Source organism: Lactuca virosa, chromosome 1, assembly GCF_052849685.1.
Source record: "Lactuca virosa cultivar CGN04683 chromosome 1, Lactuca_virosa_CGN04683_v6, whole genome shotgun sequence".
In the NCBI taxonomy this organism is placed as follows: domain Eukaryota; kingdom Viridiplantae; phylum Streptophyta; class Magnoliopsida; order Asterales; family Asteraceae; genus Lactuca; species Lactuca virosa.
Genome location: NC_136426.1, coordinates 13,484,756 through 13,556,844, shown reverse-complemented (window position 1 = coordinate 13,556,844; position 72,089 = coordinate 13,484,756). Strand labels below are relative to the sequence as shown.

Below are 72,089 nucleotides of genomic sequence, written 5' to 3'. Positions count from 1 at the left end.
TGTACTCTTACTCTAGACAATTATTCGTTTCCCATCGACCTTATGCCTGTGTCCATCAAGAGTTTCGACGTCATTATCGGCAAGGACTGGTTAAGCTCCAATCGTGCTAATATTCTTTGCTTCGAGAAGGCTATCCGTCTCAATCTTACCTCTGGCGAAACCCTCATGATTCACGAAGATAAGCCTAGCTCGAACCTTCGTATCATTTCGTGCATCAAAGCTCATAAGTATCTGCGGAAGGAGTGCCATGCATTCCTAGCTCATGTTGTCAATGAAACGCAAAAAGTTAGAGACCTCGAGAGCATCCCCGAAGTCTGTAACTTTCCTGACGTTTTCCCCGAAGATCTCCCAGGAATCCCTCCCGAGCGCCAAGTCGAGTTTCGTATCGACTTGATCCCCGGAGCTACTCCTGTAGCTAAATCTCCTTACCGTTTAGCGCCAGCGGAAATGCAGGAATTATCTAGCCAGCTCAATGAGCTGATCAACAAAGGATTCATAAGGCCGAGTTCCTCATCCTGGGGAGCTCCGATCTTATTCGTGAAGAAAAAAGACAGATCATTCCGGATGTGCATCGACTACCGAGAGCTGAACAAGCTTACCATCAAGAACCGATATCCCTTACCCAGAATCGACGATCTCTTCGACCAACTTTAGGGAGCCAGCTACTTTTCGAAGATAGATCTAAGATCAGGATACCATCAGTTGCGGGTTCATGAGAATGATGTGCCCAAAACAGCATTCCGAACTCGCTACAGACACTACGAGTTTGTAGTAATGCCCTTTGTTCTAACCAACGCACCGGCAGTGATGAATCGGGTGTGTCGCCCTTTCTTAGACAAGTTCGTGATTGTGTTCATCGACGATATACTTGTCTATTCGCGGAGTGAGAATGATCATAAACAACACTTAAGGCAGGTGTTGGAAACATTAAGGGCAGAAAAGCTATACGCGAAATTCTCGAAGTGCGAATTCTGGATCAGGAAGGTAAATTTCCTTGGACACGTGATTAGCAAGGAAGGAATACACGTGGACCCTTCCAAGATCAAAGCGATAGAGAATTGGTCTGCACCAAAGACACCCACAGAAGTCCGGCAATTCTTGGGTCTCGCGGGCTATTATCGCCGGTTTATTCAGAATTTCTCCAAAATTGCAAATCCTTTAACTACCCTGACACAAAAGGGTGTAACCTTTAGTTGGGGAGTTAAACAAGACACTGCGTTTCAAACCTTGAAACAGGCCCTATGCAGCGCACCTATCTTGTCCCTGCCCGAAGGAACGGAAGACTTCGTAGTCTATTGTGATGCATCCAGTCAGGGCCTAGGGTGTGTGCTCATGCAGAGGGGAAAGGTCATGGCCTATGCCTCGAGGCAGTTGAAAACACACGAAGTCAATTACACGACTCATGATTTGGAGTTGGGAGCAGTGGTCTTTGCGTTAAAGATCTGGAGACACTATCTCTATGGAACCAAGTGCACTATCTTCACCGACCATAAGAGCTTGCAACATATTTTTGATCAAAAGGAGTTAAACATGAGACAACGGCGATGGGTAGAGCTACTCAGTGACTACGAGTGCGAAATTCGCTATCATCCCGGCAAGGCCAATGTGGTAGCAGATGCCCTCAGTCGAAAGGAGTATTCAGGACGTAAGGTGAAGGCACTAACAATGAGCATCCATTCCCATTTATCCGCGCAAATTAGAGAGGCTCAGGTGGAAGCTTTGAAAGCAGAGAACGTGGCAAATGAGTCACTGCGAAGAATAAGCAAGAACTTGGAGCTCAAGGGAAACGGAGTGTATTATTTCATGGACCAAATCTGGACCCCAAAGTTCGGTGGTTACAGAGAGGTTGTCATGAATGAGGCTCACAATACTAAATACTCCGTTCACCCAGGTTCGGATAAGATGTATCTGGATCTCAAACAACTCTATTGGTGGCCAAACGTGAAAGCAGAAATTGCTACTTTCGTGGGCAAGTGCCTGACTTGTGCCAAGGTAAAAGTAGAATATCAAAAGCCCTCAGGTTTACTTCAGCAGCCGGAAATACCTGAGTGGAAGTGGGAAAGGATAACCATGGATTTTATCACCAAGTTACCCAGATCTCCGAGTGGGCACGACGCCATTTGGGTAATAGTCGATCGGTTGACAAAATCCGCCCACTTCCTACCAATCAAAGAAAACTTCAAGATGGAGAGACTCACCCGAATATACCTTCGAGAAGTAGTTCGCCTTCATGGTGTACCTGCATCCATTATCTCCGATCGATATAGCAGGTTTACCTCGAGGTTCTGGCAGTCACTACAGAAGGCTCTTGGAACTAAGTTGGATATGAGCACGGCTTATCATCCGCAGACTGATGGACATAGTGAGAGAACAATTCAGACATTGGAAGACATGTTGAGAGCCTGCGTCATCGATTTCGGCACATCCTGGGACACTCATCTTCCTTTGGTTGAATTTTCCTACAACAACAGCTACCATACCAGCATCAAGGCTGCGCCGTTTGAAGCCCTCTATGGCCGTAAGTGCAGATCCCCTCTGTGTTGGACTGAGGTGGGCGACACACAGCTAGCCAGGGGTCAAGTCCCTGACAGTACTCTCACTGGTCCTGAAATTATCCGAGTGACGACTGAGAAGATTGTACAAATCCGGGAACGACTGAAAGCCTCACGAGATAGACAAAAGAGCTACGCCGATAAGAGACGAAAACCCTTGGAGTTCCAGGTTGGTGACCGCGTCCTTCTGAAGGTCTCACCCTGGAAAGGCATGATACGCTTTGGAATGCGTGGAAAGCTAAACCCAAGGTACATTGGACCATTTGAGATCCTTGCTAGGATCGGTCCCGTAGCATACAAAATCCATTTACCGTGGGAGCTCAGCAACATCCATCCTGTCTTCCACGTATCGAACCTAAAGAAGTGTCTGTCCGATGAGACCCTTGTGATTCCTCTCGGCAAGATTGAAATCAATGAGAACCTCAACTTTGTGGAAGAACCGAACGAAATCATGGACAGAGAGATCAAACGAACGAAACAAAGTCGCATCCCGATAGTGAAGGTTCGCTGGAATGCCAGGCGGGGACCCGAGTTCACTTGGGAGCGCGAAGATCAGATGAAACAGAAGTATCCGCATCTCTTTCCTAATCCATGAATTGTATTCCATGTTCGAATTTCGGGACGAAATTCCTTCTAACGGGGGGATAATGTGACAACCCGAAACTTTGTCCGTTTCCACTACGTGATTTCCGTTAATAAAATTTCGAATTCATTAACTTTTCCGTCAAACTTCTTGGTTTAGAAAATGATCTAGTTATATATAATTAAATTATTTACGAGTCAGAACCAAAAGTCGCGCGGAAACCCGAATATCTCGAAAACCAAACAATTCCGGCCTAAGTAGCGTTACGACCGTAAACTCGTTTACGGCCGTAAACTCGATTACGGCCGTAAACCCGTTTACGACCAGTAAAGAGTGGACTCCACCACCGACCACAAAACCCCTATAAATACGAGACCTCCACCTTCATTTGAACACTTCTGGCCGAAAAACTCTCTCCTTCTCTCTCTAAGAAACTTGACCGTAAACACCTAAAAACACCTTCAAACTTCGGGAAACATCGAGAAACACCGAATACAAGTGTTCCTCTATCACGTTATCTAACGAGATCGCTAATTTAGATATATATATATATATATATATATATATATATATATATATATATATATATATATATGTATTGATTTGATAATAGGATTCCGTTAAGTGTCACGTGCAGCAACTCGAGGATCTTCATTTTCAGTCAACGTTTTCACGCAACAACTGTAAGTTCATACCCCTACATTTTCCATATTTTCAATGTTTTCAGGGGGGAATACAAGCTAAACATAAATGTTTTCAAAAACTCATGCAAACCTCATACTTTAACCCTTTTGTACTGTGTTGAGCATAAGGGACGTTTTCACTAAAATTGCATAGTTTTCCGGACACGCTATTCACTAAACATGCAAACTATAATCGGTATAGTTTGGGATTTTTCTAAACATAACAAGTACAAAAACTTTCACTACTAAACATATGCGCTAAGACAGAAACAGTTTGCAGTTACATCACTACTTTATCATGGCTTTTCATAACTGTAATTATCACTACATATGATATACATACGGATTTTCACTATGGTAGAACACTACTACACTACATGTAAACTAGATTGTACGATACTGTGAGGCGCTACTTCACTACTGTACCCTTAGGTGTACGGGGATAAATCCTATCATAGTATAACCAGAGTCTCCTGGAGGGAGAGCATGAGATTTGTGAATATATCTATTCGGGACTGACAATCCCACACCCGAACTGCTAGCTACAGTTGGGCAGGCATGCGTAGGGTGACAAATGTCATTTAACTCGACGCCTGAAGAACGTTGGAAAGGTCTCTAGTCATATCAAGCATGGTTATACGACTCACAATATGTATAAATCACCTTTAGTTTACAACTTAACACTCTTCAACAGTTTTATTTACATTAAATAGAACTAATACACACTACAACTGGAGAACTTTCAAGGTTTTCAAACAGAAACAAGCATACAATGGTTTCACGCACGAAATACTATTACATCATGATTAGCATTAGCTAGTCACATGAAGTAATAACTTCGCATATCACTACAGTTTTCAGTGACAAACATTCACGGTTTTATACAGAATTGAAAACACTACTTTCTCACTAAAGAAAATATCGGATTTTCTTGGAACAATACAAATATTTTACGAGCTCATCAACGATTTTCACTACAAACCACCACTTATGAACTCACCAGCTTTATGCTGATACTCTTTCAAACTACTTGTATTCTCAGGAAATCAGTAGACAGGTACTTGCTGGATTTTCGTGGAACTGGAGCAATAAGAGTTTTAAGTTTATACTATACAAAGCTATTGAATGTAATTCAAACAAAGTTTCAGATAAAGTTTCAAACTGATGTAAACATTTTTATTTAAGTATTCAATGTAATGGTTGTGTTGCTATGATTGCTATTATTCATTGGTTGTGATGCTACACATGACGTCCTCCACCCCAGAACGTTTCCGCCATTCTGGTTTTGGGGTGTGAGACCCAGTTAAGAGAAAGGGGTCTGGAGGGAACTGAAGTTTGTGAGAAAAATAAGATCGATTGTAACATCCCAAAAATACAACCCAAATTTTTTTTTTGTTTGGAAACTTTACTAAACCATAATATCAAATATTAGAAGTTAAAAACCATGAATCATGTATCTCAAAATGTCATAATAAATTTATCAAATCGGAACTCGCGTCAAGATCATATCAAAATATCAGAGTCTAACTCCCAGGCTAAAACTGTGGTGTGTGCCATGCCATCATCCCGAGTCCTTCCCTTTGCTAGCTGAAGTACCTGAAACCAAAACTGAAACTGTAAGAACGAAGCTTAGAGAGCTCCCCCAAACTACCACATACCATACAATAACATATAAAGCACATACTAGGCCTTGCCCACTGCATCGGATCGAAGTCCGGGACTAACTAGGGCCTTGCCCACTGCATCGGACCGAAGTTCGGAACTAACTAGGGCCTTGCACACTGCATCAGACCGAAGTCCAAAACTGCATCGAACCGAAGTTCGGAACTGACTAGAGCCTTGCCCAGTGCATCGGACCGAAGTCCAGAATTGACTAAACATAGCATAACATAATCATAGCATATAATATGAACACATATATTGCATACTGCATCGGACCATAGTCTGGAACACATAACACATACCATGCCTGTATCACAAAGACACCAAGCATACTGAACTACTGCATCGGACTGTAGTCCGGAACTACTGCTAACTAACGGGCCGACATTGTGGTCGTAGACCCGTTCCTACTGAAAGGAAAACTCACCTCGAAAGGCTGGCAGCTGAAATGCTGCTCGGGAACTGTCTGACTGCTGCTCCGGTAATTCCCCGGCTACAATTCCCAAAAGACACTTAATCAGACACTGATAACTAATCTTAGGGTAAAATGACTATTTTACCTCCTGGTCAAGTCAACAATCCGTTGACCTGACTCGCCGAGTTGGGCCGCCAACTCGTCGATTCCCTATCTTTCCTTCTACTCCCTTTCCCGACTCTACTCGTCGAGTTTAGCGAAGACTCAACGCGTTCTCCTTCTATAATAACATCGATTCAACCTTTATCTGACCCGCCGAGTTGTATGAACAACTCGTCGAGTCCTCCTTCATCATATGAACACGTCCAGTCTATGACTCGCCGAGTTGTATGAACAACTCGTCGAGTCTGTTCTTGTGGGAAGAAGATTGTCTTGGACTCGCCGAGTCAGGTCGTAGACTCGCCGAGTCCCTCTACCCTCTGATCCAACTCTTAACTCACTGAGTCTTTACTCCACTCGCTAAACAGACTCTCTTCTACTGGACAGGGAATCTAAGACTTGCGCCCTGACTCGCCGAGTCCGAAGAACGACTCGCCGAGTCCTTTGCATGCAGATTCTATTCAGTCGATTCTAATCAGTTTCAGTGCATCCAATTCATAGATCTAGGTTTCTGGGACAATCTGAACATGTAAAGTTGCTAACTTTATGTGTATCTATGATGCAATGAAGCAATAACACTCAAACTTGGCTATAATGGGGGTTACTTGTCTAGAACAAGGCCATGGCTGCCAAAAGGTGGCCTTCTTGAGCTCCTGGAACTCAAGAGAGGCTAGATCTTAGATATGGCTTGATTACAAAGCTTCATCACTAGGGATTTGGGGTTTTTGAGCTCAAAACCATCAATTTGGGGGCAAACTAGATCTAGCAATACAATAATCAAGATGAAAGCTTTATTACCAGAAAGGATAGCCAAAGAGGATTATAATCTGGATCTATTTCTTCTTCCTTGAGTTCTTCTACCTTCTCTTTCTTCTTCTTTCTCAACAATGCACCAAGATTCCTTCACAAGGGCAAAAATCACTCACACACACTTCAAGGAGGCTAGGGTTTCGGGAATAAGTCTCTGAGAGGTGAAGGAGGCTGGCTAGGGGCTATAATGGGGTTTAAATAGGGTACACTCCCTAAAAATTAGGGCTTCGTCCAGACTGGCAGACTCGCCGAGTCTAGAAAATGGACTCATCGAGTCGCCACGCCAACTCCACGTGCTGACCCGCTGCTACTCGACGAGTTAGGGCCACTGACTCGTCGAGTAGCTTCTAAAATAAGAAGAAAAATAATGTTTTAAATGCATACCAGGAACGGGGCGTTACATCGATGGATCCTCAAGGTCCAACGAGAAGAGAAAATTCCCGAAGTCTGGTTCGAAGAAGTTCGAAGGAGGAAAAGGTGAAGTAAGATGGTTCGATAAGTGAAAGAAGAAACACTCTGGAAAATATGGCGGAGAGTTGACATGTTTCAAGTGTGGGAAGTATGGGCATTAAACCAATGAGTGTACATTCAACAAAAGGGTGTGTTATGGATGTAATGAAGAAGGGTACTACAAGCAAGACGACCCAAAGAGGGAAGGAGCTACAAAGCCAAATGCACCACCAAAGCCAAAGTCAAGAGCATTCTAGATGATCCTTGATGAAGCAGGTGACGATGCAAGGAATTAAGAGGAAGGATCTATAGAGTATCAGTATAAATAGGATCATGTGATGTAGCCTAATATAAGAGGCATAGTCTAGGGTGAACTTGAACATCTATGTAATCGTTTCAAGAGATAATATAAGACCTTGATTTTATCTTCTGATATGTTAAATGATTGTGTGAAATTCTTGAATGCCGCCTTGGAGAACTGTGAGACAATACTTGGGACGAGTATGAGTAGGTGTGAAAGGTAGTAGATGCTTATACTACCAGAATCACATGACTCACACTTGGATCAGGGAAGGTCACAAGGTTACCAAGAAGCTAGTAAATGATTCCGCTCTGTTCATGTCTGTCGTTACCATCGTTTCGGTAATGACTAAAAAGATGATTGTTAATCCGACCCTAGTGGTCGTATGAAATTGAGTCCGACTAGGATAAGTATGTTACGTGGTTCAGAGAACCAAGTTCGATGTAGCACCTGACTTAAGCCAGAAGATTTAAGTGAAAGATAATCAAAACAATCAATAGAGGTTGTCACAATGATAGTGGAAAGCATCAAGAAAGCTCGGGAGGAAGCTTTAGAGGAGAATGACTAAAAGGAAGAACACTTAGGAAAAACGTTGGTGTTCGGTACAAATAATCGAGTATTGAAGGTATTCCAAGATGGGCGAAGTAAGAGATCTTCTGATGGAAGAAACTTACAAGACCATGTACTCGATTCATCCTGCCAGCACTAAAATGTATAGGGATCTGAAACCCTAGTACTGGTGGCCGACGATGAAGCTCGATGTTGCAAAGTATGTGGCCGAGTGTGTAACCTATGCAAGAGTTAAGGCACAACATCAGAAACCATATGGGAGTTTAGAACCTTTACCTGTACCCATGGGTAAATGGGAATACATCACCATGGATTTTGTCACTAAAATGCCCTGAAGGACGGTCACGACATGATTTGGGTGGTCGTTGATCGGTTCACTAAGAGTGCACACTTCATAGCAGCCAATGAAAGATGGTCTATGGATAAGCTTGCAAATGCTTACGTGAAGGAAGTGGTAAGACTTCACGGTGTTCCTTTAACGATTGTATCAGATCGTGATAGTAGTTTCACGTCAAGGTTTTGGAGGAGTCTACAAGAGGAATTGGGTACGAAGTTGTGTTTAAGTACAACTTATCATCCACAGACCGATGGTCAGAGAGAAAGAACGATTCAAACGTTGGAGGATATTCTAAGAGCATGTACCCTAGAGTTCCAAGGTAACTGGGATGAACATTTACCTCTGGTAGAGTTTTCCTACAATAATAGTTTCCATTCAAGCATCAAGATGGTACCTTATCAAGCCTTGTACGGAAAGAAGTGTCGTACGTTGTATTATTGGCTTGAAGCTGGAGAAAAACAGTTTATGGGCCCCGAGATAGTCTATCAGAATGCTGAAAAGCTAAAGGTGATTAGAGAAAGGATGTTAGCAGCTCAGGATCGTCAAAAGAGCTATGCTGACAAGAAAAGACGACCGATGACATTCGAAGTTGGAGATTCGGTTTTGCTTAAAGTCTCATCATGGAAGGTACTTATAAGATTCGGGAAAAGAGGAAAGTTGAGTCCAAGATTCATTGGACCGTTCAAAGTTCTTCAGAGGATTGGGAACCAAGCTTAATAGCTAGAACTACCGGAAGAACTAGATGGTATTCATAACACCTTCCATGTGTGTTATTTGAGGAAGTTCACGGGAGAAGTTCCCAACCTAATTCCAATTTCAGAATTAAGGATGGATGAATATAAGAGGCTAATAGAAGAGCCGGAGGAGATTGTTGACCGTAAGAAGAAGAAGTTGCAACGCAAGATGGTCGACTTAGTGCTTGTGCTATGGAAACATTTGAATGAGTCGTTATCCGCACTTGTTTGCTGATGCATGATTCCGGGGGCGAAATCATCCTAAGGGGGGGGGGGGAGAATTGTAACGCCTATGTTTCTGGGCTAAGCATTAATGATGATATAATAGTCTAGGTCAACCATTTTAACCTATTTTAAAGTAATAAAGATGAATTATTCTAGTATTATGTGAATTATGTGAATTTATGTGCTTTATACTTAATTATGATGATATAATAAATTAAGAATGAAAATAAGCGTCAAAAATAAAATGTTAGATAAATCTGATATCTATGAAGAAAGTTGTAGTGGTCGTGACAAGGATTCCGGAGATATAAAGAATGCTGAAATCCGAGTTATAACGAAGAAGTTATGACCTGTCAAAGTTTCGCGACAGAACCGGCACGACACTGCGCGACGTAAAAAGTGAGTTTACGATAAAGTGCTTTTTATCCTTAGCGATCTAAACGAAAGTCTTAGTGTTCGCTAAACCGAGAACATGCATAAAAAGAACGCCAAAATCTGACTTCGTATGAGGAAGTTATGATTTTTCCAATGTTCGGATTGACAATATGCAACCCGGAGTTCGAATGATAGATCGACTCATTTTTGGCTGACACAACCTAAACGAGAATCGAAGGCCTCTTTAATAGTAGTTCAACGGTAAAAAACACAGACGAAAACGGACGTCGGATGAAGAAGTTATGAGTTTTTAACAGACTCTATTGTCCCGGCCTGTTAAAAATATAACTTTAAAAATAGCATCAAAATTAGCCGACGGAGTCTAAACGAAAGTTGTAGAGTACGGTCCCGCCTACGCGTGGATATAAATAACGTCGAAAACGGAGCTCCTATGCGAAAGTTTTGAATTTTTGAAGTCGGGATGGAAAATTGCGAGCTGGGTGCGAGGGGTATGCCCATCGTATCCTCGGACACCAAGCGTATCGGAGTACGCCTCACGTACGAAGACCGAACGCTCCACGGTCTGACTTCTTCTGCTGTCCGAAGCACTCCACGAAGCTCCATCCGAATTGCGACACATGCCCTTACGCGCAGCGTAGACCGAGGGTATGCCCCACATACTTGCGAGGCCTCGCGCCTATATAAGGGTGCGAGGCGCAGCCCTTATTTTTCACAATTTTCCCACTTTCTTTCTCTCTCTACTCTCTTTCTAGCCACCCTAAACCACCCCAAAGCCTAGGAAACCTCCCTAGCACTTCAAGAAATCCCCGGAGCGCCCGAAGGCTCCAAGAAAAAGAGTTTTTCCGTTCAGAAACTCTGCCCCCGTAGAGCCCGGTTTTCAAGCAAACCTCCCGGTTTCGTCGAAGGAGATTATTTTAAGAAGCAAAGCGTTGTCCGAATCACCACCTTATCAAGTGAGTGCATAGTTACTTTCATCTTACACATAGGTATGAAGTATTTTATATAAATTATGTGCTATGTATGCATATTTACTTGAGATCTGTGCTAGATGCAAGATTTAAACTTCTTTATTTTCAGATCTAAACCGTATATGTATTTTGTTTCAGATCTAAACATTTTCTTCAGATCTAGACTGTAGATGTATCTTGTTTTCAGATCTGAACATTTTCTTCAGATCTAGACTGTAGATGTATCTTGTTTTCAGATCTGAACATTTTCTTTAGATCTAGACCGTAGATGTATTTTGTTTTCAGATCTGAACTTTGTCTTTAGATCTACAACTATATATGTATTATATATCTAGAAATATGTTGGGTAGAACATTGATAGATAAATGATGAGGGATGAATGATGATATAGATGAATATTGGTAGCTGCGCCACAACCTGTAGATGTTTTCGAACTACGAGGTACTCTAAACATCCTAGCAGCTGCACAAAAGGATAATATCGGCAGCTGCGCCTAATAGAGAACGTCATAATCCTGGCAGCTTTGCCTTAATGATAATATTAACAGCTGCTCCTAATAGATAACATTGCCCGCTGCGCCATAGGCAAAGATGGACTTCGTGCCTATTCCTTAGGAGAATCCTTAGGAATGAAAAAGTGAATGATAAATGATTCTTAGGGTAGATCCTTAAGAGTAAAGAAGATAATGGGGATGGGTAATTAGGTTGATTGTTTGATGTTTAAACATAATAACTATATTAATGTGGGTTGAAAACCCTATGTACTCACCAGGTTTCCCAACCTGACCCACTCAGTTTATTTGTATCACACATGTCGATATAAAGCTACACTACACCGAGAGATTAAAGAGATGTAGATCACTAGTGTAAATGAATGCAAGTTCTGTTTATGCTAATGTTTATGTATTAACGATGACATCCCAAAGTTTTAAAATGAATAAAATACATTTCTTCATAAATGCTTTGATAACTTATTTATCATGTTTTTCTGGGAACAAGTTCCGCAACACTTTTCTTTAAAAAATTACTCTGATTTGAAAATAAAGCATAAACAAATCGGTCTTTTCTGGCCGTGAAAATGAGGATGTCATAAAGACTAAACAATTATTACATTCATTCTGAAAAAAAATGATTAATAATGGTTTAAGAATTACATTTATTCTTAAAGATTAAAACTAAGAATGGTTAAAAAATAAAAATAAAAACATCAAAATCTAACAAAAACACTTTATACATTCCGACAGAATACATTATGCTAGAATACTCTCGTTCTCCTTGTTTTCTTCTTTTTCCACATCAATGACAAACTCTTCAAAATCTATATCCACAAAGAAAACATAATCAACTTTAAAATATTAAAACTTTTAGTATGTTCTAAAAGAATAAAACTATAAATTCTAATAGAATGTGTTAGACATTAAAGACTTTTAATTTATTCTAGCAGATTACCAGTTAAACAAATATACTTGTTGTTCACATACATTCTTAAAGTCATTCTGCCATAATGAATTTATGCAGTCTATGCTTTAGAATGTTTATACATAAAATACATTATGTTAGATTACACTATTGTTCGCCATGATTGCTTTCTTTTCCATATCATAATACAAAAATCTGTTCATTCTACGAGAATGTAAATATAAAATTAACATGTGTTTCTAGAAATTCTAACAGAATGCATACCACATGGTTAGATTCTTTGATTTTTTTAGCATTTCAACAAACACTTGCTAGCCATTACCATAAAACAAGCTAAATGGTAAGCATTGATTTGTTAATCATAAACATTATGAGAATGAACTTGTCCATTCTGAGAGAATATAAGTATTACATAAAACATGTGTTCTTGATATCATATTCTGTCATAATGATATTACATGAGAAAAAAACACTAGAAAACATTAAAAAACACTTAAGAAACACTAAAAAATATCAAATTCGGCTAAGTTAAAGAAAACACCAATCAAAACTATAATATCGGTCACTAAATTAAAAAAAACACTAAAACACATCAACCCCAGTTACATTCATAAATTGAAATAGAAGAAACCTTCTGATTTAATCTTTCTTCATAAAAAAATATGAACGAGATTCATTAATTACATGTTGTGCGTGTATGATTGTATTCAACCCCAGTTAGGTTTTCTTATACATTGAATCGCTAATAAAAAAGATCACCAACATCAATTAAGTTTGGATCTGATGATAAGGCGGTTGGCAATGGTGACAGGAGGCTAAAGATGGAGATCGGTGATGACGATGGTGAAAATCGATGATTGATAAACCCTAAATGCAGTCGCCAACTGAAAATCGATGATTGATAAACCCTAGCATTCTTCGGCTGAAAATCCTCCATATTCAGCCTCCTTAGATCGATAACAATGATAACGAGTAGCAACAGAGAGAATAGGAAGGCATGTGACGTGAATGTCACAAAATAGGCTACATCTCCGGCTCACTTGAGTCCTTTTGTCGATCTACCTGTAGGTGAAAAGGAAGAAGCGTAGGAAATATAAGAGAGGATATAAGAAAGAGACTAGGTCAAATATATTTATTTTATTTCCTTAATTGTAAGAATTCAATTAAATGATCCCTTAATTAAAAGTACAAAAGGTCCAAAATACCCTTAAATGATTTATTTAATTATTTATTATTTCTTGAATTCTTATTGGTGCATTTAGGAACACAATAGTTGCTAGAAACATTTGAACCTACCTATATATATATATATATATATATATATATATATATATATATATATATATATATATATATATATATATATATATATATATATATATATAGAGGGAAAAGTGAATATACCCTTAATGGTATGTAAGCTTAGGTACCCAAACTCACGAAAATGCGTCGTTTTGTTTTATGTATTCATTATAATGTTCTTAAACTTCAACCCTAAATTGATTTACTTTCAAGATTTTCAAAATTTCACTATTATTTTCCTCTACATCACATCTTTTTGCCGACTACCTACTAGACTATATGTATTATAGTTGAATATGAAAATTATGTAAGAGGAAGATAAATGTGAAATTTATAAAACTCTTGGAAGTAAATCAATTTAGAAGTTGAATTATAAGAACATTAGACAATTACATTGTACATATGATACAAAACGACGTAGTATAGTGAGTTTGGGTACCTAAGCTTATATACCCTTAAGGGTATATTCACTTTTACCACACACACACACACACACACACACACACACACACATATATATATATATATATATATATATATATATATATATATATATATGAGAAAAATGAATATACCTTAAGGGTATATAAGCTTAGGTACTCAAACTCACCATATTACGTCATTTTGTATCATATAAATACATTGTAATTGTTTATTGTTCTTATAATTCAACTTCTTTCTTGATTTACTTTTAAGATTTTTATAAATTTCACATTTATCTTCCTCTCATATAATTTTCATTTTAAACTATAATATATATAGCCTAGTAGGTGTTCAGCAAAAATATGTGATGTGACAGGAAAATAATAGTGAAATTTTGAAAATCTTGAAAGTAAATGAAGTTAGGGTTGAGTTTAAGAACATTATAATGAATATATCAAACAAAATGACGTGTTATCATGGGTTTGTGTACGGAAGCTTATATACCCTTAAGGGTATATCACTTTTCCCTATATATATATATATATATATATATATATATATATATATATATATATATATATATATATATATATATATATATATATATATATAAGAACATTATAATGAATATATCAAACAAGAATATCTTTTTTGATTTTTTATTATGAAAATTTGAATTTAAAATTGGTTAAGGACGTGAAAAAAAAAACGGTTGTCAAAACCATCTTTAAATCTATATTACCATAGCACCCTCTCATGTAAAGTTATTATCTTGCTAATAAATTTAATTTCTAAAATACATTTGTTTGATTTTTATAATATAAAATCTGTTTTCGCGTTTTCGCAAATTATTTGTATTTTCGCATGAACCTACTTTTATATATATATATATATATATATATATATATATATATATATATATATATATATATATATATATATATATATATGTGGTGGATTTCAAATTTAAGAGGGGTCTATGGACCCTATTATATTTACTCATTGGCCCCACCACTCATTAGGAGTGACACTAATTGCCATTGAAGGTGAATTTCATATATACATTTATTAATTGTTTAAACCAAAGGGCTTCTAGCCTAGCGGTATCAGGTGGTGTCCTCCCTTCTTGAGGTTGAGGGTTCAAGTCTCGTTGGAGACATATGTGGATTTAGGAGTAATATAGTAGGAGTAGGTTAGATTTGCCGTTAAAAAAAATTATTAATTGTTTAAATATTGTATTTGCCCGACGTGAACCTTAAAGCATTTCTTAATGTTTTAAAATATCGGATTTACCCGAATCTAATTTTTAAATAGTTTTTATTTTTTAGTAATCATTTTTTACAATTTAAAATCATTAAAATTGAAATGAAATAACTAAATGGACAAGAATACGCTTACTCTCTAAATCTGCATAAACCCATTACCGCTGACATTATGCGATCGCGGCTGCGTTTCCTGTCGATCAACAAACACACAACGCCAACCTTCGTTTTTTTCCTTCTCGCCTCTTCCATGTTGCAATCCGCTACAATTACCAGGTTAATTTTTGGCTTTCTTTTTTAATTGAATGTTCAAATCATGATTACAACTGATGAATAGTTTTAAAACTTTTGAGAATGCGTGATCTACTCTTGGCCGTTGTCCTCGTCCTCTCAAACTTTGGTCGCCGTCTTCCATCTCCGGCGACGTCACCCTCCTCACATTAGCCCTCTTTGGTTTGCTTTCAATTTTTTTATTTTTTCTGATTTAATCATACACATTTAAGGCGATCCATTTTTTGTTTTTTTATTTAATCCTATGGCGATCCATTGTTTGTTTTCTGATTTAATCCTATCATTAACTTAAATCTGTTGTGCTATCATAATTCATTGTTTGTTTTTTGTGGATTATCAATCGTATGGGTAGTACCCGTTCTGCGTCAATCTTTGTTGTGTGCATCATGTACAGGTTTCAAGTTGTAATATATTTTTTTATCTCATATCATAATACTTGTGTCTCTGTTGTATGTGTATTTCACATCACTCCACACAGAAATCATAGTACACATTAGTTATAATCACACATTCAATGTTTATTTGACAAAGAAAGCCAACAAATAACATGCTGATTATAGCCTATTCCAAAATCCTTCTGATCACTCATTCTCAAAAATCACTCATTCTCAAAAAAATTGAAGCGATCCATACTTCTAATCAGGAATTGAATATTCCATTAACTAAAAAAACTTAAACTAACCTGATGATGAAATTGATTGCAACAGCTTTGGTAAGAAGAAGACAAAGAAAAAAAAAGCCACAGGTCCTTTATTCATCATCTAGTCGAAGTCACAAAATATCAGGTCGCAGGAATAAGGTTTACCTAGAAGGCAAGGGTATTATGGTCTATTGGGTTATTTCTTTTATTTTTAATGATTTTAAAATATAAAAAAAGATTATTAAATAATATAAATTGTTTAAAAAATAGATTTGGGCAAATCAGATATTTTAAAACATTAAAAATGGCAAATATGATATTTAGAGTTTAGGTCGGGCAAATATGATATTTAAACGTTATAAGGGTATATACGAAATTCTTCAATTATTTATGTAGTTTCATAATACACACATCACATGCCATAGTAACAATGTTGTTATTCCCCGGGTCATGTTTTTTTTTTCCGGCCGTTATAAAATAATTATTTATTTTCTAAACTTTTTTTTCAACGACTCTCACTATAAAACCCAAAATCGTTTCCCAAAATTATAAAATAATTAGTTGTTTTGTATTAACCTACTCTTGAATTATATATTTAACAAGTAGGAGATTTGAATCCTTAAACTTTTTGAGAGGGATATCTTTGTAGACACCTCCTTTGTACAACCGCTAAACTTGTTTTTTGAATGACTCCCATTATAAAACCCTTCCAAAAAGTCGTTTCCCAAATCATTATTTTTGCGATACAAAATCATTTTTTTCTCAAAATGACATCACATTTTGCGACTTGCCAGCATCGAGATGACTTATTTTTTGAGCATTGATATCCTTTTTTTTTTAAAAAGAAACATATAATTTTTTTATCTAATAAAGAAAATAGAAATCAGGAAAAAGGTAATCCGTAACTAGAAATTTTCATTATGATGCTCGTTACCATATTATTTCACACTAGAAAGTATACAAAAGTACACAAAATGACAATAAATACACATTTTAAGCCGTAATAAACACTTATTAAATTAAAAAAAAAAATTGTACATAATGACAAGCCAACGAACCACAACATATCGTGTTGATATCATCCATCAACGTAGTTCTGCCTTCGACTCAAGATCGTATTGGTCCTCCTCTTCTGCCAAGTACGAGAAATACCCCTTGTTATCGGGATTCCTAATCGAGCAATGAGCACGAATCTCACCTTTTCCACCGGTTAACACTTCCAATTGTCCCATTTTGATCATGGCTTGCACAAATTTCTCAAAGAATAACTTCTCATCATGTGCAAAACTTTCCACGATTGGTTTGGTCTCTTTATGAGTGTACAAATCTTGATCGGAAGTAAAAAGACCTTGTCGGTTAATCAAATCGACATAATACTTGTTGTCAAACTTGATTGGAGAATAGATATCCATGACGGTGGTTGCATCAGTGGTGTTTGTGGGACAAACCTCTTTGAGTCCATGAGCAAAGGTTTTCTCCATGGTGGGGTCTTGGGTGGGGTAGAGACGAGGGGTGAAGGATGAGCAGTGACTAACTCCGATGGTGTGGCCGCCGGAGAGCGCCACTACGTCGGTGGGGTTGAGGTTTTTGGTGGCAAGAGCGGAGAGGATGGTGGTGGCGTTGCTTGTTGGTGCCGGAAGGTTGGCTAGGGTTGCGTTTTGTGTGGCGAATGTCAGTCCATCTTTTCTTCCCAATGGAACATCGTAGTCGGGCCCACCTGACTATATTAATGTCAAAAAGCAACGCAAGAAAAAATTACTTCATGTATTTCATTATTTAATAAACAGTTCCATACTTATCTTAATTAAACTACGTACATACATACCAAATGAACGGCATCACGAGCTGCTAGAGCTACAATATCTGCACAAGATACGACTCTACCACATTCTTTATGGATCAAATTCCGAAGATCTTCGATGATGATGAATGCCTGTTTCCTTAGACTTTGGTTTGGAGGTGCTGTTTGTTCACTTGGTCCGCCATGTGATCCATCCAACAACACTGAACCATCACATCCCTATATATGCCAGTTTATCAGATGCTGAAATTGCTTAATACCATTCATTTTGATATCTTTCTAAGTTCTTTATTCATTATAACGATTGATGGTTAATGTATAACTGAAAGTCTATACGATCGAGTAGCATGCATGATTGATGATCAGTAGTTAATTATATATATAGTACTTAATTACCTGAACGAAGCAATCATGGAAATGAAGGCGAAGCAAGCCAGCGGCTTGACCAACATCCTCCTTGAACACTTTCTTGAGATGTTTTCGAACGATTTTTTCGAGCTTATGACAAGTCTTATGGTGATAATCCCATGACAATCCTTTCATAACGGGCGCTGAGTAATCTGCATCTGATACGTAAAGAAGAGAGGTGAAGATTAAGAGTGAGGAGAAAACCAGAAACAAAGAGGTTGAAGAAGCCGCCATGGGTGAATGAATGAATTGAAGTTGAATTCTTGACGAAAGAAGGTGGTGTGGTTCGATATATTACTTAGAAGAGTATATATATAGGGATATGAAAGCATTGACCTAAAATATACATGTTGTAATTATGGAATATACGCAAGGCGGCTTGATCATGAGTACTTCCACATGGTATTTTAGATATCTCCCTAATTACGTCGTCACATTTAAAGATGTGCGGTTAATTAGACGATTATTTTTGTGGTAGCGATTTTGTTTTTTCTGTTTTGTGGTTATTAACCGCATGGATTTGGTGCGGTTATTTTGTGTGGTTTTTAACCATAGTTTAGAGTTTAATCGGTTTTAAGAGTTCAAACATATTACTTGTAATAATAAAAAAATCATAAGGTGTAAGACAATTAACTTAAATTACAAACAAGTAATATCTTAAAAACATCAAATCAATAGTAATTAACAATAAATATCTTAAAATTGTCTAATTTCAATTTTTCAAAATTAAAAATAACGAAAAGCTAATATTTTTGTCTTATAGTATTTTATCCATATTTCATCCATGAAACTTGTCTTATTTTTAATATTTAATATATTAATAATTAATAAAAAAAATTGTATATAATATATGTGGTGCGGTGCAGTTTTTTTGCGGTTTTTGAAAACTAATAACCGCACCGCAAATTCGCGGTTTTTGAAAAACAGAAAGCATCACCATCGGTTTTTATTGCGGTTGCGGTTTATGCAGTTGATTTTAGTTGCGGTGCGGTTTTTTTGCTCATCCCTAGTTAATGGAGTATAGGTGATGATATAAAGGAGAGTTTGAATGAAAGAGTTGTATCATCGGTTCAGTGTATTTATCTTTACTTTTTTCAATTAAATATCAAACCAAATATATATTTAATCTTATTTTCTTATTACTTTTATATTTGATTTTTATATTTTTTTTAATTAAATCACAAATAAAATTAACCATATTTTTAGATATTATATTATTTAATGTATATTTTTAGAAGTCATATTTATTTCAAATAAATAAATCAAATGAAATATTTACAAATAAAAGCCTATTGAGAAAAAAAAATATATCCATTTCAAATCTAATATATAATAATTTTGATAAAATATTAATTTTAAATTTATAATTATGTTTATAAATATAATGATTATATGAAAATCATTAAATTTTATAGGGTTTAATTGAGTGTCGATATTAAAATATATAATTGAATTAAAAGTAAAATGTTGATATGGCAGTGACGGGGTAATCCATTAAACTCCTTAGAAATGTCCTCAGTAGTGATTATTTGATTAAAAGGTTAAAATTTTCGAATATGGTTTTACTCTAATCTTTCGTCACTTTACATGAATAAATAACGTACAACACATTATTTCTGATTTTATATATATTTTCAGATAGTCATAAAGGAGGATATAATACCCAAATTGAACGGAAAAAATGCATGATCTAAAATGAACTCTTGGTTGGCATTTATATTAAAGATAATATTATAAATATTTGTAATAATCAGATATTTATACCAAAACGTATATTATAATAAGTCAAAGATTAATATTTATACGGAAAAGAAGGTAAGAATGGTTCCACAAATGCTTGCATGCCTATGATTTATATATTTATTTATATACTAAGTGTGAGATCCATGTATTATATGAGTTTATTTAAAAAAAAAACTAAATAAAAAATTCTAAACATTTGAGAAATTTAAATTTATAAGAAAAATGAGAAAATAATGAATTATAAAAATTAAAGTGTTTTTTTTCTCTTTTAATTTAAACAAATAAATTAGATAAATAAATAAAAAAAAATTAATGAATCTTTAATTTAGTAATTTTGAAAATTAGAAAGAAAGTTAATTAATAAAATTGATATGCATTTATTATTGAATTTAAATACTATCTGGATTTAATAAAATGAAAAAAACCATAAAATGACATGTGGAATAAAAATTAATTTAAAATAACCACAAAATTACATGTGGCAAAATAAATAAGAATGTGACATGTGGCAAAAAGATCTTTATTTATTAGGGAAGATTTATATATTTATTTATATTTCAATATGGCAATTATTTTTGCATTTGGTGGGTGTGAACATGACCAATCAAAAGGTATGGATAATTAAAAGAAATTTACTTTTCAAAATTTTAAAATAAGTATTATGTAAGCAAAACAAACCACTCCATTCAACTTGCATTTAGGTCTTCTATTTAGGTCTTCTGAATATAATTTATAAGTAATTTGGTGAAAGCTCGATTAAATAAGGATCACTCTTTTTTTCGTAATACATTTGTACTATTTTATTATTTCATTGTTAAGAATTATATATATAAGTTAAGAGAATTACAAACTTGGTCCTTGTAGTTGTATGTTTTTTAATCAAGTCCTTTTTTTAATTGTAACATTGGTCGTCAAGAGAATTATAAACTTGGTCCTTGTAGTTATATGCTTTTTTAATCAAGTCCAATTGTTTTTTTAGATTGTAACATTGGTCGCCCCTAAAACATTTTGTTATCACCTGGTCTTTAAACCCGGTCTTTAAAAGCATATAAGTAAAATTACAATTATGCATTTACTTTTGTATTTAATTATTAATTATAGATTTTTAGTTTTTTTATAATTTCTATCTTTATTACATCCACGTAAGCATTCGTCTTTAAAACGTCAAGATCTTTCCTCTCTCCTCCCTCTTTCTCATTGTCGTCCCTCCAATGAGTTTCCACCCTTCCTTTCATTTAAAGAAACCAATCTCCATCGTCAACTATGACCTCCCCTCCCCCCCCCCCCCCCCCTACCGCCTCCACATTCCCTAACCCTTTATTTGTTGATCCCTTTCCACTCTCTACCTTGTTAATGTTTCTCACATCGGTGCAACACGACCATATACGTGGTTATATATGTTGGAGTCTACATCTCTCTCCATAAGGTTTCTTTTGAAAAGACAATCTTAGATTTAACGTATATTTTACATGGTATCAAAGTCGGTGTCTGCACCTATGTGGTTTGACACATTCATTGTCTATCCTCATCGAGCCTACGTCTATGAGGGTGAGTGTTATAATATACAACATCAATGTGAAACATTCCTATAAGTGTTTATATATTTTGGAGTCTCCACTAACCATAAGGGCTCTTTCGGAGAAACAATATTGGACTTTACATATATTTTACATGTTTATCCTTACGACCACTAGCGTCTTCTCGTTAATTTCTCTTCACCAACAAACACCAACAAAGCTTCTTGTACTTTTCAATATTAGACAACTTCAAATGAGTTTTCTAAGGGTGGGATTCTCTTTATAAATTAACAGAAACTACAAAAGCCAAAAGTTTACATTGTTCTAAAACCACTTTAAGAACATCTCCAATAATTAACTCCTTTAAAGCTTTTTATTTTTTCCATCTCACCATTCCACTAACTTTAATTTAACAAAAACTTATCACTCTTATCATGAACTTTTTCCAAAAAACTCACTAATTTATCATATAACATCCAGACTCTTAAGGTATTTAAATCAATTTAATTTAAATAAGTTTTGGGTTTGCCACGACGTGGTGGAGGCACCACCACGACATGGCATATCAAGACTATTCGCGAACTGTATTTAGGTCGCTATGACGTGACAGTATTTATGCCACTACGTGGTAGCCATCTGAGGACAAAAACTGTAGTTTTAGGGTCTTAAGCCTTATATAAAGAATGTGTGAGCTAGGGTTTGCTCACACTCAGCCTCCAACACTCTCTTTTAAACCCTAATCCGTTCTAGCCTCTTTGATCTTATTTTTGAAGAAACTTGTGGTGTTTTTGGCCTCTTGAAGGAGAAAGAAGCTCTCTTGGTGTGTTGATTCACCTTGCAATCATCATCTTCATCTCCTAGCATATCTTCTAGACCTTTAAAAGTGTTCAAGTCTCAATCTTTATGTTTTTAGGTTGCTATATCTTTAGATTTGTCCCATATTCTTCATGTATTGATAGGTTGGGGTGGTGAGATATCATAAACTTTGCAACTTTATCAATCTTTGGGACATTTGGGGTATTTGATGCTTGGGATCTGATGTATGAGTGGGTTTTGTAACCATGCATGAGGTTTTGGTCTTAAACCCTTATTTTTGACCTAATATGAAGTCAAGACATGCATTGGCATGCATGTCTATAAAGCACCAACTTTTATATTAGTTTTGGTGTTAGAAACTCTTCTAGAGGAGATGAATTAAGGACTTTAAATCTAGAAAATGAGTCATACTTCGTTCCAAAAACAAGTCTTGGAATCATACTCCAAGATTTTAACCTTGAGTGGCATAATCTTAAGAAAGGTTTATAACACTTATCAAATGTAGAGTAAAATGTTTTCTACTCTTGTACATTTAAAATTGGTAAGTTGTGATGTCTTGGATAGGACAATGACCAACTAAGACCAATTGTGTGAAATGTTTATCTTGATAAGAATCCACACGAACTCTTGAATATTTGTTTGTCAAGGAATGGTTCTTGACAAGGGAATAATATATGTCAAGAGATCAGTGGGAGTATTAAAGATCTTGACAAGTTTCAAGAACTAATCAAGAGTAAACCTATTGTTTATCACTAGCACACGACTTGAGGTTTGTAACCTATCGTGTTGACATATTCTTGTTTCTATGCCTATTCCTATTAAAGTTGACTATGCATGTGAGTGCTATGAGCTCTCAATTGCTTGCATAACAACTTGGAAGCAATGGTAGGCCCTTGGGCTGCCAGGTGGCAAGAAATTAAGATTAAACAAGTTCAGTCCATATGAGTTTGGATTTGTCACTAACCTTGTCTTGTGATTATGGTTATGACAAATTTACATGGATAGGAACATGTACACCCTAAAACTCTAAGTGTCATAAGGTTTCTATCCAATTCATGAAAATGATAGTGATGAAATGCTTTCACTAAGTAGATTTTAAGGAGATAGTAGTTGTGATATTTGCATTCTCAAATTCGATTATGATTACGGCATCCCTTTTCATAATTCAAATTGTGAGAAATGGTAAAAAGGTCTAAACATTTGAGGCTTATTGCTGTAAGTTCTACAATTGTTAAGACACACATGTAATCTATCTAAGGGAAGGTGTATGATTTTGAGAAGCCTAGATAAAGTCTTATCAAAGCATCTCGTGTCAGAAATATGAACTTTGGTAATGAAAGTCAATAAGTATTGATTTCTAGAAGTCCAGCTGATTTCTGGGTACATGTCAAAGATAGTGGGAGCATAAGTGTTATGCTAATAAGGATATAATTATTATGCTAGTGGGAGCATAATTATTATGGTAAGTGTTGAAAGTTAGTAATGTTAATTATAGAAAAAAAAGGTTTCAAATCGAAAAGTTGCAGGGATTGACAAGTTGTTTTACTATAATTAAGGGAGAGGAATTTATACTCTTTTTTCATTATAAAAGCTTAGATTGAGGTTTTAATCAAATTTAGTCAAGGACATATATGAATGTTATGTTGAAAAGATTCGACATAAGGAAATTCTATATGGAATGTTAATTGCGTTCTCAAAATTTGATTATGATTATGGCATCCCTTTTCATAACTCGAATTATGAGAACATGGCAAATAGAAATATTATAGCAAAAGACTGATCAAGTATCATGTCTTTATGTTAGACATTATGAATCGCATCCCATATGCTTCGGGTATAGGATTGATTGCATATGCTATAATATTCTCGTGTTCTAATTTTACAAATGCCTAGGGCATTAAGAGGGGAAAAGGAATAGAACCGGATTTGACTAAAGTGGTTAAACAACTGCTAAGGGCAATCAAAGGTTCGTCAAGAATTGGTTGCTTGTAGTTGGAAGTATTAAAATGGATGGACCATATTGACATATTCTGAAAAGAGGCAACTCTTGTTCAGAAGTGATAGTCAAAATGGGAATATGGAAATGTTTTCCATATTGGGAGTTGGATATTAAGAATCTATGAGAAAGTTAGAAACTTTTATGCAAGAAGGATGTTCAAAGAAATGTACTTTGAATTTGAGACTTCACTTCCTTGTAATTTTCTTGTAACAATCTCCAGTGGAAAGTTTTGTAATATCGTTGGTCAAGTCTCTGTGATTTTTGGTACCTAGACATTACAAAATAATCATTGCATGATAGTTTTGAATCTAACACATTCTAGCAGTGACAAGAATTTGGAATTCTTACACTTGCAATAAGGATTTGGATTTGTGAAATGAGCATCATTGGGAATATTTTCAATTGATCTATTTCACAAAGGAATGACCATAGACAAACATAGTTTGCATGCTTGGAGCATGGCATAACTATTGTTTAGACAAACATAGTGTGCATGCTTGGAGCATGGCATAACTATTGTTTTTAATTCAAGTAATAAGTTGATTATTCGAAACATTATACAATGAATAATGAGTAATCAATATGGCTCAAAAGTTTTGGGGCCATATAGGATTAGTATTATTCTTGTGTTTCACTTTGCATGTTTTGACTTCCCGAATAACTAGGTTATTCAAACCATCCACAGTCGATCATACTTTGGAAGTAGGTATTGAGGCAAGACTGTCATGAATGGGTCTGTAGTTTGTCTAGGCCATAGTTGTAGTGTTCATGAGTGCTCCTGGAATAAGATTCAAGTATTGGATTCAACCCACACTCATTTGAATCACTTCATGGATTTTATCACAAGTGATCATGAGACGATAATATCTTATATTCTTGAAACTAAGAGATATGAGTTGCAGTCTACAAGTCGGTTACACATTGATAATATGAAAACGCATCGGTAACTCGGTGTTATAAAACATATTGTTGAGTGTGATTTGATGAGTAGATAGAGCAAGCATATGAGTTGAATTTTATCCATTCCTTTTACCCTTTGAGGGATAAAAGTGATATATGTGTCCCCCTCGATGGTTTAGTGATGACACCCCTAAGTGCTTGGCCAAGCCTGGACTAACTTTATTTGTTCAATTAGTCGGTCGTCATAAATCGGAAACCGGGAAACAACAGATGGACAGAGAGAATGACTAAAATCCATGTCTCAGTCCATATGATATCTAGAATGAAGGAATATATGATCCCTTATCTAATGGACGCGTCATTGACTAGGTCAGAGTTCGACAACGGCTTTTAAGAGCTACGATTGCTAGTCAGGTTGTGGAGTCGTACTTGCAAAAATAGTTATTAGACTTATCCAAGTGGGAGACTGTTGGATTAGTGTCTAAGTCCATAACTATATTTGGCATGTACTTGACCCGAGAGTAGCATGGTCCATTTGGGTTGCATATCACCACGACAATTTGTTAAGATGGACTTTTGAGAATAGGTTATTTATGATTTGTTAATATATTATAAGTTCTAATATATTAATATGAAATCATATTATTTAATTATTATTGATCAATAATTAATTTGGAATTAATTTTGTGATCAAAATAGAATAATTAAATATATGGGGATTGATTGTTTAAATCATTCATTCTTGTAAAATGGGCTTATGATCCATAGTTCTTTATGTTAGGCTAAACCCATGTGGTGACCCATGGATACTCCATGGAGGTTAAAACCCATGGAGCATAAGGAATGTGGAAAGTCATGCACATTAGGGTTTGCATGGTGTAACCCTAGTTGTGCCACACTATATAAAAAGCCCCTTGGTTGGTGAAATTGGTGCTAGAGAGACTAGAGGGTTCTTGGAGAGCCTTAACCAATTTATGTGCACCATACTCTCTAAAAAGTCATCCTTTGTCCAAAGGTGTGTTGTAATTCCATTTGAGGCATTCATACTATTGGTGCTAAGTTCTTAAAAGCCAAATACATCAAGGATAGCAAGCTACAACAAGAGGTAATTCTATAACTCATTTCTATATTGTTTATGTCAATTGCATGCTAGTTGTAGGCTTAATGCTTTGGAAACAATATTGCATGTATAGTTAGAGAAAACATAGATCCAAAACATTTATATGTGCACCATAGGATATTGTATTATACCAAAACCCATCAGAAGCATGTATGTTGGGTTGGGCCCGTTCTTGTTAGATATATGGTATCTTAGGGGAACTCACTAACTTTAAATGTTTCAGATACTTCTGGTTCAAAAGGGAAGAGTTCGACATGATTGCATTGCACGCCCGAAGTTTTATTCCACACTATCTTGATTAATCATTGATGTGTGAGGATACATTATCATACTCTGATTATATTTCATTTGAAATGAATAGATGTTTGTTTTTGGTTACTTTAAAAATAAAATTTTTACCTTGAATTTTTAGGATGTTACAAGTTGGTATCAGAGCCTTGGTTTGATGAAACACCCCAAAAATATGGTCCAAAAATTTCATTTTAAATCATTAATAAAAACCATAATTATCAAATCATGTCATTCATAAACAAAAGCCGTTATATTAAATCAGAGTATCATCTCAAAACATGTTCTTTTTATCAGAGTAAAACATCCCATGCTTAAACTTCTTGGTGTGTGTAATGCAGTCATACCGAGCTCTTCCCTCCACTACCGGAAGTACCTTAAACCAAATATGAAAACCATAAGCACGAAACTTAGTGAGCTCCCCCAAACTACCACATACCATACACATAAAATATCACACATAAAAACCCTATGGGACACCGCCCAGCTGCATCGGGACGAACCCGGCATCGGATTCCTGCCCGGCATCGGGCTCACCCCGGCATCAGACTACGTCTGGCATCGCGCACCCCGACATCGGGCTTACCCCGACATCGGACTTACCCCATCACATACACAGCATAAACATATAACATAAACACATAACAGAAGCATATAGCATACATCGGGCTTACCCCGACATCAGGCTTGCCCCGGAACATATAACGCATAACATACAAGCTAACATACATCGGGCTTACCCCGGAACACATAACACATAACATGCCTGAATCACAAAGACATCAAGCATACATATACTCTTCTCGGGACCGCCCGACATCGGACCGAAGTCCGGAAACATATAAACTGCATCGGGCTAACCCCCGGCATCAGACCGAGATCCGGAACTACTAATATCTAAACGGGTCGGCATTGTGGCTGTAGACCCGTTCCTACAGGAGAAAACTCACCTCACAAAGCTGACTGCAAAATCCTGCGAATAACCCCTCGTTGCTAGCTGGCAGATCCCTGAACTACTGATCTCTCGACTCCTCGAGCTACCATTACCCAAAATAACAATTAGTCCAAACCAATAACTCTCCTTATAGTAAAATGACCATTTTACCCCTAACCGAACTTGGTCCATAACTAAGGCCCAAAACCATAATATAAAAAGGCCCAACACTAGGTAGGCTTCTCAAGCCCACTAGTGGTCCACTAATGGCCCAATTTGCTAAATTGGGCCCAATTCCTCTAATGGGCCTTACCCTAAGCCCAAACATATTCTTGGCCCAAATTATCCGACTTCTGATGGCCCAATAACACCTAAAGAACCAAAATCCACTGCATGGCCCAAAATGAGGTCCAAAACACGCCAAGCCCATATCTGATGAGTACGCTGAGCGTACTCTTCTCTACGCTATGCGTACAGCTGGCATGGATTGTACGCTATACGTACTGGCGTGTACGCCCACCATACTACTCTGTTAAGCCATTCTCTTCAAAACCTCTTAACCCCTTAAGACACTACGTCCCAACTACAGATCTGAGTCCAATAATCTATCTCAACTCATAAAGTCGATCACTTGGTGGCTTGCAACCCACCAAATGAGGTCAAACTTGGAAAAATAGCAACTAACTTCATGGAAATGGCTAGATCTCATGCATGGTTACAAATTGGCCCTAAAGATCGAAACTTTACTGCTTAAGGGACACTTTTAGCTCTGAGGGTGGCAACCCTAAGCTCAAAAACGAAGTTGCATCTTAAAAATCCATTCTTTGGATCTAAAAAGATCAAAAGCTCCATGAACCTAGATCTAAGCTTCTATGAGGAAAGTTTATAGCTTTATACCTTCAGGTGTTCTAGAATGGAACAACAATCTCGGATCTACTGCTTCTCCTTTGATCCACCACCTTGCTATGCTCTTTACTTGCTTGGAAAATGGATTCACACACCCAATATGGTCTCTAATGGCCTCCTAATCTCTAAGAACACTCAAGGAAGGATTAGGGTTTCGTGGTGGCTATCTAAGGATGAGAGGGAGGCTGATATCTAGGGCATTATGTTCTTTATATAGTGCTTAACCCCCAAAATTAGGGTTTAGGGCGTACTTCTCGTACGCTGGGCGTACTCCTCCCGCACCCGCGTCTGCTTATTTTTCTACGTCGGGCGTACTCCCAACTTACGCTGGGCGTACTCCCGTGTTGGCCACCTTGCATGCATGGTCCTTTCTTTCCATCTTTCTCCATTAAGGACCAATAATGCCAATAACCTAAAAGTGTTATAACTTCTTCATTCCAAGTCCGTTTCCGGCGAACTTTATATCCTCGAAAAGATGGCGGGAAGCCCCATGCTCCCAGCCACACCCCGAAGCCTAAAACCTTCCGAATAAGACCCAAGACCCATAAAAGGCCAAATCGCTTATACCATGGGCCTCCGAAACCTCAACTGAATACTTTTCAAAACGGGGTGTTACAACTCTCCTCCTCTTAAATTAGACTTCGTCCTCGAAGTCCGCTACTGCCAACCACCCTGCAACCTCTCACGACGTTCCTATACGATGCATACTTTGTCTGCTCGGTCCAATCCTCGAAGGACCGCTTCTATTGGCCTTCCGTCCGGTCTTCCTGAGCGAAATGCTATCCCTCGAAGGTATCCTCTTGAGAACCATCCAATCACTATAAACCTTAAGTACATCGCTCTTACCTAATCGGCAATCCTTTCGGTACTCCCCGAGTACTTATGCTGGACATCCTAGGGTTCACCCATTTTTCCCTGCGCGGTCACTAGCCTTCCCAAGGCAACTTTCCATAAGCAAGAACCTTCTCTATCCCTGTGTGAGACAACCCTTTGTTGTAACTAAATCTCCAGTCACTCCCAGTGTTGTCTCTTCGCTGCTACTCACTGAATGCTTCCTCTTATCACGTCTCAGTGTTGAACACCCCTACCCATCGAATGGATCAGGTAATCCTTTGAGTAAAAGATCCATCCCTGCAACGGTTAGACTCATACAAGAGCTGCGAAACAGAGTTAAACCCTTCCCTCTGAGATCACTTAACCCCGCTGTGAGTGACTTATCACTTCCCAATCAACCAGTTCTTCGTCCGCACCTGCAAACCTGAAACACTAATATTGCTCGAGATCCCAAAATTGCCCGAAACGCCGAGCTGCCTGAAGCAGTATGTTGTCACATGACTGCTTTCCCAAAATCTACCGAGACCTTCCGGGTCTCCAGCCAATCGGGTCCATGCGTCGAATCCCGACATCACCAAAATCCAATGCTAAAAGTGATCGCTACCTGACCAATGGTAGCCTTATATCACAAACGACCTCATACGGTCCATTGCTTCCCTGATCTCATAATTATAGTGGCGTTCCTACGAACTTATCATTGGCTCAACCAGGTCTAATTCATATGGGGGAAATTCGTAAACCAATCTGTGGACTTTCCACGTCGTCACTGTTGCACCCGAACTGGTGGATACTACTGATCCTTCTACGATCTAACAACACTCCCATGCTATCTACCAACCTAGTGAATTCTACGGCTACACCCGCATTCTCAGAACACTCTAGCTCTATCTGGCTGCTAGTGAATGCTACGACTACACCCGCAGACTTACAACACCTTCTCACACTATCTGGCTGCTAGTGAATGCTACGGCTACACCCGCAGACTTACAACACTATAACACTATCTAGCTACTAGTGAATGTTACGGCTACACCTGCAGACTTACAACACTTTCCCATACTATCTGGCTGTTAGTGAATGCCACAGCTACACCTGCAGTCTTACAACACATCCCACACTGTCTAACTGCTGGTGAGTGTTACAGCTATCCCGTAGTCTTACATCCTGACTAATCTTGCGTCCTGCCGGAAAAAAAATCTCCAACCTGGTTTCCCAAACCAGTCATTAGCTAATCGTGAATGCACAAACTCAACGTCGGGAAGTTTCCCAAACTCCCCACTCACGTGCTCCTCAATCCAACAACCACTTGGGCTGCTTTCCTTCTCAATAATGATGCGAACCCATCCCAGTATCGTACTTACTTCTGGTTCTGACCACTCGGGTGGTTCTCCCCCTCTTTGATCCAGCTAATTTCTTACAAGTCACAGTTTGAGAAAGGATTCCCAATCCTTCTTACCATCCAATGATCGATCACCTGGCAATCCAACGCTCACCACTGCTAGTGATCTAACTGACCAATACCAATCAACACCTCTCTTGAAAACTAGTGAAACACATCCCGGGTTCCAATCACGCTTGATCAGTTACTGTATCCTGAGAACCTGCTCTAAAGAGGAATGACCTCTAACTACTATTCTAAAATCCATGGTATGCAGATGGAATATAACTCAATCATGAACAGGAAACATAATTCTGAGGTACATTTACTAACGTTGATACAGTACCATAACAATAATATCATTACAGAAGGAGGATTCAAACGACATACCAGTGATCTATTGCGGCTTGGTCTTGACTTCATGCGGAACGATGGGCGCCGGAACCTGGACTCCCTCCACTACCAAAACAGGAAAACGAGACTTGAAATGACCTGGATGATAACAATGAAAACATATCTGATCCTTCTTAAAATCCCGATGCACATGCCCCCTTTCCCCGCACTTGAAACACCTAAACTTATGACAAGCAAACCCATGAGTCCCTCCACATTGACCACACACCTTGAGGTCCTCCTGAATTTCAGCACCCAAGTCAGTTGAGTATGACTCCCCACTTTTTCCCAATTGTCCTGAAAAAGTGCTCGCTTCCTTTTTCCGAGCTGCCCATCCAAACCAATCTCCTGATCCCGAGTTGCCTCGACTACCCCATCAACCATCAGAACAGTCGTTGCTCACGTCTCCTCTGAAATCAATTGGAACGCCCTGCTCCTCGCCGTAGGCGCCTCTGCCCGGCCATGACGGTCGTCGGTGATCCTCAAAGTCGCAGGGGCAGGTGCTATTGTTGGGTTTTAGTATACTACAACATCCTATGGTGCACATACAACCATAAATACCTTGGATCTATGTTTTCTCTTTTATACATGCAAATATGAAGTTTCCAAGATATTACCCTATACTAGAATACAAATATCATATACTTGGGTAATAAAATAGATATAATACATACCTTTTTTTTGATGTAACTTGTCTTCATGAAGCTTGAGTGCCTAGTGCCCCAAGTGTGACACCTCAAATGGTTCACACAACACCATGAACACTTGGAATAACCTTGAGAATAAGGATACTTTGGTTCTCTCTAGTGAAATCGGCCTTGCCCTTTTGTGTACATACACTAGTTCCAATTTCATCAACGAAGGACATCTTTATATAGTGTGGAGATTAGGGTTACACCCTAATACCCATGACCTTTCATTTCATATGATCCATGGGTTAAACACTCCATGGACTATCCATGAAAGCTTAGCCCAACCTAAATGAACTTGGCCCATCACACACATATATCTTAGAGTCCATATTTAATTAGTTCCTTTTGATCACTTAATTAATTATAAATTAATTCTTGATCAATACTAATTAAATAATATGATTATATATTAATATATTAGAACTTATAATATATTAATATAAATCACTAGTATCCTTTTTCCTCATCTTGTCTATCCAATTGTCCCGATGCCATGCAACCCAAATGGACCATGTCGGGTCGGGTCAAGTCTTACCAATTATAGTTATGGACTTAGACATTAATCCAACAGTCTCCCACTTGGATAAGTCTAAAACTATTATTGAGTATGACTTCAAACCCCGACTAGCAATCGTAGCTCTCAAAAGCTTATGTCGAACTCTGACCTTGTCGATGAACTCTGACCTTTGTCAATGACTTGTCCATTAGATAAGGGATCATATATTCCTCCATTCTAGATATCATATGGACTGAGACATGGATTATAAATCATTCTCTCTATCCATTTGTTGTTTCCCGATTTCCGATTCATGACGACTGATTGATTGAACAGATCAAATCAGTCCTGGCTTGGCCAAGCACTCACATGTGTCATCATTAAATCATCGAGGGGCCCACATATATCGCTTTTATCCCGAAGGTAAAAGGAATGGATAAACTTCGACTCATATGGCTTGTTCTACTACTTGTTGAATCATACAAAAAGGCACGTTTTATAACATCGAGTTACCAATGCGGTTTCATGCAATCAATGTACAACCAACTCATAGTAACAACTCATATATCTAGGTTTGAAGAATATAAGATATTATCGTCTCATGATCACTCGTGATAAAATCCATGAAGTGATTCAAATGAGCGCGGGTTGAATCCAATACTCAGAACTTATGAGCACTCATGAGTGTTGTAGCACAACTTTGTCCACCAACTTGGACCTCTACAATCCAACCCATGACAGTCTTGATTCATATCTACTTCCAACATATGACCGACTGTGGATGGTTTTGAATAACTTAGTCATTCCGGAAGAATAACCTAGTTATTATGGAATTCAAAACATGCAAAGTGAAACACAAGAATAAATGAATCTAATATGATATCAAAACCTATAAATATAAATAAAACACTTTCTATTTATCACCATACTGATTACTCATTATTCATTGTTTCGGTTTTATCAACTTTATACTTGAATTAAAACACTAGGTGTCCCATGCTCCAAGCATGTACACTATGTTTTCTAAACAATAGCTTTGCCATACACCAAGTATGCACTCTATGTTTGTCTACGATCCTTACTTTTGTGAAATAAACCAATTGACCAAACTTTCAATGATTCTAATTTCACACTCCCAAATCGAAATCTGTTAGATTTTAAACTTAAATGCACTACCCTCTTGCAATGAATGTGTACAAAGTCACAAAGAGTTGTCAACAACCATTACAGGGTATTCCAATGAAGACCTACTCCATGGACACAAAGCCTTATGTTCAAAGTATGCATTGCTTTGAAAATGCTTCTTGCACTAATTTTTTTCTAATCTTACACAGATTGCTTCCATCTATCGAGACAACTCTATATTCCCATTTTGACTACCACTTCTGAACAAGAGTTGCCTCTTTTCAGACTATGTCAATATGGTCCTTCCAATATTAACAGTATACTTCCAACTGTCCTTGAGCAACCAATCTTTGGTAAACCTTAGATTGTCCTCGATAATTGCTTAATCACTTTAGTCATATCCAATTCTAGACATTGTTCCCCTTAATGCCCCAAGGCATTTGGAAAATTCAGAAAGGATAAATATTATAGCACATGTAATCGATCTTGTACTCAAAGTAAATGAGACACGATTCATGATGTTTCACATAAAGACATGGTTCTAGACCAGTCTTTTGCCATAATAATTTTTTGTTTGCCATATTCTCAAAATTTGACTATGAAAAGGGATGTCGTAATCATAATCAAATTTTGAGAACGCAATATATAGAATTTTCTTAAGTTGAACCAATCCAACATGAAATTCATATATATATTCTTGACTAAAGGTGATTAAAATCTCAATATAAGCTCTTTAGAATGATTATAAACTCAATCTAAGCTTTTTAGAATTGAAATGAAGTATAATTTCCTCTTCCTTAATTATAGCAAAACAACTTTTTCAACCCCTGCAACCTCACGAATTGAAACTTTTGTTTTCTATAATTAACCTTGCTAACTTGCAATACTTATCATAATTATCATGCTCTCACTAACATGATGATTATTAGCATAACACTTATGCTCCCAGTAGCTTTGACATGTATCTAGAAAACAGCTGGACCTCTAGAAGTCAATACTTTATTGACATTCTTACCAAAGTTCAGATTTCTGATACTAGATTGCTTTGATAAGACTTTATCAAAATCAAACACCTTATCTTAGATAGATCACATGTGTGTCTAAACAAATTTAGAACTATGAAAAGGGATGCCGTAATCATAGTCTCAATTGTTTAGACCATTGCCATTTCTCATAAGTCCATGTTAGTGTGCCGGTTAACCACGCACGCTCCACTAACGACTTTGAAACTGCAAATATCACAATTGCTATCTACTTAAAATCTACTTAGTGAAAGAATTTCCTCACCATCACTTCCATGAATCGGAGAGAAACCTTATGACACTTAGATTTTATGGTGTATGTGTTCTTATCCATGTGAATTTGTCAAACCATAATCACAAGACTAGGTTAGTGACAAATCCTAACTCATATGGATTGAACTTGTGCAATCTTAACCTCTTGCCTCCTGGCAGCACAAGGGCCTGCCATTGCTTCCAAGTAGTTATACAAACAATTGAGAACATGTAGAACTCAAATATATATAGCCAACTTAACTGGAATGGGCACAGAAATGTCAACACGATAGGTTATAAACCTCTAGTTGTGTGCTAGTGATGAAATACATGTTTTATTCTTGATTACTTCTTGAAGCCCTTTCAGGATCTTTTAGACTCCCACTGTCTCCTTGACCTATAAGACTTTCTTGCCAAATATTCAAGAGATAGTGTGGATTCTAATCAAGACAAACACTTAACACAATTGGCCTAAGTTGGTCTCTGTTTTATCCAAAACATCACAACTTACCAAATTCAAATGTACAAGAGTAGAAAACCTTTTACTCTTACATTTCACTAGTGTTAATAAACCTTCTTTAAGATGTGTCACTCAAGTTACATATGTGGTGGGCTTGATCAGTGCACAAGAATGTGTACTCGATCCCTTAGTCCTTTACTTGACTCACACATCCATGTGAACAAGTAATTAGTCTTAATTTTCCAATGCTTGAAAGTTCTCATTCATCATACTATACAACTTGCATGATTCCAAGTTTCGGTCCAATTGAAACTTGGGTGATGAGAAACTTTCTTTATTTGGTAAATTTAGACACTACCACAAATGAAAGAATCAAAACCATTTTCCTATATTACTAGCAATGGAATCATATAAACAACAATTTTTTTTTCACAAATGCCATTGTAAGGATACTTAAAATAAATAAAATCAAAAATTTCCTTTTATTTTAAAAACTTTGCGGAAAAACTTATCCTTACAATCCATATGAAAACCTTGTTGTTATATATTCCTAAGCAATGTGTCATAACTCTGAAGTAACAGCTTCAAAATTATGATGCGATCGAAGTCCATCTTCGCGATCAGAAGCAGCATATACTTCCTTTAAGCTTTCTCTCTTTTCTTTGATTCTTATAACATCACCATGTGACTCAGTCACATTATGTAATAAGAATCTCCAAATAGGAGCTTAACAGAGTTAGACAATGGACTTTACCTGAAGTAGAGTCAAACTTATTGACTTTAACATCCTTAGGTAAATTTGGCAGCTTCGCAAACAGTGCCCCTTCCTTTGGCAATTTTAACAAATGGACCCTTTGGTAATGGTACATGGGACTATCACAGACTTAGCTTTTCTCTTTACCATTTGGTCAACCGAGTTGACTATGGCCGATCCCTTCCATTGGGAAGAGAATGCTTTTTCTGGATTTCCAGTGTCATCATAGTCAATGTGCATAAAGTTTTGGGAAGTCGATCTTCTAATCAAATTTGCTTTACTAGCCTTCCAAATCATAGCTGATTCAGCAGTACCAAGCAAATAGATAAGATCATTAAGGGTCTTGTCATAGTCTGTTTCATAGGAGTCCCAAAGGAACTCACTATGTGACTTAGAAAGTGATTGAACCACCAACTTTCTCAAGACTTTGACACCAAACTCTCCCGGCTTGTCAATATATGACTTCATCTCCAATATGTGATCACACCTAGACCTTGCCTTGCCAATAGGGCTTGAGTGACCATGAACTTGTGGGTTAGGGAGAATAATTGGAGGAGGTGGAGGAAGTGAAGTTCCAAGAGATTTGGGAAGATCATAGATGTCTGAACTAGACATCTTTTGGGAGATATTCAAGTTTAGTTGATTTAAAGTCCTTAATATAACACCCAATATGAAATATTAAGGCTAGGACCCAACAACCTATTTATAACTGGAAGAGGGATGCCGTAATCCAAGTTATAAAATAGTTGAAGGTAGGTAAATGACGATTTACCAATTTCCACCATGAAAAACGAAATAATTTAATTAGGTTTTTACTTGGATTTGAAACTCTTAGATCTTTTGAGATTCATTGAACTTTTCAATGGCATGTTTCAATCTCGAGTGTGCCCTTCAGGTTTTGTGACTGGGATGCCGAGGATCACAAAACAAGGTGTGAAGTAACCATGCAAATATACTTGGTACCCTTAATATTTACCCCTCAATCGATGTGCCGGTTAACCACACGAGCTCCACCGATACTATGATAAATATTAAGTTACCCTTTGCCTACCTTTTTAAATCTAGGTTAGTGTACCGGTTAACTACACACGCTCCACTAACGGTTTAAGCAAAGTGCAAAATGTAATTTCATGGATTAGCACCCTATTCACATTTTCCTAAGTAACTAAGATTGGGAATTTATAAGTGTTTAGTTACTTAGTATTTATCATTAATACTTTTAATGAAGGGAGAATTATAGTCCTTGTCCTACCCGTTCGGCTAACGACCCTCCACCAGTCAAGGAAGCGGTGGGTGAGAGTGGACACCCATTAAGCTGCCATTTTATAGGCAACAACCTTATACCCCCCTTATAGACCGGCTTCGTGAATGAGGCCTACTAATGGTAAGACTGACTTGCTCTTATACATATATATATATATATATATATATATATATATATATATATATATATATATATATATATTATTAAATTATAATATTATAAAGTATAAGGGTTGAATTTTAACTTTTAAAATTCTAAGGGCTTAACTTGGAATTAAAGTATTCATTAGAGATAACTTTTCAAATTCCAAAACTTGAGGGCAAGTTTTGAAACTATTCAAAACTCTTGGATTTTCATAACTTATGAGTTTTAAGTAAAGCTTTAAAACCTTTAATGAAGAGACTCTTGGACATCCATAACTTGAGGATAAGTTATGGAGCCATAAAAACTATTTATAAGAAAAGACTCTTCATTTTTTTTATAACCTAAGGCATATTTATGAGTTTTTAAGATTCATAAATGTGACTTTTCATATAACTTGAGGACAAGTTACAAAAAAAACACATTTTATGAACAACTTTTAGATTAATTAGGATTGAAAACAACTAAAACACAATTTTTTTTTCCATTAATCTAAACTAACTCATAAATCAAGAAAACATAGAACTTTTGGTAATCCATAACTTATGGAGTTAAATGCTTGTTTTATGATGAAACTTTTCATGTTCCATAACTTAAGAATAAGTTATGGAATTCTTTAAAACATTAACACCAAATTTTGTAACTCCATAAAAACTTTGAATCAATTTTTTTTAAAACCTTTTCATATCCATAACTTATGGAGGTTTCAAAACACATAAGATCACAACTTTAAAAAAAACTTTTTGAGCTCCAAAATTTTATGAGAAAATTTGTAACTCCTTAAAACATTTAGATCAAACTTTTAAAACTAATAAAATAATCATATCATTTTATCTTTTACTAAATTTGACCTAATTCAACTCATATAGCAAATGATTCAAATTTTACAAATAATTAGTTTTTCACAAAACAAGTAATTATCTTAAAATTTGACAAACTTCATGTTTTTTTTTTCTTTTTTTTTTCAACTTTGAAAATCAAACATTTGCATGAATATAACAGAAAACAACCCATGGCTCTGATACCACTGTTGAGTTTTAGTATACTACAACATCCTATGGTGCACATACAACCCTAAATACCTTGGATCTATGTTTTCTCTATTATACATGCAAATATGAAGTTTCCAAGATATTACCCTATACTAGCATACAAATATCATATACTTGGGTAATAAAATAGATAGAATACATACCTTTTTTGATGTAACTTGTCTTTATGAAGCTTGAGTGCCTAGTGCCCCAAGTGTGACACCTCAAATGGTTCACACAACACCATGAACACTTGGAATAACCTTGAGAATAAGGATACTTTGGTTCTCTCTAGTGAAATCGGCCTTGCCCTTTTGTGTACACACACTAGTTCCAATTTCACCAACCAAGGACATCTTTATATAGTGTGGAGATTAGGGTTACACCCTAATACCCATGACCTTTCATTTCATATGATCCATGGGTTAAACACTCCATGGACTATCCATGAAAGCTTAGCCCAACCTAAATGAACTTGGCCCATCACACACATATATCTTAGAGTCCATATTTAATTAATTCCTTTTGATCACTTAATTAATTATAAATTAATTCTTGATCAATACTAATTAAATAATATGATTATATATTAATATATTAGAACTTATAATATATTAATATAAATCACTAGTATCCTTTTTCCTCATCTTGTCTATCCAATTGTCCCGATGTCATGCAACTCAAATGGACCATGCCGGGTCGGGTCAAGTCTTACCAATTATAGTTATGGACTTAGACATTAATCCAACAGCTATCACCTGTCCTGCTGAAATAAAACTCGGACACTGGGCCTTCTTGTGGCCCCTCTGACTACAATGGAAACATATCAGATCTGATGTCTGGGTGGTGGTAGCAGTATAATTTCTGCTAAAATGATCGGTCTGACCGCACTTGAAGCAGCCCGAATCACCACCACTGCCTCTCCTCTACACACCCTCGTGTGTCCTGCCGCACTTGCCACATCTATTGCGGCTCTGAAAGTCTCTCGATCTCGTATCCGACCCCTTGGGTCTCTTTCCTAAACATGTGGACAACTGAACCTCATCCGGTTTCCTCTTCCTCTCTGACTCCAAGTCAATCTCTCTCTGGCTCGAGCGATCATGTCTTCCAGCGTCTTGCAGCTGGACCAATAATGCCAATAACCTAAAAGTGCTATAACTTATTCCTTCTAAGTCCGTTTCCGACGAACATTATATCCTCGAAAAGGTGGCGGGAAGCCCCACGCTCCCAGCCACAACTCGAAGCCTAAAACCTTCCGAATAAGACCCGAGACCCATAAAAGGCTGAATCGCTTATACCATGGGCCTCCGAAACCTCAACCGAATACTTTTCAAAACGGGGTGTTACATTTGAGGGATTGAGACACACTCTCAAGTGTGTTTGGACTCAAGCTGAGGAGTTGGTAAAAATCTGTTAAAGAAAAACGATTCTCCAAAAAGGGTTTTATAAGAAAAAGGGTGGGAATGTGCGATGCATGCAATCAGCCAAGCTTAAGTAAGTATTTCCCAAAAATACTATATATATATATATATATATATATATATATATAGGGAAAAGTTCAATAGAGAACCATTATTAATAATATATATATATATATATATATATATATATATATATATATATATATATATATATATATATATGGAAAAGTTCAATAGAGAACCATTATTAATCAAGGAACCAATGAACCAATCCAAAGCGTCGAAATTTAAAGCAATCAACGGCAAAAGGAAGGGTTGTACATGAATTGACCGCAACCCACCCTTCTTCTTTGAGTTCCGATTACAGGTGGGTGTAGCCAAAACAAACCGATGATCTATGGTTAAATAGTTTATATTCAAGATTATTTTTAAATATGTGATAACATTAATCTGATTTTTTGAAGCTATATGATCTGAATTCAAAGAAGTCGGTTCTCGTAGAGCGATTTGTATGTTCGGTTGATTCCAACAGGTTTGATCCCTCGTTTCCTTTCTTGTTAAATTAAATGAATGGTGAAAAGTAGTATCAAAGTTCATTGGGGTTTATCTGATTCCAAAAGGAAAAATCATTATATGATACCTAATTAGGATTAATTAGGTTCATGTCTTTAGATCTCCTATGTTTGGTAATTCGTGATTTTCTTTTTGCAAAATATCAAAGCGATAATTGAGAACTAAATATTAGACAATGTGGAGATCAGTTTGTTCCAGGGAGTATGAAAGTTATTGTTTAAAGTTGATTATTTGACCAGTGTAAATGTTTACATTTTACTTTAAGTAATGCTTTTTAATTATTGAAAGCTTTTTATCATATTCTATTATTTTATGATGATGACTAATAGAAACCTAATAAATTCATATATCAAAACTCATAACATTAAATTCGGCTTCTTCCCCATCTTTCTACTTTGTAATCTACAATTATAAGATGGTGAGTTTTATTAAAAGTGTTATTTGATTTCATGAGATCAAAATGAGATGCAAATGGTAATTTGGTAACTTAGTGATCATGACATGTGTAAAAAAAATTGAACCTATTTTTACTATCTAGTCAATCTATACACATAGTCTGCAACACATTCATTTTAAACACATTTATGTTTCTATGTAACATAGTGTTTCATTTATTGTGTTTTTATAGTGGGAGATGATGAGTACAAACACATTCTATGTGTAGAGGCAGCAACAATTGAGAAGTCGGTTTAAGGCCTGGTGAAGAATGGAAAGTAAGGTAACAATATTCGTTCAGAATGGATTAGCATGTTTTTCTGTCAGAATGGATTAGCAACAATAGTCTATCAGAATGTATTAGTTTTTTACTTGGATTTCAATGTTTTTATTTTATTTTTAACCATTCTCAGTTTTATTCTTTAAGAATAAATGTAATTGTTAACCATTATTACCTGTATTTTTTCAGAATGAATGTCATTTATGTATGTTCATAGTTGTATTTGTTATGAATGAATGTAATTACTGATTTCAAGATATTAAAATTCTTTTCATATAAAAATTTTATTCATTAAAAAATATTAATCTTGATAATATATGTTTATAGTATTCTGTCAGAATTTAATGTTTTTTTCAAGATAATGATAACCACATTCTTTTAGAATTTCCGAATTAATATATTTATTATCCAAAAAACCAGAGTTTCTAAAGTTTAGAGAATTAATTATTCCCCAAAATCTGCAATTTTCCTTTTTTTAAATTTATGTTAATTGACTAAAAATACCTTAGAATTAAATTAGATGGTATTTTTTAAATATCTTTATTTTAATAATATGTACTAATCACTTTCTTAAAATAAGTAAAATAATTGGCTCACAATCATTCCCACATCCACACAATAATTAGTTAGAATACAATAATCTAAGCCTATCTTTACTATATTATTAAACATATTCACTGTTTCTTGAAAATTAAGAGGTATAACTCTTATAACACCATGTACAATCCTATCAAGCTTAAAATGTAATCATATACATACGCATGTTATCGTAACTTATGGCCTTAGCTTCTCCTCTATCTAGATGTTGTAAAACCCTAATATCTTCCATCAGCCGTCATTTCTCTCAGATATCTAATGTCTCCCTCCTTACTCTCTTCAATCTTCGGTAGCCTCGGTTACCACCAACCTCCTGATGCTGTCATTACCTTCACTGGCATCTGCCACCAACTTCTACCTTATGTCGAGACGAGAAACCCTAACTCTATTTCGCTGAAACCATCAACGCCACCATCACACACCGAAAACCCTAACCCTAAAGTGGCTCCACCATCGCCACCAGACATCTCTCACAGTATAAAGTATAAACCGGATCGAGGTGGGTTATTCAAGAGTTTCTTTATGTTCTTACTTTGTATATAACACGTTTGATTTACTAATAGCCAAATACAGGTGTGATTTATGTTTTTTTTCTTAAGAAATCTTTATAACAAGTTTGATTTACTAATAGCCACAGAAATCTGCAGCAAACCTTCCGAAGAATGTCTAACGATCTACCATTGGTGTTGGTTCTTGCTGCTTTAAATTTTTAACAGGTCATACTTCTTTCTTTTTTGTTTTTTTGTTTCTAATATCTCTGGAAATGTTGAACAAACTAGCCATTTGATGCTCATCTTGGTCTTTCTAAACGTATCCCCTTTCATATCGTTGATTTTTCTGAAGTTTTGCAAAAACAAATTTATGTTGCTAATTTACTAGCTACTAATAGCAGATGTTTACATCTAAAAATATCGGCTCAAGACAAGGTTTTGGTCAAAAACTTCTCTTTTATTACTTAGAATGATTTCAGTTTCAAAATAAATAATTATGGGATTTTCTTTGTTGATGATCATCCCAGGTCCTTTTATCACAAGGAGACTTCAGTTTGTTCCAGAATAGACTTTTGTTTTGGGGGTTTGAAAAGGGATGGTGGTGGAGCTTCATGTGTGGCCTGATAACTATCGATTTAGTTATGTGTTTGTGTCTGTTTTTTGTGTTTACAAGTCCCAATCTTTGCACCTATATCTGGAATCTCGCCTTCTTTCCCCCACCACAAGGCCAAGCGATAAACACATCAAGGTTGCTTTGATTTGATGAAAAAGACGAACTTCACATAGTCCCTTGAGAGGTTTTGGTTACTGGAAGCATCAATAAAGGTGAAAATTCATTCGATGTTTATTTATTAGAAGCTACATTTTGGTTAGTTTCATTTTTCATCAACACTAGAATAACTCCCACCACCGTCTTCATCAACCTACGTTTTGCAACCCCATTGATGCTCTGTTTTGTCTGTCTCTCTATCTCATCTTTCTCTTTATGTTTGAATCCAAAGTTTAAAAAATTGTAACCATTTGTTTTTTGATTTTGCAATTTTGAACATGTTGGTTACACTCTTCTATCTTTAGAAAGACCACCACAGCACCACCGGTCACTATCTTTGTCTCTCACTGTCATTGAACGCCAACTCGATTAAGATGATTCAAGTATGTATCTAGGTATTGTGTTCGATTTTTGTTTCGTGCGAGTATTTGTTTATTTGTGTGTATTTTTGGGTGTATTTGAGCATTTACGTGAATGTATATTCACTTTTAAATCATCCTATTTTTGTATGTCTACAAATAGTTCTCAAATAAGGTGAACAAATACATTTAAGGTTTGGTTTGAGGTTCTAAAATTTTTGAGATTTTCATATATGTATTTTGTCTGAGTGTTTTACCAGCCACATGTGAAGGACATGGGAGTGTTTTACCAACCACATGGGAAGGACATGTGATGCACTGGTGTGATGAACTACAAAGTAAAAGCAAGCACACACATGTGGGATCCAAATATGTCAGATCGATTTGAGTTCAATAGAATTATATATTTTGGTGAGTATGTTTTTAATCACTGTACTTTTTTCATCAGTTAGATAAATACCTAATTCTGCCCAAAGTAATGGTTCTTGATTATAGTATAATGTCATGTTTGGTTTTCATTTATTATAGATTGCTGGTTTTTTTTATTATTATAGATTGCTACTCCTAGGTTATGTTATGCGAAAATTAAAAAGAATAAAATCGGGCAGTTTTGTGTAATACTGTCCACAACAATGAGTTGAAATAATTGTAATATTTTCAAAGCATCAGACTTTCAAATACCAAAAGAAATTGAAACTAGAACAATTTGGTGCTATTTATTGCTTTTATCCCCTTTTGGGTCAAATGCAAGAACTAACAATGTACTTTGCAATGTTCAGTTGTTTATAAAAAAGTTTTAAAAACATTTTATTTTTATTATTTTCCTATTAAAGCATCCCACTTCAAAAGTACAATGCTATAGTTGGGTATTCTTAGAATACAACCACCTAGTTATAGCATTGCAGCTTCAATGTACAATGTTGTAATAATTGTTTTTTAAATAAAAAAAACCCCTGATTCTTTTAATAACATGACACTTAATGGAACCCACAAATTCTTATGGTCTTCGTTGCCTTAATGAGATAGTAGTGAATATTGTTTTTTTATTATTATTTTCTTTCCTTTTTATCCGGTTAGAAATTATATTATTTTCTTTGCTTGTACATCCCGTTGCAATGAGTTTTGGTTCTCATGAAAGGAGTTTATGCCTATACCCAAGAAACATGGTGCAACAATGAGATACAGACGTTATTCTTAGAGCCCAAGAGATGTTATGATGATGTACACTGCTGTACATGCAGTGGACATTTTTTATATTTTATGATAAAAGCAGTGGCCATTTTTAATCTTTTATGATAAAACGATAGATATTCATTATCTTCTACATGTTAATCTGATAATTGTAATTCTTTGTTCCTTTAATATGCATTTATTGGGAACGGAAAAAGTCTTTTTTTATAGAATAATTTTGTAAAAAATCAAGTTATATCTATTTGTCTGTCAAGGCAATTTTTATCAATATTTCCAGATAATCGTGTATTTCAAATGATGATACCTAAGATAATTGTTGGCAATATTACTTAAAAAAATTTAAACATCACCATTTTTAGAACTTCTAACTATTAATTTTCTAATTCGTTGCATATTATACAATGTGTTTAAAACAATCTTAAATGTTTTTATATAAGTTTTTTTGATTTAAAAGCAAACTTTTTAATACATGAAAGAGAAATTAAATATTTTCTTTTTTATTTTTTCCTACCCATTCTTCTACCACTATGATCACAAGTGTAATATATATTTTTTAAATATGACAAGTGTCACAATTACAGAAACTTATAAATTCGTTGATTCCTACCTCCATACGCTCTTTGGAATATATGTTTCCGAAATGAAAAACTTATAGTCAAAATGAAACCAATCATAATTAAAAAAAAACACTGCCCATTGTATTGTGCGGGTACTATTTGTTGCCGCAAAACCGACCAATAGCAATATGTATTTGCCTTCCATTTCTTCAAATATAACGTGTTTTAGAATGGTCCTTGTATAATTAAATAAACGTTGTTTTGAGTTTATATTTTTTTAGTTACTATGATCTGATGATTTAAGTTCACAAGATGTTATTGAAAATTTTAACACATAAATGGTCTCAGTGGTATCCCAAATTCTTAGTTTTCTACCCGAAAGGAAACTAACTGCTGAAGCAAAGTATTCGTCGTCCGCCGCATTAAAATTAATCATTGTCTGCCAAAAATATACTTATGTAAATTCAATCCATATCTTCATTGTGGTTTGGTATACATTAAAGAAATCGTTGAACCGGTCCCTATGGTCCAAAAAAATGTTGAATTGAAACTAAAGTTTGGTGATACACAATACATTAAAGTAATTATTGTCCGCCGAAAAAAACTAATTGTTGAATCATACATGTTTCTGAATAGAAATAATTTTCAAAAAAAACTTAATCTCACCCGTCACTTGGCGTGGGTAAACGGCTAGTGTGTGTGTGTGTATATATATATATATATATATATATATATATATATATATATATATATATATATATATAGGCTTAGGTTATTCTATTCAGAATAATTATAGTGTTATTGTATGCATAAATGTGGGCCAATCATTTTTGGTAAATTAAGAAAGTGATTATTGTGTTATTGTATGCATAAATAGGTAAGATTCCCTTTCTAGGAGAATTTCGTATATACCCTTATTAAACGACTAAATATCGTATTTGTCCGACCTAAACTCTAAATATCATATTTACCCTTATTAATGTTTTAAAATATCAAATTTGCCCAAAAATATTTTTTTTTTAATAATTTTTACTATTTAATAATCTTGTTCTATAATTTTACATTATTATTATTGTCAAAAACACTATATGGACAATAATGCCCTTACCAGTTAAACAGTCCTCCTTCCCCTTGTCGCTCCTTTCTTCTTGCAAACAACTATTCATAGCAGGTAATTGTAATTCCTCCATATTCCTATTTGCCCTCTCTCCATCACAGTTCATGCTTTTGCTCAATTTTTTACTAAGTGTTTTCTAAGCTAATAAGCATCAGGTAATTATGATTACTATTATTTATGTTTGCGTGTGATCATAAACCCCATGTTGCAAGACAGTATATCTAAACTGAAAATATTGAAACTATTTGGTAATGCTTTTGAAAATATTAATCTTTACCAAGCTAATAAGCATCAGGTAAACATAATTCCTAGTATTAACAAATAGTCAGGTTTGTTTGCTTATATCAACTCAAGTTGTCCAGAACTAACAAGGCACTTCACTGTCTCTTGGGTTGCCTCACTTTAGTTCCTCCGCCACTGCTAAAAAATGCATGTAACATTAGTAACAAACTCATTAGTCTAAAATGAAAAGTCAATATGCACATTGAAGTCTAATGATTTCGAATTTATAACCTGTTAACATATATAAATTCCAATTATTGTCAACAAACAGAGCTTGAACCATAGAATCAAGCACGTTTTGAATGCATGCTCCCTGTAGCAAATTACTTTAATCTAGCTACCAATATTGGCAATACTATGAAATTAAGCTTGTGATTTGGAGTCTTGGCCTAAACAAAGGGCATATATTGAAAGGGAATTGTGAAATTAATACATGGGTTTCAACAATTCGAGATTCTTTTCGCATAAGTGTTGATTCCGTTGCCAAAAAGAATGAGATATAACGAAGGGGAATATTACCTGAAGCTTATTAATGATTGCAAGAAGAAAATGGCGAGATGCAAGAAGGAAGATGGCGATAGGTGAACAATCATGTGAAGGGCGGCTTCAGGAAGAAGACGATAGTTGATAAAACCTAGTGTAAAAGATCCAGTGATTTAGATTGGAAGGGTATTTTGGACCATTTACTTATTTTTTTAGTTTTAGTGGTTTAAAATTATAAAAAAATGATTATTAAATAATAAAAATTATTAAAAAAACTGATTTGGGCAAATTTGATATTTTAAAATATTAAGAAGGATAAATATGGTATTTATAGTTTAGGTCGGGCAAATACGATATTTAGACGTTTAATAAGGGTATATACGAAATTTTCCCCTTCTTAATTTACTAATTAGGAAACACAAGTTTAATTAATAAAAAGTTTCGAATTTTCAGATATATTTGATTTTCTTAATTTTGAATTTTGATTTTTTTTAATTAATTAGATTATAATTCTAAGATAATTCTGTTAGAATGATATTCTATGAGAATGTCAGATTATCTATTCTCACAAAATAAATGTTTTGAATGAATGAATGTTTTGAAGACAAACAATAGTTTTGAACCATCAGTTTAAAAATAAGATGATTCTTATATATATTCATAGACATTGAATGTAAATATAGATTCATACATATTCTTATAGAGTAATAGTCTTGTACATTTTAATACAATTACACATATTCTAACAGAATGTCATAAAAAATAAATAAAAATCTTAAAAAGCATAAAATTCTTAAATATAGAATTCTTGAATGAATGCACTTGATCATTTTATTATGGACTATTCTGCCAGAATATAACGATGAATAATGCTTTCTTTTGTGAAGACCATTAAGCATTGTTCATCTTCATCTCACGCGCCATCATCCAACGTTCACGCCCTTGATCAACATGTTTCCTTCACGCATTCTATGAGAATAACTGCTATGAAATTGAGCATTTTATAAGAATAACTACCATGAAATCGTATGACAATCCTTAAAACCAAATTCACAAATTACAAGCAAAAACATCCAAAATGATGAATATATTTGTTTTAAATAATAAAATAGCAACATATCTAATTTGACAATAGTTCATTATTTTTAGAAGATTGATGACTATTGTTCATCTCCATCTCATGCACCATCATCCAACCTTGAAGCCTTTGATCATCACATTCCCTTCACACTTTCTATGAGAATACTGCAAATCGAATTATGTAGAATAAAACACTGTGAGAATGATTTAATATGACAAATAATAAAACAAACTATAGTAATTTTGATAGAATATACTGATATAAAAAATAACAATGTAACATTATTGCATAATAGCTCATATTAGAAGCTTTAGCAAGTTCATATTCTTTAAGAATGCTGGTTTTCAAAACCTTACTAGTTCTACCAGAATTGTTAAAAAAAACACAATAAATAACATACCACCAATATGCTGTAACTTTGCCCAAAACCCTTCTTCCTCCTTTAGCTCTACCCATTTTTGGTCGAAAAATCAATGGAGGTTTTTCATCAAATTGGAGCTTTCTCTAACAGGCCAGCTAACTGAAAGTGATTATGCTGTGGCACAAAATTTAGGTCTGGTCCTTCTGTATGATTTTAACCATCTACTTGTGTGTAATAAACTAATCATCATCATGTACATATGGAGCAACTTGAAAACCAAGTGAAAAGAAGGCCTCAGGCTGTAGCTTCACATAATGGATAATTGAGCAGATTGCAATCGAGAGGATTAGTGATGCAAGAAGGAAATTTAGCAACTGTTTTAGCTGGAAATATTTTAGAAAACAAACCCCCCTAATATAATAAATAAAGAAAAAAAAACATCAAGAATGGCGACTTCGGATTGAATCAACAGCCAAACGTTTGCAAAAATACGAATTGAATCTTACCGAAGGGGGTGCTCATGAATGGCGACTTCGGATGTTGAATAGGGTGTCGCTCGTAGACGGCGGTGCTGTAGGTGGAATAGGGCATCACTGAGGAGGTGAGATTTTTCCCTTCTACTTCAATCGATCCCCAAATAAAGGGAAAAAACACGAGTATGTTCTTTCTGAACGTTGCGTTTTACCTGTTGAAGATGAACGATGGTGATTGATGGTGTTCGGTGGCGATGGTGGCGATGGTGGTGGCTGATGGTGTTGGTCGGCGAACGGGCAAGCTCCAGCCTCTTATCTTCTTCAATCATCGGCATCGGTGGCCGACGGTGGAAAGGAAGGAAGAAAAAGCGGCATAACTATAGGCAATAAGATGGCTATCGTGGTTTACGGTTAGGTTGAAGAAGAAGGGATGGATCGGTGATAAAGAAGCGGTAACTGTTTGAAGGGATTTAAAGGAAAGCAATCCAATATTTTAGGGATTAATTAAATTTTTATTTAATTAACAAAATTAATTAATAGATAAGATTACATATCCTTATTTAAGTTTTTGAAATGATTGGCCGACATTGATGCATACAATAACACAATAATTATTTTGAATACCTGAACCTAGCTCTCTCTCTCTCTCTCTCTCTCTCTCTCTCTTTATATATATATATATATATATATATATATGTATATATATATATATATATATATATATATATATATATATATATATATATATATATATAACATTAGGTTTAAACCCTAATGTATAGAGAGCATCTTGTAAGTGGATTGGTGCCGTCATTGGCTTTATATCAATCGTCTTTGTGACAATCCCGTTTTCTTGGTGAAGACAAAAACGACTTTCTTGGTGAAAGACAACCTGGTGATACTTCTGTGTTCTTCATGGTTCTTTCTTGTTCATATTCGATCTTCGAATCTGCAAAGGCTTTGGGACTTTCAATTGGTATCATAGGAGTCTAGAACATTTGTTCTAGGATCTGTTAAAGATTCATAAGTTCATTCCCTATTCAGAAACTCAAAAATCAGAAGGAGAAGAAGAACAAGAAATCGTTCAGATATGAAGAGTATTTCAGACATTTAAAAGAAAGAGTATGGTATGTTTCCTTATCTTTAGTATTATCTAACTGTATTAGGTTTGTTTGGTCCTTATAATGTATCTCAGATGAGAGAACAATTCATTAATGGAACGATCAACAAAGATACAACTGTTCTTGATAATGAAGAATACAAAGAAAGTTCAAAAATTAAAAAGGCATTCGATGTATGTCCTTTATCTCGTTTTCCAGATCTGATGTATGATCCAAAGGCTCCTCTATCTATGTTCTTCATTGCTAAACTTGATCTGAAAGACAAAACCATCAATCAGAAACAAGAAGACATATAAGACTTAAAGAAGATTCCGGTTGAAAGGGAGAAAGAGGTGTTAGATCTGAATGAGAAGTTAAAGGAAAAAAGATGTGAATAAGAAAATGTTAGCCACACACTCGAAATACCAACTGAGGCGACGAAACCTTCCGACCCGGTCCAGATTGGACTGAATTGGGTCAGTTTATCCCAGGTAGATTTCAGCACCTAAAGTCTTGTCTTTTCTCAAAACCCATGTTTACATAGTCTGTGTTTGTGTTTTTTTTTTTCCAACTAATTTTATTCCAATTCTTTTTCGTTTATTTGACTTTGTTAATAGAGATATTTCCCTAAATGTAAGAAGTGTGTAATTTTTGTTTTAGTTGGGTATCCTATCTTTTGTACAGAGATGGATGAATGGAATGGACAAATTTGGATTTCCTTAACTTTTTTAGTTCTCTGATTTTGTTTCTATAGAATTTGTCTATTGCTATCCTAATCCCTGGCAGGTTTAGGAGGTGATCTTTGGAGGCTAATTTGGATTCGCATGGTGTATCTGTATCGGGAATTCAAGTTGGAGTTGTGCCCAACAAAACTCTCGAGTGCTGAAACTGTATCTCGAAGGTTACGTTGCATCGATTGGAATACTAAATATCGGGTTTTACGATCCATCTAATAATTGTTGTCTATCATTTGGTATCAGAGAATATGGAAACCCGAAGTAATACCGAATGGAAGAAGATTTTGGAGACTATGGAAGCTAACAAGAGGGATGTAACACAACATATGAAGGTGTTGCAAGATCAGGTTCAAGAGTTACTTCGTTCCAATAACCGAAGAACAAGTGGTGAAAGTACCAATTCCGGTGAGTCAGTTAATAGAGAAGGAACTAACGATGGACATACCAATGACATCAAGGTTGACATACCTGAATATGATGGAAAGCTAGATCTAGATGAGTTTTTAGAGTGGATCCGAACTGTAGAACTGGTATTCGATTACAAACAGATTACCGAGGACAACAAAGTTAAAATTGTTGCCCTTAAACTACGCAAGTATGTTGCGACATGGTGGTCAAATGTTTTCCTGAAACGTGAGAGAAGGGGGAAGGAAAAGATCCGAACTTGGTCAAAGATGAAAGAAAAGATGAAGCAGAAGTTCCTCCCATCTTATTATATTCAGGCTAGTTTCTCACAATTACATTCTTTGAAACAGGAACTGGTACGGCGAGGGAGAGTGTCTCGTGATACGGCGAGCCTTAAACATAACACCAACTCAAGAAGAAACTCTTCAACGCGAGGGTACTTTTCATACACGTTGTACCATTGCTCAACGGGTATGTACTGTAATAATTGATGGCGGTAGCTGTACAAATGTTGCGTCACAGACCTTGGTTGACAAATTAAGCCTACAAACAGAACCACACCCTTCTCCTTACGTGATTCAGTGGTTAAACCATGGGAAAGGAATTTGTGTTTCTCACCGGGTTATTTTATCACTGAGCATTGGCAGGTCCTACACGGACAAAATTTTGTGTGATGTCCTCCCAATGGACGCTTGTCACGTTCTTCTTGGTCATCCATGACAATTTGATCGCTGAGTGACACATGATGGTTACCGGAATACTTATTCTTTCATCTACAATGATCAAAAACTCGTCCTCACACCTATCTCCCCGTTCAATCAGCCCAATAAATCGCTACCTTTAAGCACACTGCTCAAGGCTGATCAACATGAATACCGTTCCATCACAAAATTTATTTTGGCGGGTTTTGATGAAGACGATAATAAACCCCCAATCCAACCACACCCTCTTATTCAACCATTATTACAGTCTTACGCCCAAGTTTTTCCGACTGAAATTCCCTTCGGATTGACTCCCATGAGAACCATCCAACATAAGATTGATTTGATTCCTGGATCTGTTTTACCAAACAAACAAGCTTACCGCACCAACCCACAGGAGACCAGTGAGATCAGAAAACAAGTTGATGCTTTATTACAAAAAAGTCTTATTCGTGAATCACTCAGCCCATGTGCAGTACCGACAATACTCGTACCAAAGAAGAATGGTGAATGGTGGATGTGTATGGATAGTCGATCAATAAATAAAATTACTATTAAATATCGATTTCCCATTCCCCGACTGAACGATTTGCTAGATGAACTACATGGTGCAACTATATTCTCTAAAGTAGATTTGAGAAGTGGGTACCACCAAATCCGCATTCATGAAGGTGACGAATGGAAAACAGCTTTCAAGACGAAAGAAGGATTGTATGAGTGGCTCATCATGCCATTTGGGCTATCAAATGCTCCCAGCACCTTCATGCGCTTGATGAATCAGGTTCTTAAACCTTTTTTGGGAAAATTCATTGTTGTTTATTTCGATGATATCCTCATATATAGTCAAACACCAAGTGATCATCAAGCACAACTACAACAATTATTTGGTGTATTAGACCGGGAAAAATTGTATGGGAATTTAGAGAAGTGTGAATTTTTTGCTAATCAAGTCACTTTTCTTGGTTATTTAATATCTGCCCAAGGAATACAGGTTGATGAACGGAAGGTACAAGCGATTCGAGATTGGCCAGTACCACAATCCATTCAACAAGTGCGCAGTTTCCACGGCCTTGCGTCTTTTTATCGGCGTTTTGTTAAGAGTTTCAGTACTATTACGGCTCCCCTGACTGAAATTACCAAGCAAAAAAAATTGCATGGAAGTCCCAAGCACAGTTTGCTTTTGACGAGCTCAAGAGATTATTATCATCAACCCCAATATTAGCTCTTCCTTGTTTTGATGAGGTGTTTGAGGTCGAATGCGATGCACCGGGAGTGGGAATCGGGGCTGTTTTGTCACAGCTTGGACGCCCGGTTGCATATTTCAGCGAAAAGTTAAATGATGCAAAGAAACGGTATTCAACTTACGACAAAGAGTTTTATGCAATTATTAGATCCTTGGAACATTGGCAACATTATTTGATTTCGAAAGAATTTATTCTACACTCGGATCACGAGACACTCAAGTATATTCAAGGCCAACACAAACTTCAACCTCGACACGCCAAATGGGTTGAATTTATGAAGGTTTTTAACTTTGTTATCAAACACAAATATGGTAAACTCAACAAAGGAGCTGATGCTTTGTCACGAAAGTACTCGTTGCTGAATTCCTTACAACCTAAGATTATTGGTTTTGAGTTTTTAAAGAGTGAATATTCTGCTGATCCAGACTTTGGGAGTGTGTTTTTAAACTGCCAGAAACATGTTGTTGGGAATTATCATACGTATCAGGGTTTTCTTTTCAAGAGACAACAACTTTGTATTCCCCGACATAGTATTCGTGTGTCGTTAATTAAAGAAGTTCATGAAGGCGGCTTAGCAGGTCATTATGGAATAGATAAGACCACATTACTGTTACAGACCAATTTCTTTTGGCCAAAACTGATGTGAGATGTAACAAACTACATTCGTCGTTGTCTACCTTGTCACCAAGCCAAGAGTCATTCTTTTCCTCATGATTTATACATGCCATTACCAGTACCCGTGGCTCCTTGGGAAGATGTCAGCATCGATTTTATCACCGGCTTGCCCCGTACACAGCGACAAAAAGATTCTATCATGGTCATGGTGGACCTTTTTCCAGAATGGCTCATTTTGTGGCTTGTCATACTACTTATGATGCAGTTCAGGTTGCTTCTCTTTATTTCAGGGAGATTGTGCGACTTCATGGGGTACCAAAGACTATGATTAGTGACCGAGACGTCAAGTTCCTTAGCCATTTCTGGATGACATTATGGCGTAACCTGGGCACTACTCTTAAGCTTAGCACTACGTGTCACCCCCAAACTGACGGTCAAACCGAGGTCACAAACCGCACCCTGGGTTCTCTACTCCGAGCTCTTATAACCCGCAACCTGAAACAATGGGAAGAGCTGCTTCCGCAGGCTGAATTCGCTTACAACCGTGCTCCAAGTAAAACTACTGGTTTAAGCCCTTTCACGGTGGTGTATGGTATGAACCCTCACACCCCCTTAGATCTTGCTGTTATTGATACCACCACCAAATTTAGCAAAGAAGCTAGTGATTTCGCTGCAGATATCAATCGCTTACATAGCAATCGCTTACATAGCAGGTCCATGCCAAAATTATCAAGAACAATGAGTTGCTCAAATATCGAAGAGACAAGAACCGCAAACATATTCTGTTCCAACCTAGCGATCTTGTTTGGGTTCATCTTCATAAAGAACGTTTTCCCTCCAAACGTCGTTCCAAATTGAGCCCACGATCGGATGGTCCTTTTCGTATTCTTGCCAAGGTCAACGACAACGCCTACAAGATTGACCTACCGGGTGAATATGGTGTAGCCGCGACTTTTAATGTTGCTGACCTGCAACCCTATTTTGACCCTGAAGAACCCATTCCAAGTTTGAGGACAAACTTTTCTGATGAAGGGGAGGATGTTAGCCACACACTCGAGAAACCAACTGAGGCGACGGAACCTTCCGACCCGGTCTAGATTAGACTGAATTGGGCCAGTTTAGCCCAGACAGATTTCAGCACCTAAAGTCTTGTATTTTCTCAAAACCCATGTTTACATAGTCTGTGTTTGTGTTTTGTTTATCCAGCTAATTTTATTCCATTTCTTTTTCGTTTATTTGACTTTGTCAATAGCAGTTATCTTATTTCCCTAAATGTAAGACGTGGGTAGTTTTTGTTTTAGTTTGGTATCCTATCTTTTGTATAGAGATGGATGAATGGAATGGACAGATTTGGATTTCCTTAACTTTTTTAGTTCTCTGATTTTGTTTCTAGAGAATTTGTCCATTGCTATCCTAATCCCTGGTAGGTTTAGGAGGTGATCTTTGGAGGCTAATTTGGATTCGCGTGGTGTATCTGTATCGGGAATTCAAGTTGGAGTTGTGCACAACGAAACTCTCGAGTGGTGAAACTGTATCTCAAAGGGTACGTTGCATCGATTGGAATACTAAATATCGGGTTTTACGATCCATCTAATAATTGTTGTCTATCAGAAAAGCTTTTCGTATGTTAGTGTTCAAACAGAAGATGTACCTGAAGAGTGTTCATCTTCAAGAATCCCTAGTTTTCACCCTGATGACCATAACATCAGCTCTTGCACCAACAAACCTCACGCTGATAAGCTTCATGCTGAGAAATCACAAGCTGCTCACGCTGACAAACATCAAGCTGAGAAAGGTATTCATGCTGTAAATTCAGTACACTTTGACAAGTCGAGTATCACTGCCAAGAAAGTTCACACTGTCAAGAAGACATCAAAAGCTGATAAATCAGTTCACTCTGATAAATTTGGTCACATTGCAAAGACCTCTCACATTGCCAAACGATCTCAAGCTGTGAAGACTCCATCTCATCCCGTCAAGACTCAAGTTCCATCTCCAAATATCAGAAGAGTTCAAGCTGGTAAGTTTTCTTATGTATGTTCTTGTTTTAACAATTCTTTTTACAGAGCAAATTACTCAATGAAAAAGAAGTCTAAGCACTCAAAACCAAATAATGCTTGGGTTCCAAAGAATTCATCTTCAGAACCCACAAAGATGAAGCAAGTTTGGGTTCCCAAGAGTACATCTTATGTACCTGAAACAAAGTCAGTCAATGGAGTTAGAAAGAAACATTGTAATCAAAAGTCTCCAGGAAAGAAGAAGAGAGTTCAGAAACCTAGAAACCTGAAACCGGTGATATTTCATTTAATCAAAGACATGTTGAAAAAAGTGAGGTATGTCTAACCACCCAAATTCATTTGGGTAAAATCCCATGTTAAGTTTTGTCAAATGAGAGAGACTTCAAAAATTGTCAAGCTCACATTTTTTTTTTTTGTAGTTTCTCTCTCTTTTTGAAATAAAAATAAAATCATTTTTTAGTTTTCGTTTGAGTTAAACTAATTTTAGTTGTTAAAATTTACTTAGTTTGTTTTCCTTAATTAGCCTCTAATTTCTAGTTGACTATAGTCAGATTTAGTTCATTTAACATGTTTATTTTATTTTTCTAGTTATATTTAAAAAAGAAAAAAAGAGGGACTTGAGCTTTCTAGTCTCAATCACCTCCAATATGTGCAATTCAAAGAGGCAGATGTATCATTCCTACAAGAGTATGGTTTCATGTTGTGGTTGTAAACCGAAAAAGGGTGATGGTAACAGGTGTGTTAGTAAGTAAAGCAAGGGTATCTTTATCCAATTGGCTCTAGAAAAAGGATCGAAGTTGAATTGTCATTTTCAAGAGTCAATTTGATGTTGGACCGTTTTTTATTATTCATTGTGAATGCATATTGTTGACTACTCAAAGAGTTACATGAAACATCTTCAATCACAAGTGTCTTCTAATAAGGAACATAGTTGTCCTTTTGCTCAAAGAGTTAGTTGTTGACATAAAAAGCCTCATGTGTATACCTCACAACAAAAAGAAAAGGGTTGTATTTTTTGGTCATATTCAATAGAGATGTAGTCTTTCACGTGATCCTGTCTATACAAAAACAGAAATTGTATTTTTTGTAATGATCAGCAGCTCTCAAGAAAAGCATCTATGAAACAGCAAAAAAGAAAAGGATCATGCATCATGGTTCGTGAGAAGTTGACAAGGGTATTTTGATCCGTCTTCAAGTAAAACTATTCAAGTATGTTTTGTCACAGGGGCTTTATGGTCAAGATCAAAGATGGCAGTTGCAGTCTGCACTCTATCTGAGAAGCATTAACAGAAAGAAGGCTTCATCAGAATGCATCTTGCAACACTCTCGAGAAGCTCAAAGCCTTGTTGCACTAGCCTCTTTCTGACCAGGTTTCTATCTAGCAATCCAAGGGTAATTTGGTCCTTGTTTTGTTCATGGGTTTCGAAAAGTTGAAGAGGTTAAAAGGAAACAAAAGCTGTGCATTGTTCCTTATTACCACAGTAGCAAAAGTACAACATACAAAAGAAAGTTCAAAAATGAATAGTCAAAAGGATGCTGCAGGTCACGATAGAAGAAAGCTGTAACTGTAAGGGCATTTTCGTCAAACGTGTGGCAATTTTTTTTGGAGGCTATAGTCAGTATTTAGTCTCATGAGTTATGGTAGCATGCATTTATGTTTCATCACCAACACCAGATCATCTCCTCCATGCCACCTCAAACCAAAGCTTCATTAGATCCCTTCAAATCAGAACTAAAAGGATTGTAAAGCAACTTACATTCTGTCTTACGGTTTTAAGCTGCTATCACCTGATAGGATTCTTGCTTACTTATCGAAAACCAACTTACAGGTCCAGTCTCATCATAAATACGAAAACCTGAGTAACATGGAAACCCTTCAACTCCAACACAACAAGTTAATTGGAGTTATATCAACGCTGATCTTCAATAAGTTCCAAAAGGATTACATAGTTATGGGTCTGAAGGTCTAAAGAAAAGAGTAATCTTGGTGTTGTGCTGTTAAAAGTTTTCTCTAAAATTCATTCATCACCAGCTTCTCTCACAAGATTTATGCCAGAATTTAAGCTGATGCTCCCACTTACTGTTTGAATCAGCCACTTATTCCCACCAACAATTCACTGGTATCAAATTTAATCACAATCATATGTTGTCAAACCTTCTCCACCCTGCTTTACCGTCCTTATATCCCCTGATCACTTCCACCTCCAGCAACTCGTCTCCATCTTCCTTCACATTTACGAGCTTAAGCCACCGGTTAGCACTCGTAAAGTGTATGATACAGCTGTTAAATTGCTCTTCACATCGGAAATTTCTCTGATTTCTTTCTCTCAAGATACGGAGATGGAGATGGAGAAGAATACGCTAAGGACAAACTCTACGACCACCACGATCCGTCGTTAGGAAGACCAAATGGTTCCGAGTATGATGAAGTCGTTGTTTAAGGGAAGCAAAGAGGAATCGTCTTCAGATATTGGAAACTTTAGGGAAGACAGCAGGGCAAAAGTTCGAAAATAGAGATGATCAAATGGTGAGAACGGGTAACACATAGTCACCGATTGATATCACGAGGGCTTTGAGAATTTCGGACGATTTGCCGGCGGATTCGTCGAACAGTTTGAGTTCAAGTTCGAGGGAAAGAGATGGGGGTGTTGCGCCTGAGTGGTCGCCTTCCATCTCTAGTTTCTGGGAGACGTTTGATACCTCTTATTTGCAGAGGCCCAAGACCCAAATCACTAATAAAGGCCTTAGATGTTTGACAATAGGATGCATCCAAGTCGACTAAAATCACAAAATATGTTTTTATTTTTTTTAAATAAAAATAAAATCTCCAGAAAAGTCCTAAAATTTTACCATAATTTACGAAAAAGTCTCAAACTAAATTTTGTTTACGAAAAAGTATAAATTACCGGTAAAAATGGCGATTTAACCCCTTTTTTCCGGTTTACCGGTTTTATTACTTACCCGTTAAGTCTCATTATTTTACCCTAATTTGCGAATAAGTCCCAAAATAAAATTTACTGATGATTTGACCATTTTCTCTATGTAACATACATTTTACCGGTTTCATTGCTGACCCGGACGCCTAGTCATTAAATGAGATGATGAGATGGAGATGTTGAGTTATATAATGTTATGTTTAGCATGAAACTTGATATCTTGATGTATTGTATATCTTTTTGGAACATAAAATGCATCCAACGAAGACTACAATAATTACATAAACTAACATCAACTGCGTTATTTTTTACATTTATAAGATGGGTATCAAATTTTACAGTAAATGTGACATTATATAACTCATCGTATTCATCTTATCAGCTAATTTAATGACTATGTGTCTAAGTCAGCAATGAAACCGATACAATGTATGTTACATGAAGAAAAGGAACAAATCATCAGTAAATTTTATTTTGGGACTTATTCGCAAATTAGGGTAAAATAATGGGACTTTAGTGAAACATGTAAGTAGTAAAACCGGTAAACCGGAAAAGAAATGTCAAATCGCCATTTTTACCGGTAATTCATGCTTTTTCGTAAACAAATTTTAGTTTGAGATTTTTTCATAAATTAGGGTAAAATTTTAGGATTTTTCTAGAGATTTCCCAATAAAAAAATTCGGTTTTTAGTTAGTTTATTTTAAGATCTATATTTAAAAAAAGGTTTTTCAGAAGTTTTTTAAAATAAAAGTAAATTTATTTTATAAGGGTTTAATTAATTTTGTGTATTCTTTTTATCATAGTAGTTAAATTTATTTCACTTTATTTAAACTTTATCTTTTATATTTATTTTGTCTCTCTTTAAATCTAAAAATTCAAAAAACAAGTGGTGTTCAAGTCTTCCAAGCAAGGTATTTCAAGTATATATTTTCTATTTGTTTTATAGAAATATAAGGGGAAAATGAAATCAAGTATCGAAATGGAGTCAATAGTTAAATATGGGGGACAAATTTAACGATGTGTATGATGTTCAAATTATCTATGAACATTAGAACTTATTTACCCCCTAAAGCGTCGAACCGTCATATATTTATTATATGTTCAAAGTTCTTTGGTTTCAGGCACTAATTTGAATTTAAAAGAGAGATATCATGGATGTTTGATCATATGATGTTTTTAGATGGTTTCAAACGGGTGTGGGTGACGGTCTACTTAATGTGTCAATACACATTTGGTTCAAGATTTACAATTTCATTGCACTATTTTAATGAAACTGACAAGAAATATCATAATTTATGATCATACATTATGCTTAAAAAGTGTCTCAAACAATTGAATCACAAGTGTAGGGGGGGGGGGGGGCAATCAAGGTTGACAAAGGAAAATGAGCTCAAATTAACAAGCAAGTAGAAATGGTTTTTGAAGCTGAGATCTATGCTTCATCTGGTTTGGTCTCTTGTTATAAAATCATTGTACCTCTCATGATTTGACGGTGGCATGTCTTGAGCCAAGTATGTAACTTGTGACTAGATAGTGTCCCTAGATGCATGTTGTTGTATGTGCCTAAATCTTTCTAAGCATCTCATCAGCGATACCATCTGCTGAGATGACATTGAGTCACCAATTCACGTTTGTCTAAACTTTCAAAGTGAGATTGTCTGGTCCACATAAAAAATTATTTCAAGGCTTGGGTGTTTTTTTCTTGATTAATCATCTTTTACATGACTCCGTTCCTGGAAGCACGCTTGGTGTATGCATCAAGTCTCATGTTCTACTAAAACATTGAGCATAATCCAGTGGCTTACCTTGATTGCATAGTCATCAGCATAAGAGATACTTGTCAGGTCCTTAAACGACAAAGGATTGTTCATGTCCCTGACCTCCTAGTCCGATGTAGACATGGTACCATTATGAATTGACGGTGAATCTTTGATTCTAGACTGCAACTAACTCTATGATGCGAGGATTGAATCACTTCTTGCTAATGGGTTATCGTTGTCAATGATTCATGTTGATTTCACCTCAGCGTGATTGAGACATCCTACTTCTTTCACACAAGTCTTCTTTATAAGAACTTGATGATTCACTATGAAAAACCACACACTGATAAAAGTTCAAAACTTTATGCCGATGGGTATATTATTGTCCGTCATGTATTACACGCACCTACTCACTCCTTCCGAACAATTATTCTATTAAAGAAGTTAATGATTCAGCGTTTAAAACCATACGCTGATGAGACTTCTCAATTGTGTGTAAATGATCTACTATTGCAACAACACAATAGTGTGATACACCTATCTTATCCTCTAGCTTTGTTTGATGTTTTCTTTTTATTTCAGGTTACTTGTTGTCTTCTTAAAAAATATCAAAAAGATAGCAGTACCTATTGATGTTGTTAAAAATGATGGGTTTTAGGTACAACAAATAAACTAGAAAACAATTCCTAAGTTCACATGCAACCTACTTTGGATCTATGTTTTAACTATTGAACATACAACTTTGAATTGCAAAACTAGAACCCTAGAGGAGAGAGGCTAATTTCAAAATTAACAAACTAGGGTTTAGGGTTTACATACCTTTCAATTGTTATAGCAAACAATTGATATTCCCTTGATCTTGATCTTGATCTTCTTGGAAGCTTTAGCACCACAAGTGTAATGCCTCTAATGGAATCACACCCAATGACTAGCAAGAAGGAAACTTGGAGGAGAGAGGATGGAGAGAGTATGCAATTTCGGCCTTAGGGTTTCTTCCAAAGAAATCAGTGACCAAAAACATGAACCAGGAGGCTCCTTATATAGCTGAGGGATCTAGGGTTTAAGGGAAACCCTAGTTATCCTTTGCTTAGGGCCTAAGCAAACCCAAGGGCCTTATCCAAGCCCCTATGGAAGAAATTATTAGGGTTTCCCCTAAAGATTTCGTCCACCCTCTTCCAAGGGGGTTCTAGAGCCTTCCACTCAACTATTAGATAATTGCAAACTAGTCCCTGCACCTTATAATTAATTCTTTTAACCCCAAAATCAATTCTGATTAATTTCTGGCTAACAATTAATTAAACATAATGATTTCTAATTAATATATTAATCCATTAACATATTAATAAATCATTTATATATATATATATATATATTAATTTATTAATCTTATAAATTAATATCTCTCCTTTCATAATTTCCTTGTCCAGTTGCTAGGTTGAGGGCAACCCAAAAGGACTGTGCTGCTATCAATTCAAGTACATACCAATTATAGTTATGGGCTTAGACACCTAATCCAACAGTCTCCCACTTGGATAAGTCTGTAACTATAATTGCTAGTATGCCTTCTAAATTTGACGAGCAAATTGTAGCTTCCAAAAGCTGCTGCCGAACTCTGACCCAGTCAGTTACGTGTCCTAAGATAAGTGATCATATAACCCTTCGTTCTGCTTGATATCCCCAGACAAAAGACATGGAATGTAATCAATCTGTTTGTCCAGAATCTATGTTTCCCGATTCCTGATTTGTGATGATGTAGGACTTCTAATCGAACACATCAATTTAGTCCTGGCTGGGCCCAGCACATAAGTCAACACCAAATCATCGAGGGGCCCACAGATATCGCTTTTCCTGTTAGGGCAAAAGGAACGAATAAACGTTGACTCATATGCTTGTATCTTTTACTCATCAAATTATACATGAAAATACGTTTTATAACACCAAGTTACTGATGCGTTTTCGTATCACCAATGCACAACCGACTTGTAAATTACAACTCATATATCTTCGTTTCAAGATTATAAGATATTATCGTCTCAGTATTACTCGTGATGAATTCCATGAAGTAATACTCTGAGCGAGGGTTTATCCAATACTCAAATCTCAATTTCCGAGTACTCATGAACATTGCAGCAATTCTATTGCCATGTCTATCCTTAGACAATCTGCAATCCAATTCATGACAGTCTTAATTCACTACTTACTTCCAAGAGTACGAGCGACTGTGGAGTTTGAATAATCTCATTATTCAGGAAGTAAAACATGCAAAAATGAAACACAATAATAAACAATCGACAAAAGGTAGTAGCCAAACTTATAAATAATACTTTATTATTTAATCACCAAAAGTCAATTACATTTACTTTGTTACAAGTTTCAAAAACTAATCTAACTACTAAAACTAATATCATCTTTCAGTCCTATGCTCCGAGCATGCTGAATATGCTTAGCCCTACTCAGACCCTTTGTGAGAGGATCTGCTGGGTTATCTTCAGATGACACCCTCTTTACTATAAGATGGCCTTCTTCTACTCTATGTCTGATGAAATGGTACTTTCTGTCGATATGTCTGGTCTTACCATGATCTCTCGGTTCCTTTGTCAAGGCAACCGCTCCTTCATTATCGCAGAAAAGTTCCATAGGCTCCTGGATGGTTGGAACAACTCCGAGATCCCCGATGAAGTTCCTCAACCAAGCTGCTTCTTTCGACGCTTCACTTGCTGCTATGTACTCTGATTCACAAGTAGAATCAGCCACCGTATTTTGCTTGGAACTCTTCCAAGTAACTGCTCCTCCATTCAGTAAAAACACCCAGCCTGACTGAGAACGGAAGTTATCTCTATCCGTCTGAAAGCTGGCATCACTGTAACCATCTACTCTCAAAGTATCACTGCCACCAAGCACAAGGACCCAGTCCTTTGTCCTTCGCAAATACTTGAGTATATTCTTAACTGCTACCCAATGAGCTCTACCTGGGTTTCCCTGATAGCGACTGACCATGCTCAAAGCAAATGCCACATCAGGGCGAGTACATGTCATAGCGTACATGATCGATCCGACAGCGGAAGCATAAGGTACACGACTCATGTCATCTATTTCAACATCTGTACTCGGGCATTGAGCCTTACTCAATTTGGTATTGCTCTGGATAGGTAGCTCTCCCTTCTTGGAGTTTTCCATACTAAACCTCTTTAGTACCTTATCCAAGTATGTGCTCTGACTAAGTCCAATTAGTCTCTTCTTTCTATCTCTCAATATTCTAATCCCAAGAATATAGGCAGCTTCTCCAAGGTCTTTCATGGCAAAACACTTTCCAAGCCAAGACTTAACTTCTTTCAAGGTTGGAACGTCGTTACCAATGAGTAATATGTCATCGACATACAACACCAGAAAAGTTACTATACTCCCACTAGCCTTGATATACACACAGAACTCATCTTCACTTCTAGAGAAACCAAACTCTTTGACTTTCTCATGGAAGCAAAGATTCCAACTGCGAGATGCTTGTTTCAATCCATAAATGGATTTCTCAAGCTTGCACACTCTATTGGGGAACTTCGCATCAACAAAACCCTCTGGCTGACTTATGTAAACATCTTCAGCCAACTTCCCATTAAGGAAAGCAGTTTTGACATCCATCTGCCAGATTTCATAATCATGAAAGGCAGCTATGGCGAGCAATATCCTAATAGATTTAATCTTAGCCACTGGCGAGAAGGTCTCATCATAGTCAACCCCTGGGGTTTGAGTGAAACCTTTTGCAACCAGTCGAGCCTTGAATGTGTGCACATTTCCATCCATGTCTGTCTTCTTCTTGAAGATCCATTTGCACCCAACTGTCTTACGACCTGGTGCACTATCAACCAAATTCCAAACTTGGTTGTCATACATGGACTTAATCTCGCTGTCCATTGCCTCTTTCCACTTGGAAGCCTCTAGGCCTGCCATTGCTTCCTTATAAGTGACTGGTTCATCTAAGTTTACCAGTGTTCTGTCACTTATGAATGTGTCACCATCTGAAGTAATATGAAAACCATACAACTCAGGTGGCACACTCACCCTAGTGGATCTTCTAAGAGGTAATGAGTTATCGATTGGTTCAACAGGAACTGTTTCCTCTGGTTGAGTGCTAGTGTCATCTAAGGTTCCTTCATTGGCTGACTCTTGAATTTCTTCAAGATCAATAGTGCTCCCACTGTCCTCTTTGAATATGAGCTCTCTTTCAAGAAAGACTCCTCTTCGTGCTACAAAGACCACGTTCTCACTAGGCCTGTAGAACAAATATCCAAAAGACTGCTTTGGGTAACCAATGAAAACACATTTCTCACTTCTAGCTGCTAGCTTGTCGTGAGTCTCTCGTCTTACGAAAGCTTCACAACCCCAGACTTTAACATGTGCTAATGAGGGAACTTTCCCTGTCCACATTTCGTGAGGTGTTTTGGCAACCTTCTTTGTAGGGACAAGATTGAGGATGTGGGCGGCTGTCTCTAAGGCATACCCCCAGAAGTGAATAGGAAGCGAAGCCCGACTCATCATAGAACGAACCATGTCTAACAAGGTTCGATTGCGCCTCTCAGCTACACCATTTAACTGTGGTGTCCTAGGAGGAGTCAATTGTGAGACTATCCCACATTCTTTCAGATAGTCGTTGAACTCGATACTAAGATACTCCCCGCCTCTATCGGATCTAAGTATCTTTATCTTTCTGCCCAATTGATTTTCGACTTCATGCTTAAACTCTTTGAACTTTTCAAAAGTTTCTGACTTATGCTTGACCAAGTAGATATATCCATATCTGCTATAATCGTCAGTGAAAGTCACATAGAATCGATTAGCATCTCTTGTAGTTGATCTGAAGGGCCCACACACATCCGTGTGTATGAGATCCAACAGACCTTCACCTCTTTCACAAGACCCTGTGAATGGTGATTTTGTCATCTTTCCCAAAAGACAAGATTCACACATATCATCTGATTTTAGGTCAAATGATTCCAACACTCCATTCTTTTGGAGTTGGGCTATGCGTTTCTTGTTAATGTGTCCAAGACGACAATGCCACAAGCATGCCTTGTCTACACTATTAGACAAGTCAATATTAAGTACACTATTTCCTAGGCTATCAACACAAGTCACTGTTTCATACACACCATTACAAGGCAAAGCTTCAAACATAAAAACACCATTCTTATAAACAGAAATTGAACCATTCAAATCATTAAAAGAATATGTAAAACCTTGTCTGAACAATGCATGAAATGAAATAATGTTTCTCGTCATCTCAGACGAATAGCAACAATTTATTAAATCTAATCTAACATCATTACTAAGCAGAAGCTGATAAACTCCGATCTTGGTTACTGGTGAAGACTTTCTGTTTCCCATGATCAGGTTTATCCTTCCTCGCTCTATCTCCTCACTTTCCTTTAGACCCTGCAAATCAGAACAGATATGAAAACCACATCCTGTATCAAGGACCCATGAACGAGAAGATAATGAGTTATTAGCAGAAATAATGTAAATACCTGCTGAAGATGGCTTCACTTTGCCATCCTTGATATCTTGCAGATATTGTGGGCAAGATCTCTTCCAATGCCCCTTTTGGTTGCAGTAAAAGCAAACTGCCTCTTTTGGATCAGAAACATGGGGAGTGGAACCATTGGGCTTAGCCTTTGGGCCATTACTAGATGACCCAGCTTGAGCCTTGCTCTTCCAGTTTTGCTTGGGAGGACCTTTCCTCTTTTTCCCCTTTCCCTGTCCAATAACCAAAACAGGGGCACTCGTAGGTGTGGAGGGTATACTTTTACCCTTCATCCCTGCCTCAGCTGTCTGCAACAAGTTGTGCAATTGGGCCAAGGTCTGCTCAGTATTGTTCAAATGGTAAGTTAGAATAAACTGACCATAACATTCAGGAAGTGAGTTCAAGACCATGTCAATGGCCAATTCCTCATCAAAGTGAATATTGAGCTTGACCAAACGCTCTATGTAGCGTTGCATTCTTTGCACATGTGACACTACCGACTCCCCATCCTTCATCTTGCAAGCCATGAGTGACTTGACTACTTCGAACTTTTCTTGACGAGCTCGCTTATGGTACTTTTCCATAAGGTCCTTGTTCATCTCGAAAGGCCAGTAGTCCTCATAGTACCTCTGCAGTTCTGGGGACATAGTTACCACCATGATGCATGCCACTTTGGTAGCATCATCGTAATGTTTCTTGTAGGCAGCAAGATCTTCAGGAGTAGCTTCATTCTCATCAAGCTCTTTGAGCTCCTTTTCAAGAACATATTCTTTGTTCTCGAAACGAAGAGCCATCTTGATGTTGCGCATCCAATCGTTATAGTTTGAGCCATCCATAACGACTTTGGAGCAGATATTGAGCAAAGAGAAGTTTTGGTTGGAGGAGGACGAAGCAGAAGTGTTTCCAGGAGTAGACATCTGAAAAGAAAGTTTTAGTTAGATTTCAAGATACCTTAATAAAATAACCCAAAGATATAATATCAAGGTTAGGATCCAACTATGACGATTCACAACTTAGAAATGGGATGCCGAGATCCAAGTGCAAATTTCATAAAGGTAGGTGAATGACGATTCACCAATTCCACCATTAGACGAAACAAACGAAGTGAAATTCCTAATTCTTTTGAGATACATTGAAACTATTCAATGGCATGTTTTGATCTCAGATTATGCTCTTCTATTTGTGACTGGGATGCCGAGGATCACAAACAAGATGTGAATAACCATGCAAATGTGCTTGGTAACCTCATTGTCTTTATCATTAACTATTGATGTGCTGGTAAACCACACACGCTCCATCAAAATGACAATTATGAGATACCCATTACTACTCTTTATTAGTGCCTTTTAGTGTGCTGGTTAACCACACACGCTCCACTAACGACCAATAAAGCATAATGTGCAATTTCATGGATTAGCATACTTTTCACATTTTTCCTAAAGTAACTAGAGTTGGGATTTTGAAAATAATGTTCTAGTACTTTCTTTAATATCATTATACTTTTAATGAGAAGTAGTTGTCCTATCAAATCCGTTCTGCTAACGACCCTCCACTAATCAAGGAAGCGGTGGGTGAGAGTGGACACCCATTCAACTACCATTTTATAGGCAGTTTCCTTATACCCCCCTTATAGATTAGCTTCGTGAATGAGGCATACTAGCGATTTGACTGACCATGTTCTTATACATATATAATATTAAACTTTTAATTATAATATATATAAGGTGTGTTTTAAAACATTTTAAAACTTCAAGGGTTTATAAATTTCGAAATTTAAGCTATTAAATTTAAATTTAAATAAACCAATTAACTAGATTTAATATTTATCTTTTAATTAACTATTAATCAAATTATTAAATCTTGTAAGGATTATCTAATTAAATTAATCAATTAATTTAATCCTAATCGTTATCCCTCTAATTTCGAAAAAATAGGGTAAGGATAATTATCCAATTAATCTAATTAAGTAACAATTATCCAAAAACAAGAAACCCTAGTTATCCTCTTAGCATATTTCGAAATTCATAAGGGAGGAGGCTAGGGTTTTCAAAACCCTAAATTAGGGTTCTTTGGAGGCTAGGGTTTTCGAAAAAACCCTTTGATCCAAAACCCTAGAAATCGAAAATTTTGGCCTTTAGGGTTTAATAGCTATAAACCCTAATTTGCAATTCAACAATTGTAGCAATTCAATTTAAAACAACAATGGCTCTGATACCACTGATGGGTTTTAGGTACAACAAATAAACTAGAAAACAATTCCTAAGTTCACATGCAACCTACTTTGGATCTATGTTTTAACTATTGAACATACAACTTTGAATTGCAAAACTAGAACCCTAGAGGAGAGAGGCTAATTTCGAAATTAACAAACTAGGGTTTAGGGTTTACATACCTTTCAATTGTTATAGCAAACAATTGATATTCCCTTGATCTTGATCTTGATCTTCTTGGAAGCTTTAGCACCACAAGTGTAATGCCTCTAATGGAATCACACCCAATGACTAGCAAGAAGGAAACTTGGAGGAGAGAGGATGGAGAGAGTATGCAATTTCGGCCTTAGGGTTTCTTCCAAAGAAATCAGTGACCAAAAACATGAACCAGGAGGCTCCTTATATAGCTGAGGGATCTAGGGTTTAAGGGAAACCCTAGTTATCCTTTGCTTAGGGCCTAAGCAAACCCAAGGGCCTTATCCAAGCCCCTATGGACGAAATTATTAGGGTTTCCCCTAAAGATTTCGTCCACCCTCTTCCAAGGGGGTTCTAGAGCCTTCCACTCAACTATTAGATAATTGCAAACTAGTCCCTGCACCTTATAATTAATTCTTTTAACCCCAAAATCAATTCTGATTAATTTCTGGCTAACAATTAATTAAACATAATGATTTCTAATTAATATATTAATCCATTAACATATTAATAAATCATTTATATATATATATATTAATTTATTAATCTTATAAATTAATATCTCTCCTTTCATAATTTCCTTGTCCAGTTGCTAGGTTGAGGGCAACCCAAAAGGACTGTGCTGCTATCAATTCAAGTACATACCAATTATAGTTATGGGCTTAGACACCTAATCCAACAAAAAAGGGGGAGAAATGTCTAGTTATGCGATCATTCTTTGTATATCAGTCACTCTTGAAAGAAGAAGGTTATTAATCTCACGGGGAGAAAAAATCGGATGTTGTTTATCGGGGGGGGGGGGGGGGGGTCTAAGGGGGAGTAGACATCAGCATTCTACTTTAGATGTAGTTATTTATTCATTATTTCATTCTTTATTAGTTTAGTTTTGACATCATCAAATAGGGGAGATTTTTGGGTCACTCATTTGTATAGATTTGATGATGCAAAATATATATTTCATAGTTATAGTTTATACGCACATTGTAGATAGTTATTCGTGTCTAAGTAAGTGTAAGTAGTATAACTTAGACAAGCTGATCTGTCAGAGCTAGCTTAGTTAGTTAATCTGAAGATATGATGATGGAGGTTCATATGTCGAAGACTGAAGAACATCTCCTGATGACTGGAATACCCTGAAAACTCTATCAGCATCAAAGGCATAAAGACACCATCTACTAAAGATTGATCAATGTGTCCAGGCACTGATGGTTATACATTGATGACACTCGTTGATGGTACTATTGAATCTGATGAAGCTAAAGCTTATCTCCAGACGCTGACGATGATGCCCTAATCAGCATAACTCCCAGAAACTGATGCTCTTATCAGTGACTATGTGTTGGTGCTGATATTCGAATCTGAAGAAGATCTGATTTGATACATTCCTTTTATAGCAGATCATTTTATGTTTAGATTAGATATAATCCCTTGATTAAGGGGATTCACTAGACTATATATATATATATATATATATATATATATATATATATATATATATATATATATATAACATTAGGATTAAACCATAATGTTTAGAGAGCGTGTTGTAAGTGGCTTGGTGCCGTCATTGGCTTTGTGTCAATCGTCTTTGTGACAAACTCGTTTTCTTGGTGAAGACAAAAGTGTCGTTCTTGGTGAAAGACAACCTGGTGATACTTATGTGTTCTTAATTGTTCTTTCTTGTGTATATTAGATCTTCGAATCTACAAAGGGTTTGTGAATTTCATTTCTAATGTCCATTAGAAGTGTTAGTTCTTCTGGTTTACATTATGGCTTACATTTTCTACAGAAGAATCATACTTAATTCAGATTTAATGGGAAATCACCCAAATCTAACATAAACATATAAATGAAGACTTTAAAAACTTATATTTGAAACCACTTTGTGACCGATCAAATCCCTAGTAATGTGATGAACAAATTCACTAAAAGCCAAACTATAGATCACTTTACAAAATGAAATCCTCTTCTAAACCAAATCAGAACACAAAAGAACTACATATTTCCATATATCAAGCGACATTTGTTATTTAGAAGAGCGTAGTGTCACAACACAAGTTTTTTGAAATTTCCATAATCGTCTAGAGAACGCCAGAACAACCAAAAATATCCCAGAAGACTCCAGAGAATTGACGAACACGCTACATGGACCTAGAGAATGTTAGGAAATTATGGAAGGCAGTAGAAGATTCTAGAACACCCTAGAAGATATTGGAAGGATATAGAACATCCCAGAAGATACTAGAAGGTTATAGAACATCATGGAAGTCCTTGGAAGAATATGGAACATTCTATAACACATTGGAAGATCTAAGAACTCCTAGACCTCTTTGGAAACCGAAGAATAATCTAGAATATTATGGAACCTTGTAGATAGATAGAATGAATGTAAAAATACTCTAGAATATCCATATATAGTATGGAAGTCTAGAAAATTCCTAAGAGGAGGTGTAAGTCCCATATAAATATGTATAGAGCTCATTTGCTCCAAACAATTGAGAAGTTTTCTTGTAAATCTCTTGAGTTTTTACTGAGGCGAAGCCAGGATTCAAGAACAATGGGGGATGAGAACCTCACATCTTAATACTATAAAATGTAATGTTATACTCGAATAAAGTAATATGTCTATAATTTTAAATGATAAAATCATAAAGAAAATTTTGTCCATTACATAACAGTAAATAAAGTATAAAAATTAAAATTTACCTTTTTAGTATTGGTGTAGCAATGTAGTCCGAAATGTTTTCTTAATCGAAAATAACCTCATCGACAAACGAAAATAGCTTGTTGAATTGCCTTGATGAGTAGTCAATTAACAAAAGAAACAAATAGGATATGAGCTACTATCGAATTGACATAAATTGGAATATTAGTTAATGGCCAATTAAAATAAGATAAATAGGGGTGGAGGCGGTGGAATACTGGAATTTAAATTAGAAGTGGCCTAAATTTTAGTGATAAGTCTCATATCTTTATTAACTTCTATAGTATATATTATATTTTTTTTAAGTAGTTGGAAGGGGCTTCATAATATTAGTTAAGTAATGTGGGCTAAAAGTTTATTCATCGGGTCTTTTTAGATATACTATGGTTGAACTTTGAAAACAGATTGAGTGGGGCAGAGCATCCGGCAGCCCCCTACTGTCTACACCTCTTAGTGTTTATAATACAAGTTCTCTTTGTTAGCTTTGAAGTATTAGTCTCTTACGTCGTTTATATGTTAGAATATCCAAAGGATTGAAATTAGCCTGACTTAGTCGGAGAAAACTAAGTGGCACACGAGATAGACTAGTCGAACGAATCATCCTGTGACACGTGGTATCAGAGTTAGAGTTTGGGCAAGAAAAGAACTTATGGCTGTAGAAGGAAGTTAGAGTGTCAACATTTTCCTGATCATTGAAGGTGGGGGTTGTCGATCCAAGAAGAGATCAAGGGACCCATCTTTAGATACCGTAGACAACTTTGAGAACAAGTTGACAAGGGTGGAGATCAATGTTGGTGAGATCCTTGAATGAAAGGATATCGTCGATCAATTCGAAGGTGATATAAGTGTCATGAGTGATGGAATAAATGAGACCATTAGTGTCATCAAGGAAGAAGTACTTTCATTCATCAACACTTTGCAGAACGATTTCTGTGAGAAATTAGTAGCGTTGGAAGGTGAAATAAAATTGTGCATGACAACGATCGCCAAAGGATTCGTTGCAAAGACGATGTCGCACATGGAA

At 36.2% G+C, this 72,089-nt stretch overlaps 1 protein-coding gene and 1 long non-coding RNA gene across 5 annotated transcripts; both read right to left on the bottom strand.

Moving 5' to 3' along the window:
* Positions 1-17,076: 17,076 nt before the first annotated feature.
* LOC145132781 (peroxidase 12-like) lies at positions 17,077-18,690 on the bottom strand. The gene is made up of 3 exons (XM_079067685.1): positions 18,379-18,690; positions 18,007-18,201; positions 17,077-17,902 (listed from the first exon to the last, which is right to left on the bottom strand). The coding sequence occupies exons 1-3, from the start codon at positions 18,622-18,624 to the stop codon at positions 17,267-17,269; spliced, it is 1,077 nt and encodes a 358-aa protein (XP_078923811.1). The 5' UTR covers positions 18,625-18,690; the 3' UTR covers positions 17,077-17,266.
* Positions 18,691-48,067: 29,377 nt separating this feature from the next.
* Positions 48,068-58,438, bottom strand: LOC145132768 (uncharacterized). Of its 4 annotated transcripts, none has more exons than XR_013718246.1 (4): positions 55,660-58,438; positions 55,379-55,567; positions 48,492-48,611; positions 48,068-48,255 (listed from the first exon to the last, which is right to left on the bottom strand). It is a non-coding gene; the product is annotated as an uncharacterized LOC145132768 (long non-coding RNA). The 4 variants fall into 4 exon arrangements; XR_013718245.1 differs by lacking the exons at positions 48,068-48,255; positions 48,492-48,611 and adding an exon at positions 50,113-50,300 and having other exon boundaries at positions 55,660-55,921; positions 56,731-58,438; XR_013718244.1 differs by lacking the exons at positions 48,068-48,255; positions 48,492-48,611 and adding an exon at positions 50,113-50,300 and having other exon boundaries at positions 55,653-58,438.
* Positions 58,439-72,089: the final 13,651 nt, after the last annotated feature.

Coding starts and splice junctions, on each gene's coding strand:
- LOC145132781 (XM_079067685.1), bottom strand. CDS start 18,624: ATGGCGGCTTCTTCAACCTCTTTGTTTCTGGTTTTCTCCTCACTCTTA. Junction 18,202..18,378: donor TCCATGATTGCTTCGTTCAG/GTAATTAAGTAC, acceptor TGGCATATATAG/GGATGTGATGGTTCAGTGTT. Junction 17,903..18,006: donor CTCGTGATGCCGTTCATTTG/GTATGTATGTAC, acceptor ACATTAATATAG/TCAGGTGGGCCCGACTACGA.